This window comes from Schistocerca nitens, chromosome 5 (genome assembly GCF_023898315.1).
Source record: "Schistocerca nitens isolate TAMUIC-IGC-003100 chromosome 5, iqSchNite1.1, whole genome shotgun sequence".
NCBI lineage: Eukaryota > Metazoa > Arthropoda > Insecta > Orthoptera > Acrididae > Schistocerca > Schistocerca nitens.
The window spans coordinates 64,016,640-64,088,728 of NC_064618.1; positions in this window are offsets into that span (position 1 = coordinate 64,016,640).

Consider the following 72,089-nt stretch of genomic DNA (forward strand, 5'->3'; position numbering starts at 1 on the left):
GTCTGGTGTATGTGGACAACTGTGCAGTCGTTGTCGTAATGTGGAAACGGACTAATGTGTCTGACGTTTAAAAGGGCATTATCATTGGCTTTCGGATCAACGGTGGAGCCACTTTCGAAACATCTTATTTTGTAAACTGCTCTCGTGCCGTCGAGGTTAAAGTACACGATCTATGCAAAAATGACTGTATCAAGACCCGGCGCTGAGGCCACTGTGATGCATCGTGAGTCATAGATGGCAGACGCTGCGGCGACATGTTTCAGCATATGGCCCAACAGGGCGTTTGGTTCTTGCACTCATGCTGACTGCTGTTCATCAGCAACGAAGGCTGGAATTTGCACATCAGTACTGCTAGTGTACGTCCACTGAGTGTCGACACATGCTTTACGTTTTATGCTCGATAGGACACATGGTCTTTGGTGTGTACTGCCCTGCTATAATCATCGTATCGGTCCAAGTCGGTGGAGTAGGCGTTATGGTTGGAGGAATGCTACCTTGGTATTCCCTGGATGTTATCTTCGTTCTAGAAGGTGCAGTGGGTCGACAGAAGTATACAAACATCCTTGAGGTCCATGTCCACCCAAACAGTTTGTTTTGCATCGGAACGAAGATATCTACCGGAAGTAGAATAGAATGTGTGACACAGCGGGCAGAGTACGTGCGTCCAGGGGAGCGCAGGAAAGACTGCGACGAGGCAAACGCATTTCTACCATTGTGCGTATGACATCATACAGGAACACGTTCATGCTCATTTATGTATGTTGGAGGCTGCTTGATATCGTGGGACTTATCGTTTTCACTTTGTCATGAGTGATTTGCAATTGCAGCTGTTTTGAGTGCGTGCTATCATGCCAGATTGTGCTGTTATTGGCTGTACGCTGTTCTCACAATCGGAACACTAAAGAGAATGAGGTAGTGCTTCATGCTTTCCTACGTAATCCAGGACTGAAGGAGATTTCGCTGTGGGAATGAAAAAGACCCTGTGAATGTTGCGAATGCTGCAATATGCTCTTTTCATTTCAGAGAAAAAGATTGTGTTTGTGACTAGCGTTCTGATAGGTAATTTTACCTCAAAAACGAGTTCGTAAGAGCGACGGATTTCCACCGTAAAATCTGCCTTGTAGTAATAACGCCAGTGGTTGCACACCATGTTCAACAGTGCGTGAGATCCACACAAAAACACAGAGGCTCTAGGAAAGCTTCCTCCGTGGAAGTCCTGACAAATGTATGTTTAGAGACGAATGATTCAGATCAAGCCAGTTTACAGGAGCCCGTGGGGGCCTTACAGAAAAGAAATCCTCATCTAAAAAACATGTGCATGGAATTGCGAGCACGTAATAAAGGCCTTCCAAGTCAGTTGTCGTCAATTAAACGACATATGCAAGATATGTAAGAGGCCCGGAGACACTGGAAAGTATCAGATAGACTACATAATGGTAAGACAGAGATTTATTAAAAAGGTTTTAAATTGTAAGTCATTTCGAGGGGCAGATGCGGACTCTGACTACAATCTATTGGTTATGAATTGTAGATTAAACCACAAGAAAATGCAAAAAGTTGGGAATATAAGGAGACGGGTCCTGAATAAACTGAAATAGCAAGAGGTTGCAGATAGTTTCAAAGAGAGCATTAAGGAACAATTGACAAGATCGGGGAAAGAAATACAATAGAATAAGAATGGGTAGCTTTGATGAAATAGTCAAGGCTACGCTGGATCAAGTAGATAAAAAGACAAGGGCTAGTAGAAATCGTTGGGTCACAGAAGAGATATTGAATTTAATTGATGAAAGCAGAAAATAAAATAAATGCAATAAATGAGGTAGGCAAAAAGGAATACAAACGTCTCAAAAATGAGATCGACAGGAAGTACAAAATGGGTGGTAAGGGATGGATAGAGGACAAATGTAAGGTTGTAGAGGCATACATCACTAGGGGTAACATAGATACTGCATACAGGAATATTAAAGATACCTTTGGAGAAAAGAGGACCACTTGTATGAATATCAGGAACTCAGATGGAAAACCAATACTAAGCAATGAACGGAAAGTAGAAAGTTGGAAGGAGTGTACAGAAGATCTACAGAAGGGCGATGTACTAGAAGGCAATATTATGCTAATGGAAGAGCATGTAGATGAATCTGAAGTGGAAGATATGATTCTGCATGGAGAGTTTGACAGAGCACTGGAAGACCTGAGTCGAAACAAGGCCCCAGGAGTAGACAACATTTCATTACAACTACCGATTGCTTTGGATAGCCAGCCCTGATAAAACTCTACCATCTGGTGAGCAAAATGTATGAGACAGGCGAAATGCACTCAAACTTCAAGAAGAACATAATAATTCCAATCCCAAAGAATACAGGTGTTGACAGGTGTGAAAGTTATCGAACTATCAGTTTAATAAGTCACAGCTGCAAGATACCAACGAGAATTCCTTACAGACGAATAGAAAGAATGGTAGAAGGCGACCTTGTGGAAGATCAGTTTGTATTCTATAGAAATGTTGTAACACGTGGGGCAATACTCGCCTTACAGCTTATCTTAGAAGATAGATTAAGGAAAGGCTAACGTACGTTTATAGCATTTGTAGACGTAGAGAAAGCTTTTGACAATATTGACTGGAATAATTTCAAATTCTGAAGGTGGCGGGGTTAAAATACAGGGAGCGAGAGACTATTTGTACAGAACCAGATTTCAGTGATAAGTGCCGAGGGGCATGAATGGGAAGCAGTGGTTGGGAAGGAAGCTAGACACGTTTGTAGTCAATCCCCGATGTTATTCAATTTGTATATTGAACAAGCAGTAAAGGAAACAAAAGAAAAATTCGTGGTAGGAATTAAAATCCATGGAGAAGAAATAAAAACTTTGAGATTTGGCGATGACATTGTAATTATGTCAGAGGCAGAAAAGTACCTGAAAGAGCAGTTGCTATTTGGTGAGAAAAATAACTGATGATGGTCGAAGTAGAGAGCATATAAAATGTGTACTGTCAACCGCAAGGGAAGCGTTTCTAAAGAATAGAAATTTGTTAACGTCGAGTATAGATTTAAGCGTCAGGAAGTCCATTCTGAAAGCGTGGAGTGTAGCCATGTATGGAAGTGAAACATGGACGATGAATAGCTTAGACTAGAGCGGAATAGAAGCTTACAAAATGTGGTGCTACAGAAGAATACTGAAGATTAGATGGGTAGGTCAGGTAACTAATGAAGTACTGAACAGAAATGGGTAGAAGAGGAATTTGTGGCACAACCTCACTAGAAGAATGGATCGGTTGGTAGGACATGTTCTGAGGCATCAAGAGATCACAAATTTAGTATAGTAGGGTAGCGTGGAGAGTAAAAATCATAGAGGGAGACCAAGAGATGAATACAATAAACTGATTCATAAGTATGTTGGTTGCAGTAGGTACCTGGAGATGAAGAAGTCTGCGCGGGATAGAGTAGCATGCAGAGTTGCATCAAACCAGTCTCTGGACGGAAGACCACAACAGTAACATGAAAGATGAAGAAAGTGTAAAAATGTGCTAGTGTTCCGTGAAATTAAACGAATATTGAGCAAATTGTTTTGATCCAGTCAAATCAGGAGTTCGCTACATCTGTCAGAATGGGTTCGAAGGGTCAAGGATTACATTTTCAAGTTGATAACTTTGCACGTCGTTGCGCAGGAAAGGTACCACTTACTCTGGAAAAAGCAGTGATATCCTCTACGTGCAGTTTGAACTGCGCTTTCTCTGATAAACCGCCTTTTCTTTTGGCACCTACGTATTTTGACGGATGTTTTAGTTATATTAGATTTTGCAAATGTTGGCTACAAAGAAGACACTTGCATAATTTCTTGAGTGAAAACTACACTGTCAGTCTACTAGCTGAAGTTCTTTTAAACTTGTGTTGCATACGAATTCAGCGCGAGTGTTTTGTAGATCTTGTTTACTCCTTAAAACTTTCCTCAGAGCGAACTTACAAAACTGAATCTTCATTTCGAACATTTAATTTGAAAGAAAACTCAAAAAAGCCGACTATACTTTATCCTTGTTTCGCATTTTTTGATTCTATAGATGCTTGAATATTTGAAGTCACCAGTGTCTGTTTAAAAACTGGCCGAGTTGCAGAATGTGGCGGTAACGTTCTAGAAATAACAGAAAACGAATTCAAAGTTCATTTTTCAGAAATTACACCATATCAGAAGCGCATGGCAAAAATGCGTGACCCACAGTTTAAGGCGCTTTTCTAGAGGACGACTGTTATTAGTGACGTCACAGCGTCAGCCCGTAGCAGGGCAGAACGCTTACGGCCCACACTTAATTTTCCACGCATCTTGGGTGCGTCGTTCGAAGAGCTCCAGGACGAGTTTACTGACCTGTCCACCAAACTGCCCGGATATGAACCCAATCGAGAATCTGTGGTACCACCTCGATCGGGCTGTTCGCACCACTGATCCTCAACCGAGAAAGCCAGCGCAGTTGGCCGTGCGACTGGATCCGGCATGGCTCCACATCCCTTTCGGTAGCTTCCACTACCACACTGACGCTCTTCTTGCACGTCTCGGACCGGTCCCGGCTGCAGGAGGTTGTCATTGAAGCTTTTGATAGGTGATCACACTAATGTAAATGGACGGTGTAGTTGGTGGACGGAGATGATTACTTTGGTGAAATATGACACGGCGGCTCATTGAAAAAGAGAAATGCAGTCAACCTCTTATCTCGAACAACTGTAGCTAATGTTCCATCTCTGATAATCTCATCGTCCGCAGGACATTAATTTCTATTCTGTGTTGACTCTTTTGGTAAATCGGAAATGATGCTTTGGTTTTACCGTATCTTAATTTACTCATCTCCGTAGGAATGGATTTTGCTGAGGCCTCTTGTTTCATGTTACGAAAATCATATTTATTAATCGTAAAATACTAGCACATGAGTACGATATTCGCAGTTCGTAGTACGTGTACCGGTAGTAGAAATGTAAACTGAATGTATTGTGACAATTTAATTTTCATTAAATATCCTGTCACTGCGTTTATATTACATTTTCGCCTTACAAATCATTGTTGCAGAAATTAATTAATATATTTCCACAAGAGTGAATGAAAATCCGAGGGCCGCTTTTCCTGCTCATTCGCTATTACTCTAAAGAAGCATAATATTAGCTGGTAAACTGAAACTGGACTAATTGTATGCATTAGTAGCCGTTGTGAGACGACCGTACAGCTTCATAGAACAGACTGCCTATGAGAGCAGCGGTGGTTTTGCATTCATGTATCTGTGTGTCTGCACCTCAGCCTTTAGAGGAACTCTGCCCGTTGGTGCCATTGTGTCCAACTGACAGCAGTAAACTTCAGTCGAAACCCCGCTTCTGAAGCCGTTACCCAACGAGACATCAGAGCGCCCCATTCATAGGAAATGCGTTATTTCCACGTAGCAGCTAGCTCCATCTTCTACAAAGGTGATCTTGACTCTCAGTCGCGATCACGGAATAACGAACAACACAGCGAGACGTTCCGTCAGTGTAGAAGGTCACGTTTGCTGCCCAAGGGGAGGTCTACTGGTAGGCACCAGTGTGTCAAACTTCGATACTCTGCAGCGTCGTTGGATGACGTTTCCGGAAACAGGTTCCTATCCTCAATTTGTTCTTCAAGACAACGTCCACATTCCGTCAAAATTTCTCGCAACATTTATGGAAAACCCTGATATGTTTTGCGTAAACGTACATGGTATGATAATTAATATCGATTCACTGTAACTAATTTTCTTTTATAGGATACATTTAAACTGGATCAATAGTACAGATGATGTGGTGGTTCACAACTCCAAGAAATATTCAGCTTTTACTTTCAAAGAACTTTGTAAGCAATTATATTACCAGCTTAGTCGGAATCATTTGTCTTTCGTAGTGCTGTTCCTTTGATGTTGTGGGTGACTGAGTTGTCTTCGCGTTCTTCGCTGTGGTTTACGTTTTGAGTGATAGCCAATGTTATGTTGTGTTTTGATGATGAAATTACAACGCCATCTTGGCTTACAAAGCGAATACTTTCTTACGTATCTCCAGTTCGTGCTATACACCATATAATAAATAGTTTTCACAATTACGTAAACTTGTCTGAATTATTCATTTCCTGGCACATTTTACCTTCCACCCACCTAACAGTTCGCGCCACCACAGCTGATACCCTACGATCGTGACAAAAGGCGCGAGTTTCTCTAGGTTTGCTAGTGATAGTGTATCATCTGTATCGATGGACTAGCGGCAGTCATTGCTTCCAGCAGAGAGAGGGAGCCACAATGGAGAGCAGAGACGAAATTGACGTAAAATAGTTGCAGACCACGGCGTACGCGCACTTTATTCAACATGTTAACTTTGCTACAGACATTCGGAATTTGGTTAGTACATGTTCGATATGCCTGCCATCTTTGGCGATGATGTGGCGCGGACGAATAGCGAAATTCTGCATGACCCACTGAGGTGTTGGAATATCGACGCTCTCGATGACATCCTGAATGGCTGATTTCGCTCAGCAGTGATTTTGGGGTTATTGTTGTACAACTTATCTTTAATATAGCCCCACAAAAAGGAGTCTCATGTGTTGTGATCCGTGGGATATGGCTGCCAATCGAGGCTCATGCCCGTGGTCTCTGGGTACCCCAGAGCGAGAATGCGGTCCCCAAAATTCACCTCCAGGACATCAAACATTCCTTAGCTTCGATGGGGTCGAGCTCCGTCTTGCATGAGACACATCTTGTCGAAATCAGGGTCACTTTGGATAGCTGTGATAAATCACCTTCCAAAACCTTCACATACCGTTCGGCTGTCACCGAGCCATCAAGGAATATCGCACCGATTATTCCGTGACTGGACATTGCACACCACAGAGTCGTTGACGATGAAGAGATTTCTCGATTGCCGAGACTATTCGATTGCGACATGCGGATACTGAGTCCCCCAAATACGCCGATATTGCTTATTCAGGAACACACCGAAATGAAAGTGGCCTTGGTCGCTAAATCAGACTAAATGTGCATACTAATTCCCATCATACACCGCGGGCAACAGAGCGGTTTGAACGTCCTAACGCAAACCGTTCAGAAGTTATGAGAATTTTATTTCATTTAGTTCAATAATTGCCACATCGTATTAGCGTGGCAGAGGAGTGAGGCAGTTAAACTGCAGGACAGCCAGGACTGGGAGGGACTTGCTGTAAACACGAGGCATCGTTCTGCCTGCAACGGTGGATGGCGTTTGTCTCCGTACGTCCAGAGGACATTGTGTAGCTGGGAGCGAGGAGTGCTAGCGGAAAAGTGTTTTTCACTACAATGTTTGTTTCCGTATCCCACCTGTTTGCTTATTGACTCTCGCTGACTAATCTCTTAAACTTCAGTCTACTCTTCATCACTACTATATTGTGATCTGAGTCTATATCTGCTCCTGGGTACGAATTATAATCCAATATCTGATTTCGGAATCTCTGCCTTACCATGATGTAATGTCATTAACATCTTTTCATATCACCGGCCTTGTTCGTGTATATCTCCTACTCTTGTGATTTTTGGACTGAGTATTTACTATCACTATCTTAAATTTATTACAGAGCTCAATTAGTTTTTCTCCTCTCTCATTCCTTGCCCATATTCTCGTTTAACCTTCTCTTCTACTTCTTTTCCTACAGCTGCAGTCCCCCATAACTATCAGATTTTCATCTCCCTTTACGTACTCTTATCATCCTTTTCAATATCTTCATACACTTTCTTTGTCTCTTCATCTTTGGTCTGCGAAGACGGCATGTACACCTGAACAATCATTGTTGGTGTTGGTTTGCAGCCGATTCTGGTAAGAACAACCCAATCACTGAACTGTTCATGGTAGCTCACTCTCTTTCTAATTCATAACGATACTTACTAGTGCTATACCATTTTCCGCTGCTGTTTATGTTGTGGATTGGCAAGACAGCCAATCCACTAGGAGGAAGCCGAAAGGCACGCGTTTTAGCTCACGCAGGCTGGCGTGAGGTCTGCAACAGGACACGGAAATGAGAATAGCCAAAAACGTACGTAGCTGCTGGAATACTTAACTTTAATCCATAATTGGTGAACATCGCTCATGACGGTACATGTTTTACAGCATCAATAGTGACTGGTAATGGCGCCTTGCTAGGTCGTAGCAAATGACGTAGCTGAAGGCTATGCTATCGTCTCGGCAATTGAGAGCGTATTTTTTCAGTGAACCATCGCTAGCAAAGTCGGTTGTACAACTGGGACGAGTGCTAGGAAGTCTCTCTAGACCTGCCGTGTGGCGGCGCTCGGTCTGCGATCACTGATAGTGGCGACACGCGGGTCCGACGTATACTAACGGACCGCGACCGAATTAAAGGCTACCACCTAGGAAGTGTGGTGTCTGGCGGTGACACCACATTCCTCCCCCGCAAATCGGCGGACGGTTGTGGCATAAGGCTTCCGCCCGCCGTGGGGAGGACCCCATGTTGACGTATGCGACGAGGTGGGGAGCCTAACACCAGGCTAGGCTGTGCCACCCGCACCCTGCCATTCGGACCGAGGGGAGCTAGGAAACGCCTGAAAACCAGCTGCAGGGTGCACGCCAACATGCGGTGTATGCGCCCGTAGAGAGACAGGAGGGGCCGAAGGGTCGACCTCCATCGGGCCGGGGCACTCGACGGGCGAAGACGACATATGGTCCGGAGCGGGCAAGAGTTCCATGGCGGAGGACAACTGGTCACGGGAAGCGATCGGCGGCGCGTGACCCAGGGAGGCGCCCGGCGTTTGCAGCGACGCGTCCACTGCGGGCGGCGCCGGGGGGAGAACAGGCGGCGGCGGCGGCGGCGGCGCGTCGCCATGGGGCAAAATGGAAGGTAGCGTCGGTAACACGTGGGGTGGAGGCGAGCCAGTAGATGGGTCCCCAGGGCGCTGACTGGACGGCACCGTCGCTGAAAGCAGACGGGGAGCGGCAGATCCCATGCGACGACAGGGCGCAGCTGATTGAGATGCCGACGCGCCTCACCAGAGGCCCCTAGAACCAGATACATAGCGCGGCCGAGGCAGCGAAGAATGCGCCCTGCGAGCCAACGCCAAGAACCTCGATAGTTGCGATAGTAGACAACGTCGCCTGGAGCAAAAGCAGGTGTCTGCCGCTGCACAGAAACCTGATGCGGCGGACGCAGCAAACACATCAAGGTGCGATGAGGACGACCGTGAAGCAACTCAGCCGGCGAGCGGCCATCACGGGGCTGAGAGCGATACGAGGACAAAAAGAGCAATAACGCGTCCTCCCGAGAATGCGACTCTTTCAACTTCAACATCTGTGACTTGAAAGTCCGGACCAATCGTTCAGCGGCACCGTTTGACTGTGGCGAAAACGGCGCGGACGTCAGATGTTGAATACCATTGGCCTTGCAGCATTATAACACATTTTCAATTACAGGCCACCTGCACTGTGGAAGCACTTTATGTGTCTTTAGTGCAGTGGTTTCCAATGCGTGCTGCATACTCATGTCGTAGGACATTGCTGATTCTCCCGCCTTTAGGGGAGGTTCCTCACTCCAAGGACAAGGAAGTGCCCTGAACCTCTGTCCGCTCCTCCACGTTCTTTGACAAGGACGTTGGCAGAATGAGGGTGACTTCTTATGTCGGAGGTCTTCGTCCGCGCAATGCTGATTATTAATCAAAATATAAATTGTCAAGGGTTTCGTACCCTGGACCGAGGACGTTTTTATTATTATTAACAGACGCTATCCCTCGACCATGCTACAAGCCATTTTAGCCCGCTTGATTATCGCCCGAAATGAGAGGCGAATTCTTCACTCGGTCCTGCAGGGTGGCTTAATCACGTCACAAGCCTTGAATCAGAAAATAGATTTGCATCGGAGTATTAAGACGGGCAGTACGAATACCGCTGGAGCACAACGGGCTATGTGCACGCAGCGAACATCACCACTGCCTCTCCTGACGTGGTAGTGTAGAGGGATTCCCCAACAGTGGAGGGCTCAACTACAGCAGTGAACACATGATTAGCACCAGGCTCTCTTTCCAGACAATTCCTGGTTCTCCATATAGCATTGTCTATGACTTATCGGTATTTGCAAGCCAGAGGAGGGCGAACCTTGACAGACTGCATTCATTACCATTAAAAGGCACCTGCACGATACTGGTGATACGGGAATAACTTTAGATACACACATAACCGATACTTTGGAAAGCAACTGTTTCATTTTGGACGTGTTAAGCCACATGGCTGTAACCTCATCTGATGTCCAACTAGGTACTCATGGCCAGTTCTTGCCCGTTCAGTCCTGATCACCTAGATGCACGGTGTTTCCGCTGTTCCCCTGTTCAGCATGTTCTCCAATTTTCCGACGCACTGACAACATCAGGTCACAGATCTTTGGAAAACTGGCACGGCACCATCCTCCAGTCACTATAATTGATGATCTCTGGCATAGAACTGAAGCTGCAAAGATAGATGTACCCGTGTATGTCACTGAAGCTCAGTTCCAAAAGTTGTTAGCGACAGAGGTCTTATTTCGATGTATTAAATTCCACATATTGTAATCCCCACAATCACCTGCAGATTTAATAAATTATTCGGTGGCCACTAGTACAATTATTCCCGTAAGACCAAATTGCAAGTGTATTGTAAGATAGTTGATCAAATTCGTTACCACCTCGAAAATGTATTTTAAATATCCTGTAACAACATGCTTTTCCTGTGGTCTGCGACGTTTTATTGAAAGTATGCACGGGGTGTTTGATTATTACATGTGGAAGAACTAAAAACCAGAAAATACTCCCAATAAACGTAGCCCGGAAATCAGTGGTTTCACCGACACGTCTCGTTATGGCTGAGTACGTGTGTACCTTACACTGAGCTGACAAAAGTCATGGAATACCTCTTAATATCGAGTCGGACCTCCTTTTGCACAACATAGTGCAACAACTCGGTGTGGCATATACTCAACAAGACGTTGGAGCTCCTTTGAAGAAATACTGAACCATGCTGCGTCTATAGCCGTCCATAATTGCGAAGAAGTTGCCGGTGGAGGATTTTGTGCACGAACTGACCTCTCGATTGCGTTCCATAAATGTTAAAGTGGGTCTCATGTCGGGAGATCAGAGTGGCCAGATCATTCGCTCGAACTGTCCAGAACGTTCTTGAAATTATCCATGGGCTACTTTGGCACGGTGAGATGGCGCATTGCCGCCCATTAAAATTCCATCGCTGCCCGGGACCATGAATCCCACGAATCACTTCAAATGATCTCCAAGTAACTGAATGTAACCTAGGACCAGGTCCATTCCATGTATAAAGTGCCTACCACCAGTTTACAGAGTGCCTTGTTGACAACTTGGATCGATTGCTTCGTGGGGACTGCGCCAAACTCCAAATATACCGCCAGCTCTTGCCAACTGAAATCGAGACTCGACTGATCAGGTTATGATTTTCCAGTCGTCTAGGGTCCAACCTACACGGTCACGAGCCCAGGAGAGTTGCTGAATGCGATGTCGTGCTATTAGCAAAGACATTAGAGTCGATCGTCTGCTGTCATTGCCCATTAATGTCAAATATCGCTGCTTTATCGTAACGGACACGTTCGTCGATTGGTTCAAATGGCTCTGAGCACTATGGGACTCAACTGCTGAGGTCATTAGTCCCCTAGAACTTAGAACTAATTAAACCTAACTAACCTAAGGACATCACAAACATCCATGCCCGAGGCAGGACTCGAACCTGCGACCGTAGCGGTCTTGCGGTTCCAGACTGCAGCGCCTTTAACCGCACGGCCACTTCGGCCGGCGTTCGTCGATCGTCCCACATTAATTTCTACGGTTATTTCACTCAGTGTTGCTTGAGTGTTAGCACTGACAACTTATAACACTACAACAGCGTATTTACGTAGCTTATACTATGAAGTACCAACTTTGCTTTATTACGTAGTATATCCCCAACAGAACAAAATAGTCCTGTCACGGAAAAGCCACGTATAACACTCCTAACTGCTGTTACTACTGCACCATAACCTCAATGCTAGAAACAGGTTGTGACATAAAACTCTTTTGTAGAAGCAATTATAGTGCAAATCAACAGAGCAGTGTTACCCTCTGAGAGGAATTTTGTTATGTTGACCGTGTTGTCCCTAACGGAAGTGGCTTATCGGAAATGAAAGTCAGAATTACGTAAATATTTGAACAGTAACAAACGAAATTTTGATTATCTGCACTGTTTAATGAATAACGAAACCGGTCGCCAGCCTAACTAGGCATGAGAATGATTAACATTCTCGTTCAGGAAAATAGTTATTAGTAATTATAACGGACAAACACAACCTAGACTTGGCCACACGCGAGTGCAATGAACTCTGACACACCTATGTTTTAAGATTGAAACCAACAGTTGGAACAGCACAAACTATTTGCAAAATTATAACAGCTACCGAAACACACTATTACTTTCAGCGTTTACACAAAGTGAGTAGTCTTTATACTGTTAATATGCACACAAGAAAGACAAACACTTAGTAATCATGAACATATAATTTCCTACTATGCAATTTTCCACTTTTAGTGGCATGAGACATAAAATTAACATTTATGTAAGATACTAACTCACTTTCTGCGATTAACAACAGGTAGTAATGTGATCACTTACTAAGCAAAACTTTATAAACCTCAGTCTTGAGAAATTTTAATTTGAATTTGGCAACAACACATTAATAATCAGTTTTACTAGGAAAATTATTTCAGCAAGCATCATTAACCCTAACTCACTCTCTTGCCACATTAACTTTAACTTTACTCTGTCCAATAGGTATTAATTAGCAAACTGAGTTTTAACGTACTTTCAGTAAGGACACTCGGTAATCACTTTAGTTCAAACGGAGAGGACCCTGAGAGGTGTTATGATGAGGAGAAAAGTCAAGGTAGGTACATAAATTCAGATATAAATTACCTTATATTTCAGCACAATAACATATCCATTAAGCTGATCCTTCACTGTACATCATCATTATAGTGTTACGTTGCGATGATTGCGCAATGTGGTGGCAACTGCATGTTGGTAGGTGGAATTGCAGGCAGAATTGCTGGAATCTATCATTTCTTGGTGGCGATGATAGATACAAACTCCAGAATAGCCCAGCTATTTATCCATCCATCCGAGGCATTGGAAAATAACAGAAAAGCCTCTCTCGAAACCAGCACTATGCAACTTTTATACGGCAGTGCACGGACTCGTAGCTCATCTCTGACTGCTGGCTCGTCCTCGACTCGTAGCTTGTTCACGACTGACTATCAGTTCCACCTTTGCCACCTAGGCCAACCACAATTTGCGCGCGCTACACAGTTCCGTTCCCGAGGGGAACCACTACACCGTTTACATACAGAATAACTAAGAGCCCTAAGTGAGGATCAGCAGTTCACATAACAGCGATCAAACACATAAAATAAGACAGAACATTTTCACATATTGACACCTCTACAAAAAATTATTCATACAAAATTACAATTATATACAGTAAGTTTTGTTCCCTCCAAATGGGACAAAGAATTTTAAATTACAGATACACTACTTTGCATAGAATCAAATCACGACATCAAAGGCTTGACAAAGAAGAGAGTACACAATTTTATGTTATCGATTCAAACACATTTACAGACGATCAACAATGTAACACTAATAAAGCAAAAAAAATAATAAAATAAATCCATACAGCATAAAAGCTGTGGTGTTACACATGCCCCATGTTTCGTTGAAGTTTCCTGTAAGGGATACTTCAAGGAAACATCTATAACACCCAAGTAGTGTTGGCTGCGAAAAAAAATAATTTATTCCATCCAACTTCAGTTGGGAAAGAAAAAAAACACACATTACAAATATACAGTATATACACTAAGAAATGCATACATTTCTTCCAAAAACATCCTCAAAGTAAAGCATTTATAGTAATTTTCATTTTCACCCTGCTTCAAGGAAATTAATTTTCATCAATACACAGGATACCTTTAAACATGTTCATTCATACCCATACAGTTCAAATACAAGACAAAACAGTACACAAAATAAGCTTCATATTAGCAGAATATGTATGGCCTTCAAACAAAATTTAATAATAATAATAATAATAAACACATATACAATAGCACAGATAATAATAATAAACACATAGACAACAGCATAAATAATTTTAATTCAACAAAGCAGAAATTTGGCTTTCATTTTATTTTTTTTAAAAAAAAGAATGAAACTTTCAGAGACACACAAGTATGTTAATGATCATAGTACTTTTCACAGGGTTCAGTAGTTAATGTAATGTTCCAAATTTCAGTTTGCATCCATCAATGCACAAATATTTACACAAACAGCTATGAGAATTTTTTCCACCTGACTCTTTAAATACAAAAGTAATTTTTCTAGGTTTTCTCAAAACAATTAACTTTAAAGGTGCTCTTCATTAATAGCAGTCCAAAATGTTTGTTGCACAAAAACACATTAACCTATTCAGAACCTATCTTTAATCATCACTGCTGTTTTTTAAAACAGACAGTCCAAAACTTTAAGTTATTCCAAAAAATCTAGCATCAAAACATCTACATCTATTTGAATGAGAATGCATATATATATATTTTTTAATAAATTATCACTGACTTCAGAAAGAATAGTTAGTTCATAACACATTGACCAATAAACGTAACTAAGTTCACTGCTTGCCTCACAATGGGAAGTCCTTTGGTTATTGCTCACATAGCATTTATGGTAGTCCTCAACTTCAGGACTACAGCATTTTTTTGTTTTGTCTTGTTTTGCTGCACAACAAAATATTTTTGAGCAGTTTATAGTCATCATCTCCAAGTTTTTTTTCCATCATTATGTCACATCTTTGGTAAAATTTGCATTAATGGTACAAAACATAAAACCTGCAACTTTGAAACAGTAATTAGACACTGGCAACAAAATCATTTCTTTTCAATTGACAACATCAGGTAACATTTACATTAATGAAGAAACAATTAAATGTCATACTTGGGGTCAAGTCAGAATTAAGAATTTCTTACTACTCCTTTACCATTGCTTTTCCACACACAGTTAGGTCATTACATACATCAAGTCCTGGACAATAATTCTATATCCTATGGCAAGTGCTTTTTGCCTTTAGTGGCACTAGACATATACATCTCATATCCATCTTTACATATATTAATCATGTACACTAGTCAGGTTTATCCCCTCAATTTTGACACAGAACATTTTTCATTACCGTTCTTAACCATTTCTATACAACCATCTTTAGACATTAATCATATTAGATTATTCATTATAAACGTTACCTTCATTCACACTTACATCTTTCTGCACAGAACCATTTACTTTAACTGCATGTTCTTATTCCTTTTTACTGTACCCACTATACTTTCATTATTCTTAGTCATTTTCTAGTGTACCCATATTATTTATCCATTTACTTGTCCACAAACACTACACAGTATGTTACATTATTTCTACACTTTTCAGTTTACTCTAATAGAGAAGGAGGAAAGAAGATAGTAAAAGTTCTGAATGATGAAGAGGAAGGTTGACAGCACGAAAAGAAACGGAAGTAGTGCTGGCAACGACTCGGGTCCCTGGTGCTCGTCAGGCACCTGACAATGCAAAGAGTGCATGTCCCCTGAGGCTACTACATTTCATTCATCATTGGTTTCTATGGACATACAACTTCAGGTCGACTATATTTCTAACTCCTAAAGGCTTCCTTGACCTAGGGTACACAAGAAAATAAGCATTTGCATGTGGAGTTCCTTGCACTTCAAAAGGCCCATTGTAAATGTATTTGAATTTAGAAATTTCATTATTGATTTCACTTGATTTTTCATGGGTCTTCACTACGACATAATCTCCAAGCTTAAATTTAGTTGTTTTAAGGTTATTGTCATGCCTTTTGGATCTAGCGGCCGCTTTCTCTTTCATTCTTTTCTTAACTAACTCTTTCTTCTCATGCAGGTTAATTCCTACAATAGGGGGGAATTGCAAGATCTCTTCAATAATACTTTTACTTTTACGGTCTAACAGAATTTCTTCAGGAGTAAAACCGGTGGTTTTATGGTATAAGGTGTTCATGGTCTTTTCAAAGTCATTTACAAATCTGCCCCAAGCCTTATGGTTATGGTGACAGTAGGTTCTACCTAACCTTCCTAATTCACGCATATATCTTTCGACAGGGTTACTAGCCGGGTGGTAAGCTGAAATATATTTAACTTCAACACCATGTTGCTTCATCCCTTCCTTCCAGATTTTTGAGATAAACTGTGGTCCATTATCAGACGAAACTGCTTTAGGTTTACCAATGGTGTTAAAATACTCAGTCATCTTGCTAAAGACTGCTTTAGCAGTGGCTTTCCTGACTGGATATAATTTAATAAATTTGGAGAACACTTCCAACACTACAACAATATAAGACCAATTACCTGAGGTTTTTGGTAACGGACCATACAAATCTACTGACAGTAATTCTAATGTGTCCTCTGGTACTGTATTCTGCATGAAACCTTGATTTACTCTATTGGTTACTTTTGCCCTCTGACATACATCACAAGATCTTATTCTCTCAGTAATTTTCTTACTAGCACCTACATTAATTGCAACCACTTCAGTTAACTTTTCAATACACTTCTCGGGACCACAATGCCCTAAGGCAAGATGAAAATAATCAATCACTTCAGTTTCAAATTGCGTAGGCCAACACACCTTCCATTCTTCAGTGCTGGTATTCTTTCTCCTGTACAAAATTCCATTAAATATCTTGTAAAATCTACTGATTTGTGGGAAATTAGGGTTACTAAAATTAATTTTCACTGACTTCCAAATTTCATCCTCATTCTGGTGGAACCTCATACTTTTACAAATTTGCTCAATTCTTTTCCTACCTGGAACCTCCTTAATATATCTTATATGAAATTTGCCATCTTCATTGGATTCCCTTGGTAAGTTATTCATACCTTCAGGCAACCGTGATAAAGCGTCAGCTACATAATTGTCACTACCTTTAATATACAATATCTCATAATCAAACTGTTGTAAATACAGGGCCCATCGACTCAACCTGCCGGTAAACAGTCGACAGTTTTTCAAAAAGGTTAATGCCTTGTGGTCTGTATGAATTATAGTTTTATGCCCCCATAAATAAATCCTAAATTTCTTTAATCCCCAAATGATTGCCAAGGCCTCTTTCTCTGAAATAGTATAGTTTTTCTCATATTTAGTTAAAGTCCTACTAGCAAAAGCAATGGTATTATGTTCTGTTTCCCCAAATTCTGTGTTTTCCTGAAATATTTCAACACCGATACCCTAAGCACTACTGTCTGTAATCATGTGGAATGGTTTACTTAAAACTGGGTGATGTAAAATGTTTTCCTTTACTAGCTCAGTTTTCAAATTTTCAAAATCTTTCTGACATTCAGATGTCCAAATGTATACACTATTTTTCTTTAACAAGCTATTCAAATGAGGGCTGTTAAAAGCTTGCCCTTTCACAAATTTGCGGTAAAACCCACAAAGACCTAAAAACGCTTTCAACTGTTTCCGGTTCTTTGGAGGAGGGCTTTTTTCAATAGCATTAAGCTTTTCTGGGTCCTTGCCAATCCCAGATGTGGTTATTATGTGTCCTAAAAACTTAATTTCTTTTCTCACAAATTCACACTTTTTTAACTTCAGAGTCATGCCCCCTGCTTGAAGAGCAATAAGGGTTTTGTTTAACATATCGCAATGCTCCTCCCAGTTATCAGTAGCAATCAATAGGTCATCTACATATACAGTCAATCTGGCACAAAGTTCTTTTCCTAATACAGAATCCAAAGCCCTAATGAAAACAGAAACAGAAGTATTCAAACCAAATGGTAAAACTTTGTATTGGTAACATTTTCCTGCAAACAAAAAAACTGTATATTTCCTAGAATCTTTGTGTAATGGGATCTGCCAATATCCAGCAGTAAGGTCTAAACTAGTTAGATACTTTACATTATGGAACTTTTGCAATAAATCATCTAAATTTTCAGGCCTGTCTACTTCTCTCCTGACAATCTTATTCAATGTCTGTGCATCAATGACTACTCTCACACCTCCATCCTTTTTATTGACTATAATAAGTGGACTATTGTATTCACTATTGCTTCTTTCTATTACCCCCCATTCCAACATTTTATCAATCTCAGCTTGTACTGCTTCTTTCTTAGCTATAGGTATTGGATATGGTTTGACAAAGAACGGTTCATGTTCCAGGATATCCATATGGTATTCAAAGTTATTTACGACACCTGGTTTATCAGAGAACACTTTCTTATTATTATTCAAGATATTAAATAAATCATCTTTTTGTTCACATGATATTTCTTGGATAACATCAACGATTTCCCTAAAACTGTCAGCTTTTTGGTCATCCTGCAATAAACTACTCACATGGTATATTTCATATATTTGGGATAAACCATCATTTTCAGATTCTATTTTTAACAAAATGGGTTCTACATTCACAGCTTGGACCTGGTTGTCACCTTCAAATTTAATTTCTATTGTTTCTGCTTCCCTATTAACCTTAACAGTTCCATTACCACAATCTAAAATTACTTTTTCCTTGTCTAGCCAATCAATACCTAGAATTATTTCAGCACTTAGTTCAGGGACCACTAAAAAATCATGTTCAAATTTTTGGCTTCCTGTTTCAAAGTCCATCAATACTTGTTTTTGAATGGGCTTGCTGGACCTACCAGTAGCCCCTACAATTTTTACTCCACTCACAGACATTATTACTAGTGCTGGTTTACATGAAATAAGACCAAAGAAAGATTCTGATATGGCACTGATTTGGGATCCTGTGTCTAAAAGCACTTGCAGCTCAGTGTTATAAACATTTACAGGTATTATGGTTTGTTTAATAATTCTCTGTTCCTTTTCCTCCTGCTCTTCCCATAACAGATCCTGCTCAACCATAATGTCTTTCCAGGAAAGATTACCTACTGATTTCTGTTGTATATTAGGTTGCTTTTTGTGTTTGTGGACCTCTACATCTTTACAGATCTTTAACAGTTCACGTTCTACTATATTTGTATCTGGAGGTTCTTTAAGTTTCAGTAAATCTATTTCTGTCATTACATTAAGTAAAGCCTGCCCTAATATAGTGTCATCCGGATTTTGTTTCGAAAAGATGTCGTTAATTTTTTCGTAACCTCTTTCTGTGAAGGTATAAGTACGTTTGTCTACCTCCGAAAACTCATCTGTATCTGAATCTGTCGTCTCTCCTTCGTCTGAGCTATCACTAGTTTCTATTTCGTTATCAGATTCGAGCAGTAAGGCAACTTTTAAACAGTGAGGCAGATTATCACTAGATGTTTCAGCCACTTGGTTTTTTGACTCATTTTCTACACAGTATACATCGTTTGGACAGTCAGACACTTCTGTTATATCACTTTGAACGATTTCGGCCTTAACTTCATATTTAGTATAATCGTCATGTACTTCGATAACTTTCATTTCATTTTCTTCCATGCTGTCATTTTCAGGTAATCGTGCGAAATCCCTACCAGCCCCTTCTGCATTAAAATCATTAAGCACCTTTCCGTCAACAATAACTTCACCTGCACTGCTTATAATGTCATGTTTACTAACGTCCTCCTCTACATCACTTTCACCCATCATTAATTGTGCACACGTCTTTTGCGTGGCGCATTCTACCTTCCTCTCCTCTTTATTCATCATAACCTCCCCCACATCTACGTCTTTTACCTCATATACATTATTAACAGTACCAATATTCCCTTTTTCACTCGCGTTTTCTATCTCCCTTTTATTCTTTAATGAAGTCTTTTCGCACGATTCCGATACTGAGTTATCTTTATCATATGACATATTAACTTTATTTTCATTTCTACATTCATCTACTATTGAAACCGGCCATCGGAAGTGTCCGATCCCGCCTCTTCTGTCTCTCTCTACGGCAGCCATCTCGCTCTGAGGTCTGCCATTTGTGTCTGCTGCCAAGTGCGATGTACGCTCCTCCGGCAACCGCTGGCCCAAGCACGAACGGTCACGTGATTTCGCACTGGGAACGCCACTATGTATCACTCCGCGCCCGTCTGCTATAGGCGCGCCCTTAACCTTCCTGCCCCGTAGTTTACACCTTTCCTTCTCGAATCTAATATTTGACATCTTTTCTTTGGGCCCAAAAACAGTTTCCGCGTGAATCCGGCCCGTAACACACGCGGTTTTCAGTTTTCCATTTCTTCTCTATTTTGGAAATTCCGCGCCATGTATCCTCTGCCGCGCGTCGTAAAATTTCCCCTGCTTCTCGCACGACCTCTTTGAATCGTGTTTACACGAAATCTATCATTTTCCTGTCGTTCGTTTTGGTCATTACTTTCTCGCGAATAATTGTTGTTATTATGGGGACGGGACTCGCGATTTCTTCGCCAGTGATCTTCATCCTCTACCCTTTCCAAATACGCGGAAAAACTACTGTGGGTACTCCCAACATACCGTTTAGAATCCTCAGGCAGTTTCTGCCAAAGAACCCAAACGATCTCGGCTTCAGTTCTTCTTGCTTTTAGGTGCATTAGTTTTCTGTACCATGATTCGCAAAACTCTTTCATGGTTTGCCTGCCTCTGATATCGTCCAGTCTGGCCATTAGAAATTCACGCCACAACTGGTCTTGTTTTTGTTCTGACCAGTATTCGTCAATAAATTTTTGCTTAAAATTCTCGAAAGACATCTGGTTTGTATCCAGATTCAATCCCCACCTTTTAGCTTCTCCCGTTAATGCACTAATGACAACATTGATTTTTTCCTGGTCAGATAAATATTCATTAATGTTCCTTTCGCAATTCTTAACAAAGTCTAGGGGGTGCCATCCGTTATGTCTCTTTGCAGGGTCGAATTTTTCTTCGCCCTCTAATATTTTACTGAAAGGGATCCTTTCTGTAAATTGTGGAGGTCCTGTTCGCATTTTTCTTTCCAAGTCATACATTTTGTCTTGGATTTGTGAAGTGTTATGGTCACACTTCTTTTCGCAATTAACAATCTGTTTGGTTAGTTCCCTACTTTTTTCTGTTACAGATTGTTTAATCTGTGCAAATTCTGTGTTACATTCTGTTTGTATCTCGGATTTAATACCGAATACCTTTTCATCCACTTTAGTACAGACTAAGGGCTCTATTGATCTTGGATTTTAATTACTTCAGTGTCAAATCTTTCATTAATGTCATCAATTTGTCCCTGTATGTTGGCAATATTGCCATTGATGACAGTAATTTCGCTTTTGAGGTTTTTAATTTCATTACTCACAATGTCAACTTTTACATCAACCTTCTCAATCTGTTTACTAAGATTCTTGCCCTGCTCTTGCATTTGTTTACTAATATCACTACTTAGCGCTGCATTTTGTTCTACATTTTGTTGCCCCAGTGCTGCGATTTGTGCATTAATATTGTCATTTTGCGCAGACAGTATTCTAAGCAAGTCAGTCAGATCAAGTGTCTTTTCACTTTTAGATTCTACTGCCTTTTCGTGTTCAGATCCTACACCCCTTTCTGTTTTTGGTGATACAAACATATCCCGCGATTCATTAACATAACCGCTGTCTTCCACAACATCACTCATATTGCCTTGCTTAATATGCGCGACATTCATAGCTTCGATCTGTTTATTGACGTCTGCGTGATAACGCACGTAATTTAATTCGCGCGTCATGCCATCTGTTGGTGTGCTGCTTGAACTGCTCTCGGTTGCATTCTGCTCTCGCGTGTCTAGATTTATTTCTATTTTCCTGTCCATTTTAGCTATTATTAATTACTGCTACCTTTAATTTTCAATTTAAATTGAACTTTCACTATCCTGTCTGTCAATTAATGTACAGGTTCGTGCCGCTGGACGTTTTATGTTCGCTTAATGTTTGTAAAATGCTAACTACTTATAATTTTTTCGTCTGTAGATGCAAACTGAACAACGTCCTGTCACGCGGCGCCACGTATAACACTACAACAGCGTATTTACGTAGCTTATACTATGAAGTACCAACTTTGCTTTATTACGTAGTATATCCCCAACAGAACAAAATAGTCCTGTCACGGAAAAGCCACGTATAACACTCCTAACTGCTGTTACTACTGCACCATAACCTCAATGCTAGAAACAGGTTGTGACATAAAACTCTTTTGTAAAAGCAATTATAGTGCAAATCAACAGAGCAGTGTTACCCTCTGAGAGGAATTTTGTTATGTTGACCGTGTTGTCCCTAACGGATGTGGCTTATCGGAAATGAAAGTCAGAATTACGTAAATATTTGAACAGTAACAAACGAAATTTTGATTATCTGCACTGTTTAATGAATAACGAAACCGGTCGCCAGCCTAACTAGGCAGGAGAATGATTAACATTCTCGTTCAAGAAAATAGTTATTAGTAATTATAACGGACAAACACAACCTAGACTTGGGCACACGCGAGTGCAATGAACTCTGACACACCTATGTTTTAAGATTGAAACCAACAGTTGGAACAGCACAAACTATTTGCAAAATTATAACAGCTACCGAAACACACTATTACTTTCAGCGTTTACACAAAGTGAGTAGTCTTTATACTGTTAATATGCACACAAGAAAGACAAACACTTAGTAATCATGAACATATAATTTCCTACTATGCAATTTTCCACTTTTAGTGGCATGAGACATAAAATTAACATTTATGTAAGATACTAACTCACTTTCTGCGATTAACAACAGGTAGTAATGTGATCACTTACTAAGCAAAACTTTATAAACCTCAGTCTTGAGAAATTTTAATTTGAATTTGGCAACAACACATTAATAATCAGTTTTACTAGGAAAATTATTTCAGCAAGCATCATTAACCCTAACTCACTCTCTTGCCACATTAACTTTAACTTTACTCTGTCCAATAGGTATTAATTAGCAAACTGAGTTTTAACGTACTTTCAGTAAGGACACTCGGTAATCACTTTAGTTCAAACGGAGAGGACCCTGAGAGGTGTTATGATGAGGAGAAAAGTCAAGGTAGGTACATAAATTCAGATATAAATTACCTTATATTTCAGCACAATAACATATCCATTAAGCTGATCCTTCACTGTACATCATCATTATAGTGTTACGTTGCGATGATTGCGCAATGTGGTGGCAACTGCATGTTGGTAGGTGGAATTGCAGGCAGAATTGCTGGAATCTATCATTTCTTGGTGGCGATGATAGATACAAACACCAGAATAGCCCAGCTATTTATCCATCCATCCGAGGCATTGGAAAATAACAGAAAAGCCTCTCTCGAAACCAGCACTATGCAACTTTTATACGGCAGTGCACGGACTCGTAGCTCATCTCTGACTGCTGGCTCGTCCTCGACTCGTAGCTTGTTCACGACTGACTATCAGTTCCACCTTTGCCACCTAGGCCAACCACAATTTGCGCGCGCTACACAGTTCCGTTCCCGAGGGGAACCACTACACCGTTTACATACAGAATAACTAAGAGCCCTAAGTGAGGATCAGCAGTTCACATAACAGCAATCAAACACATTAAATAAGACAGAAAATTTTCACATATTGACACCTCTACAAAAAATTATTCATACAAAATTACAATTATATACAGTAAGTTTTGTTCCCTCCAAATGGGACAAAGAATTTTAAATTACAGATACACTACTTTGCATAGAATCAAATCACGACATCAAAGGCTTGACAAAGAAGAGAGTACACAATTTTATGTTATCGATTCAAACACATTTACAGACGATCAACAATGTAACACTAATAAAGCAAAAAAAATAATAATAAAATAAATCCATACAGCATAAAAGCTGTGGTGTTACAAACTCTACTCTAATCCGCTACTGTCGGCCGTTAAGTGAAGACCGTTGGGCACTGAGATGTCCGTGGTGAGGAGTAATGCCTGAAGTTTGGTATTCTAGGCACATTCTTGACACTGTGAGTCTCGGAATATTGAATTCGCTAACGATTTCCGAAGATGCATGTCCCACGCATCCAGCTCCAACTATCATTCCACGTTCAAGTCTGTTAATTCCGGTCTTCCGGCTATAATCGCATTGGAAACTTTTCACATGAATCACCAAAGACAAATGACAGCTCCGCCAATGCTCTGCACTTTTACACGTTGTGTACGCGATTCTACCACCATCAATTTTGTTGTTGTGGTCCTCAGTCCTGACACTGGTTTGATGCAGCTCTCCATGCTACTCTATCCAGTGCAAGCTTCTTCATCTCCCAGTACCTACTGCAGCTTACATCCTTCTGAATCTGCTTAGTGTATTCATCTCTTGGTTCCCCTCTGCGATTTTTACCCTCCACGCTGCCCTCCAACACTATTTTGGTGATCCCTTGATGCCTCAGAATGTTGTGGATTGGCAGGAGAGCCTACCCACGAATTTTAGAGGAAGCCGAAAGGCACGCGTTTTAGCTCACGCAGGCTGGCGTGAGGTCTGGAACAGGACAAGGAATTTAGACTAGAAAAAAAAGGATGTAGCTGGTCTAGACCTGCCATGTGGCGGCGCTCGGTCTGCAATCACTGACAGTGGCGACACACGGGTCTTACGTATACTAACGGACCGCGGCCGATTTAAAGGCTACCACCTAGCAAGTGTGGTGTCTGGCGGTGACACCACACAGAACATGTCCTACCAACCGATCCCTTCTAGTCAAGTTGTGCCACAAACTCCATTTCTCCCCAATCCCATTCAATACCTCCTCGTTAGTTACGCGATCTACCCATCTAATCTTCAGCATTCTTCTGTAGCACTACATTTCGAAAGCTTCTATTCTCTTCTTGTCCAAACTATTTATTGTCCATGTTTCACTTCCATACATGGCTACATTCTATACAAATACTTTCAGAAACGACTTCCTGACACTCAAATCTATACTCGATGTTAACAAATTTCTCTTCTTCAGAAACGATTTCCTTCCCATTGCCAGTCTACATTTCATATCCTCTCCGGCCATCATCAGTTATTTTGCTCCTCAAATAGCAAAACTCCTTTACTACTTTAAGTGTCTCATTTCCTAATCTAATTCCCTCAGTATCACCTGACTTAATTCGACTACATTCCATTGTTTTGGTGATTTTCATCTTATATCCTCGTTTCAAGACACTGTCCATTCTGTTCAACGGCTCCTCCAAGTCCTTTGCTGTCTCTACTGAGTGTAAAATTTCCCAGAGAAACCAAACTGTAGATGTGCACTTTACGACAGACTTATTATAATAAGTTTTCTGCAGGGCTTGCTTTCATTTGTATATAGGCATCAGGAAGTCCTCTCATCTATATTAGTACACGTCAAAAAAATATCGTGTTCCGAATGATTTGACAACCATCTTCAATTCGTTCCCGGAGCTTATAGTCAATAGCACCAAGGCTGGAATACACAAAAAGCGCCCAAATACGGCTACACTAAAAAAGTCCAGCGGCTTCATATGCGATAAGGGGGGGGGGGATGGGAGGAGGAGGGGCATCGTGTTGCTAGCCACGACGGATAGTCTTGTTATACAAACGCTCTTTACCAGTACTTAAGTACTTATTTCGAAAAGTGTCACTCCCATAATTTTCTGACTAAAAGATAATTTCAAAGCGACGATCCGTATGGAAGCCCGAGTGACTTCATAGCATGACTGCACCTGTGTATACTTTGTATCGAGGAAATCATTGGCTCTGGATCTATGTTAATTGGTATTATCTGTTTGCTCCTTTCATTTAACACAATGTATAATAATTTTCAGACAGGCGAGACGTTGATACTTATTAACAGAAAAAAGAAAGAGACACAGATGGTAGAAATTAAATAATTCAAGGAAAAATGTAAATTTATATTCAACAGTTCATTTTGTAACAATATTTGATTTCGGTTTTCATTGGCAGTAATTCCAGGCTGCTTAAATGTCAGCACGCATGCCACAGTTCGAGAGAAGCTGTTATCTCTTTCGTGGTTGATAGGATAGCTTAAGTCCAACTGAAAGTAATACGTACTTTGGAGAGTTGGAACGTCTATATCTCGTATCTGTATAGTGCTAACATGTACCGAGATGCTTTCGGGACTAGGAAAAAAGTGCTATTGACCATTTGGTGGATACATACACTCCTGGAAATTGAAATAAGAACACCGTGAATTCATTGACCCAGGAAGGGGAAACTTTATTGACACATTCCTGGGGTCAGATACATCACATGATCACACTGACAGAACCACAGGCACATAGACACAGGCAACAGAGCATGCACAATGTCGGCACTAGTACAGTGTATATCCACCTTTCGCAGCAATGCAGGCTGCTATTCTCCCATGGAGACGATCGTAGAGATGCTGGATGTAGTCCTGTGGAACGGCTTGCCATGCCATTTCCACCTGGCGCCTCAGTTGGACCAGCGTTCGTGCTGGACGTGCAGACCGCGTGAGACGACGCTTCATCCAGTCCCAAACATGCTCAATGGGGGACAGATCCGGAGATCTTGCTGGCCAGGGTAGTTGACTTACACCTTCTAGAGCACGTTGGGTGGCACGGGATACATGCGGACGTGCATTGTCCTGTTGGAACAGCAAGTTCCCTTGCCGGTCTAGGAATGGTAGAACGATGGGTTCGATGACGGTTTGGATGTACCGTGCACTATTCAGTGGCCCCTCGACGTTCACCAGTGGTGTACGGCCAGTGTAGGAGATCGCTCCCCACACCATGATGCCGGGTGTTGGCCCTGTGTGCCTCGGTCGCATGCAGTCCTGATTGTGGCGCTCACCTGCACGTCGCCAAACACGCATACGACCATCATTGGCACCAAGGCAGAAGCGACTCTCATCGCTGAAACGACACGTCTCCATTCGTCCCTCCATTCACGCCTGTCGCGACACCACTGGAGGCGGGCTGCACGATGTTGGGGCGTGAGCGGAAGACGGCCTAACGGTGTGCGGGACCGTAGCCCAGCTTCATGGAGACGGTTGCGAATGGTCCTCGCCGATACCCCAGGAGCAACAGTGTCCCTAATTTGCTGGGAAGTGGTGGTGCGGTCCCCTACGGCACTGCGTAGGATCCTACGGTCTTGGCGTGCATCCGTGCGTCGCTGCGGTCCGGTCCCAGGTCGACGGGCACGTGCACCTTCCGCCGACCACTGGCGACAACATCGATGTACTGTGGAGACCTCACGCCCCACGTGTTGAGCAATTCGGCGGTACGTCCACCCGGCCTCCCGCATGCCCACTATACGCCCTCGCTCAAAGTCCGTCAACTGCACATACGGTTCACGTCCACGCTGTCGCGGCGTGCTACCAGTGTTAAAGACTGCGATGGAGCTCCGTATGCCACGGCAAACTGGCTGACACTGACGGCGGCGGTGCACAAATGCTGCGCAGCTAGCGCCATTCGACGGCCAACACCGCGGTTCCTGGTGTGTCCGCTGTGCCGTGCGTGTGATCATTGCTTGTACAGCCCTCTCGCAGTGTCCGGAGCAAGTATGGTGGGTCTGGCACACCGGTGTCAATGTGTTCTTTTTTCCATTTCCAGGAGTGTATATAGCTATGAGCGATCAAATTGTTCGGCGTGCGTTTATAGTGTGTCTGTTTCAATAACATCAAATCACCATCTTTTCGAGTCCAAGACTGTCTGAAATAACTAATAGTGTTACTGTGTACATTAATGACATTGTTTTGATACATTACTATTCACCTACATAATTATTCTGGACTGTACACAGTAGGGCGTATATGCTCTAGAAAACTTCATAGAATGTAGAAAATATCGGTGTGTGGTGTTTCAAATAGATCTTCAAATATTATTTTGAAAACTAGAGTGCAAAATTTCACCATTTGCATTGTCATGATAAAAAATTTGTTTCACTGCTAATTCGTTATAAATTTTTCCGTAATTACAATCGTCATAAAATCGTTCTAAAATTATAAATGTAGCTCTGGAGATCTCAGGTTCAAACGGAAAATTGTATCTAGTTAGAGCCATAGGACAGATGTGTCCCACATTACCGATTTTCAAACTTGGTTAGCTTAAAACATTTTTCTTAGTTGGAAGTAACCCTCAAAAATGGCTCTGAGCACTATGCGACCTAACTTCTGAGATCATCAGTCGCCTAGAACTTAGAACTAATTAAACCTAACTAACCTAAGGACATCACACACATCCATGCCCGAGGCAGGATTAGAACCTGCGACCGTAACGGTCGCTCGGTTCTAGACTGCAGCGCCTAGAACTGCACAGTCACTGCGGCCGGCGAAGTAACCCTCCATTCGTGGTAAACCATCAGAAATTGCTCAGTTCACCAACTTAATCCGTAAAGAGCGGTGTAAGAGGCGCACGTCATGACTGGCTGTGCCTTTATACCTGAGTTGCAGAAATTAAGACAATCCGTCTTTGGACTATCTTAGTGAGTCATCCTGTAGGAATTATTCCTACTTGTTTTACCGAACATCTCACAATCTACATGTACCACGCAGAAGCAGTATCAGTGTCGTCATGCGATTGTAGGTGATGAAGCGGGAAGCTATTTTATTCAGAATAACATTGGAAAGGGATATAATTATGATGAATTTATTTACTAAACGTCATAAACTGATAATATCAACACACTTCATAATAAGCTAATCATTTCCTGGATCATGGTGTAGCGACAGACCTAGGTGGGAAAGCATTCTATCAGTGACACATGCTGTGCACCACAACATCGCTGTTTTCCCTGCGTACCTCGCTGCTGAGGTAAGGGGCGTTCTCAAGTCTAGCCACAGCGCCCCACACCGCCGCCCAGCGACAACGCCGGATGGTCCTCCATCTCCGGCTCCTTCAGACAGCGTGGGAACTGTATGTACTCTTCCTTTCGACTGTGTGCGTTCTGCGGTACAGCTTTAGTCAGTGAACGCTACACGACATCTGCAGACGCAATATTAAAAGTGTAAAACAGGAAAATAAGGAAATGAATTATGGCCGGAGCACTAGGGGTACTTTACATGGTACTTATCACAAAGGAAGAAAATTTTTGACCTATTTTTCAAACATGTGCAAATTAAATTTTAACCATGAATAGATTAATAAAAGAATTTCTTCCCAGATAACGCACTCAGTGCAGGAGAACACACAAGTTAATTCTCTTCATCGGTGACTCACAAGGGGAAGGCCTCAGAGACGGCCAACCGATTCGTCTCAGATTTGGCGGGTCGCTTGTGTAGAATCTAAAACGAAGGCTCTGAGCACTATGGGACTCAACATCCTAGGGCATAAGTCCCCTAGAACTTAGAACTACTTAAACCTAACTAACCTAAGGACACCACACACACCCATGCCCGAGGCAGGATTCGAACCTGCGACCGTAGCAGTCCCGCGGTTCCGGACTGCAGCGCCAGAACCGCTAGACCACCGCGGCCGGCCTAAAACGAAGGAATCTAAGATATTTTGGGTCAGCACCCCCACGTTTTCGAGAAAATCACCTCTAAAGGCTACGACGAGCGATCGACGCAAAGTTGGCGGGATCGATAGATAATTGTAAATAGAGCATTTTTCATCATCAGGTATGGGGTCCGAAGACGCATACTTTTCCAGAAATCTAGGTAAGAAACTTTTATATCTGCCCATCTGTACCCACATGGTTAACGCCTGTCGCCGACAGTGCCAATAGCCAACGGCCAAGGTAACTGGCTGGGAACCGGGAAACCCGGGTTCTAATCTCGAAGAAACCTACCGGATGTTATTCTTCTCGTTTGTATTTTTCCATATCTCAATTGATAGGGATAGGAGGGTTAACAAGGTAAGTAAATCAATAAGGAATGGCAATAATAAGGTAGGCAAACTAATTTCCCAAACGCCGTGAGTTAGTAAAGTATCAAACTTTTAAGGCTTGTCACATAAAAACAACTCCGAGTAAAAGTGCTGCGACTTCCTCACGAGGGATCACAGATAGCCAACCGTGCGACGCTTGTTTACAGCGAGGCACGGGATAGAATGCACGCCGGGAGAGTTATGTTGTCCCGGTTGCCTCTTCAAATGGTTCAAATGGCTCTGAGCACTATGCGACTTAACTTCTGAGGTCATCAGTCGCCTAGAACTTAGAACTACTTAAACCTAACTAACCTAAGGACATCACACACATCCATGCCCGAGGCAGGATTCGAACCTGCGACCGTAGCGGTCACGCGGTTCCAGACTGAAGAGCCTTTAACCGCACGGCCACACCGGCCGGCGGTTGCCTCTTGGTCATAGCATAGGGAAGGAACAGTGTAGCTGTCGAAAGATTGCTTTCATTAGATGCTCTTGGTGCCGTGAGTATATTTGTTTAGAATGTTTATATGACAAGTACCATCCATGTAGTTGTTCGAAGAGAAGTGAGGACACGTAACAGTGACTGGAAGAGCCATTGAAAAGTGATCTGGAGTAACATATTAGTTGTTTACTATCCCAAGAGGTTTGAGAAATTTATTTGCCTACCTTATTACCATTCCTTGTTGATTTATTTACCTTATTAACCCTTCTATCCCTATCAATTGAGATATGGAAAAATACAAACCAAAAGACTACCATCCACTACGTTTCTTCGAGATTCTCAGCCAGTTACCTTGGCCGTAGCGCTATCGGTGCTGTCGGCGAAAATCGTTGACAATGTGGGTACAGAAGCGGCAGTTGTAAAAGTTGCGTACCTAGATTTCTGGAAAAGTATGCGTTTTCGGACCCCATACATGGTGATAAAAATGCTCTGTTTACAATTATCTATCGATCCCGCCAACTTTGAGTCGATCAGCCGTCATAACTTTTAGGGGTGATTTTCTCAAAAACGCGGGGGTGTTGACCCAAAATATTTTACATTCCTGCGTTTTAGGTTGTACACAAGCGACCTACGAAATCTGAGCCGAATCGGTTGGCCGCGTCTGAGGCCTTCCCCTTGTCAGTGTCAAATTTGACACAATAGTGGGACAGCTATCGACAGGGCCTATTCAACTTCTGTGTGTAGATCCCGCATGGCCCTTGTTAGGTCGCAGCAAATGATGAAGCGATCAGCGTACAGTAGAACCGTGCACGTCCAATAAATCACGCAGGATATTTCCGGAGGGCATTGAGGTCGCTGTATCGGCGGACGCACAGTGCAATTCGGCTTGGCCCTGCAGATAACGTCAATGCGTCAACAGCGCGTGACGTCACCGACGACGTGACGCTGAATGAACAAGAGACGCGTGTACCTAATGAAATATAAGTGACACAGGTGGCGCCAGTAATGCGAGAGGACAACAAATTTTGCCACTGACAGATTTAGTGGCCGCGAAAGAGAGCTATGAACGGCCTGTGGCAGAAATGGTGCGACTAATCCAGTTGTCACCTAGATGCGGTACCAGTTGTGCGATATTTTTTCAAAAGGCTTCAGGCACGCAATAATTTCAAGCAGAGACAGACGATCGATTAAATGTCATTTCATGTACACTGTTCAAATCTGATATGCTATTTACACTGTGATGTATGTACTTTACATAACCTGTTCTACAATTTAGAGAGAAAATTAAGCCTTAACTTCACACGTCATTTTTTTTTTTTTTTTAGCCTTTGTCCCAGATGCGATCCGAGACACCGCTATACCTAAATAGCCATAAAAATTGCATTCAGCAGTTTCAATATAACATTTCAGTTTTTTAAGCAAAAGGTTACATTAATGCCTCACAATAAACAGATTTAAATAAATTTTTAAGTTCATTTTTACGGAGAAAACGCATCTAAATAGAAATCTGCACACAATAAACATTATATAAGGACATAATATTATATGATAATGTTAAAGCTAAGAAAACTAAAATTTTACTTTCTGCTGTATTTTTATTCTTTACAAAAACTCTAAAGTGACATTCACAAAATGAGAGTTATACTAGTACTTTGCAGGTTTTTAGTTTCCTATTCAGAGGTTTCCTTTGCACACACTGGAAATTTTGGTAGAGAAGTCAAGTTATATTGGTTTCTTGCAAAACTGGAGAGTATAAGGCGTCTTTCTCTTCTTTCTTAGGTGACAGGTAGAGCATGTTTCACGTTTTCCCAAACGTTCTACAATGAGTTCTACTCATTTCTGCTACACCCAAAAAAGGAAGCATCAAGTTCATGGTAGCTTTTGATTCGCTTTTCCTCTGTGAACTCAATAACGAGTCTCTAAGCTTCTCCAGAAAATTAAAGCGGCTCACCTGATTATTACCTTCGTAGGAATTGTGAAGGAGAAACGCAATCACCCCACTTATGTCCGACATGCATAGAAGTAATGCCATTGTCTATCCATGCAAGAGGCTCCGACGACCGAAGATATTTGTTTCGACAAATATATTTCTAGCAGAACGTTAGCTAAAGATTCGGTCCCTACACTTCTATCTTCCCCCACATGAACCATAGACCTTGCCTTTGGTGGGGAGGCTTGCGTGCCTCAGCGATACAGATAGCCCTACCGTAGGTGCAACCACAACGGAGGGGTATCTGTTGATAGGCCAGACAAACGTGTGGTTCCTGAAGAGGGGCAGCAGCCTTTTCAGTAGTTGCAGGGGCAACAGTCTGGATGATTGACTGATCTGGCCTTGTAACACTAACCAAAACGGCCTTGCTGTCCTGGTACTGCGAACGGCTGAAAGCGAGGGGAAACTACGGCCGTAATTTTTCCCGAGGGCAAACAGCTTTACTGTATGGATAAATGATGATGGAGTCCTCTTGGGTAAAATATTCTGGAGGTAGAATAGTCCCCCATTCGGATCTCCGGGCGGGGAATACTCAGGAGGACGTCGTTATCAGGAGGAAGAAAACTGGCATTCTACGGATCGGAGTGTGGAATGTCAGATCCCTTAATCGGGCAGGTAGGTTAGAAAATTTAAAAAGGGAAATGGATAGGTTAAAGTTGGATATAGTGGGAATTAGTGAAGTTCGGTGGCAGGAGCAAAAAGACTTTTGGTCAGGTGAATACAGGATTATAAATACAAAATCAAATAGGGGTAATGCAGGAGTAGGTTTAATAATGAATAAGACAATAGGAATGCGGGTAACCTACTACAAACAGCACAGCGAACGCATGGTTGTGGCCAAGATAGACACGAAGCCCAGGCCTACGACAGTAGTACAAGTCTATATGCCAACTAGCTCTGCAGATGACGAAGAAATTGAAGAAATGTATGATAAAATAAAAGAAATTATTCAGATAGTGAAGGGAGACGACAACTTAATAGTCATGGGTGACTGGAATTCAGTAGTAGGAAAAGGGAGAGAAGGAAACGTAGTAGGTGAACATGGATTGGGGGTAAGAAATGAAAGAGGAATCCGCCTGGTAGAATTTTGCGCAGAGCATAACTTAATCATAGCTAACACTTGGTTCAAGAATCATCAAAGAAGGTTGTATACATGGAAGAACCATGGAGATACTAAAAGGTATCAGATAGATTATACTGTATATTGGTAAGAGAGTTAGGAACCAGGTTTTAAATTGTAAGACATTTCCAGGAGCTGATGTGGACTCTGAACACAGTCTATTGGTTATGAACTGTAGATTAAAACTGAAGAAACTGCAAATAGGTGGGAATTTAAGGAAATGGGACCTGGATAAACTGACTAAACCAGGGGTTGCACGGAGTTTCAGGGAGAGCATGAGGGAAGAATTGACAAGAATGGGGGAAAGAAAGAGAGTAGAAGAAGAACGGGTAGCTCTGAGGGATGAAGTAGTGAAGGCAGCAGAGGATCACGTAGGTAAAAAGACGAGGGATAATAGAAATCCTTGGGTGACAGAAGAAATATTGAATTTAATTGATGAAAGGAGAAAATATAAAAATGCAGTAAATGAAGCAGGCAAAAAGGAATACAAACGTCTCAAAAATGGATCGACAGGAAGTGCAAAATGGCTAAGCAGGCATGGCTAGAGGACAAATGTAAGGATGTAGAGGCTTATCTCACTAGAGGTAAGGTAGATACTGCCTACAGGAAAATCAAAGAGACCTTTGGAGAAAAGAGAACGACTTGTATGAATATCAAGAGCTCAGATGGAAACCCAGTTCTAAGCAAAGAAGGGAAAGCAGAAAGGTGAAACGAGTATATAGAGGGTCTATACAAGGGCTATGTACTTGAGGAGAGTATTATGGAAATGGAAGAGGATGCAGATGAAGATGAAATGGGAGAAATGATACTGCGTGAAGAGTTTGACAGAGCACTGAAAGACCTGAGTCGAAACAAGGCCCCGGGAGTAGACAACATTCCATTAGAACTACTGACAGCCTTGGGAGAGTCAGTCCCGACAAAACTCTACCATCTGGTGAGCAAAATGTATGCGACAGGCGAAATACCTTCAGACTTCAATAAGTATGTAATAATTCTAATCCCAAAGAAAGCAGGCGTTGACAGATGTGAAAATTACCGAACTATCAGTTTAATAAGTCACAGCTGCAAAACACTAACACGAATTCTTTACAGACGAATGGAAAAACTGGTAGAAGCCGACCTTGTGGAAGATCAGTTTGGATTCCGTAGAAATATGGGGACACGTGAGGCAATACTGACCCTACGACTTATTGTAGAAGCTAGATTAAGAAAAGGCAAACCAACGTTTCTAGCATTTGTAGACTTAGAGAAAGCTTTTGACAATGTTGACTGGAATACTCTAAAATTCTGAAGGTAGCAGGAGTAAAATACAGGGAGCGAAGGCTACTCACAATTTGTACAGAAACCAGATGGCAGTTATAAGAGTCGAGGGACATGAAAGGGAAGCAGTAGTTGGGAAGGGAGTGAGACAGGGTTGTAGCCTCTCCCCGATGTTATTCAATCTGTATATTGAGCAAGCAGTAAAGGAAACAAAAGAAAAATTCGGAGTAGGTATTAAAATCCATGGAGATGAAATAAAAACTTTAAGGTTCGCCGATGACATTGTAATTCTGTCATAGACAGCAAAGAACTTGGAAGATCAGTTGAATGGAATGGACAGTGTCTTAAAAAGAGGATATAAGATGAACATCAACAAAAGCAAAACGAGGATAATGGAATGTAGTCGAATTAAGGCGGGGGATGCTGAGGGAATTAGATTAGGAAATGAGACACTTAAGGTAGTAAAGGAGTTTTGCTATTTGGGGAGCAAAATAACTGATGATGGTCGAAGTAGAGAGGATATAAAATGTAGACTGGCAATGGCAAGGAAAGCGTTTCTGAAGAAGAGAAATTTTTTAACATCGGGTATAGATTTAAGTGTCAGGAAGTCGTTTCTAAAGTATATGTATGGAGTGGAGCCATGTATGGAAGTGAAAAATGGACGATAACTAGTTTGGACAAGAAGAGAATAGAAGCTTTCGAAATGTGGTGCTACAGAAGAATGCTGAAGATTAGATGGGTAGATCACGTAACTAATGAGGAGGTACTGAATAGGATTGGGGAGAAGAGGAGTTTGTGGCACAACTTGACTAGAAGAAGGGATCGGTTGGTAGGACATGTTCTGAGGCATCAAGGGATCACAAATTTAGTATTGGAGGGCAGCGTGGAGGGTAAAAATCGTAGAGCGAGACCAAGAGATGAATATACTAAGCAGATTCAGAAAGATGTAGGTTGCAGTAGGTATTGTGAGATGAAGAAGCTTGCACAGGATGGAGTAGCGTGGAGAGCTGCATCAAACCAGTCTCAGGACTGAAGACCACAACGACTTCTATCTTCATCACTTTGATAACTTCTTTCATTCATGGAATTCACAGGTGCCCAAACAAATTCGTCTTCTCTTCGTCATTGTTCCTATTCTGAATTATGTTCACTTTTCAGTCCATTGTCTCTTTTTGATCCAACATCACGTCCTAAACTGTCCTCAAACCATTGGAAAACAGTTTCTTTAAAGTCAGGGTCAGACGAAGACCGGGTTCCTGAAACCAGAACGAAAAGTTACGGTGTCAGATACCTCTAGCACAAAAGAAGCATTATTAGTCTATAGGTGCACATCGCATTCAAGTGGCTACTGACAAAAGGAAACCACGACAACAGAGAGAAAAAAAAACGAGACAACTCTGTAATGTACTACCCCGCCCTATGCATTAGCAAAAGAGTAACAACAAATGCTAGCGGTCTGCGAGTCTACTCCTGGGACGTTAAGAGCTAAAGAACAGTGTAATACTTGGTGCACTCGACACTTGTTAACACAATTTCATACAAAGATCCCTGAGTTTGATCAATTCTATTTTATGTTGCCACAACACTCTCGATAAATTTGGAGGAATACTTTCTTCCACCAGGATGTATTTCAGAACTGAACTTCGTTAGGCACTACTAGTTTCGAGTGCAACTATTTTTCAAGTAAACCAATAGCGTTGCTTGGTACATCATCCTCTCTTCAGTCCTACGATCCCGCCGTTTAATCTAAGCAAGGCGCGCATTTTCCGTTTAACGAGCACGACATATCCACAAATAAATAAGGCACTATCAAAAATGAAGCTAACCTTTTATAGTAAAGCCCTGGGAAAGAATGTTTTATTCACACTTTGTACTGATGTAAAATATATAATACTGATAAGCGCTTGGTTCAATGGCGTTTCTGATAAACTTCAAACAAGATGGGCGTGGTCATATAAAAGGTTTACTGTCTCTTTTCAGTACTTACCAAGTCCATTCAGTCAGATTTTGTACATAAAAATTTACTTTCTCTTTGCGAATATGCATATACACTCCTGGAAATTGAAATAAGAACACCGTGAATTCATTGTCCCAGGAAGGGGAAACTTTATTGACACATTCCTGGGGTCAGATACATCACATGATCACACTGACAGAACCACAGGCACATAGACACAGGCAACACAGCATGCACAATGTCGGCACTAGTACAGTGTATATCCACCTTCCGCAGCAATGCAGGCTGCTATTCTCCCATGGAGACGATCGTAGAGATGCTGGATGTAGTCCTGTGGAACGGCTTGCCATGCCATTTCCACCTGGCGCCTCAGTTGGACCAGCGTTCGTGCTGGACGTGCAGACCGCGTGAGACGACGCTTCATCCAGTCCCAAACATGCTCAATGGGGGACAGATCCGGAGATCTTGCTGGCCAGGGTAGTTGACTTACACCTTCTAGAGCACGTTGGGTGGCACGGGATACATGCGGACGTGCATTGTCCTGTTGGAACAGCAAGATCCCTTGCCGGTCTAGGAATGGTAGAACGATGGGTTCGATGACGGTTTGGATGTACCGTGCACTATTCAGTGTCCCCTCGACGATCACCAGTGGTGTACGGCCAGTGTAGGAGATCGCTCCCCACACCATGATGCCGGGTGTTGGCCCTGTGTGCCTCGGTCGTATGCAGTCCTGACTGTGGCGCTCACCTGCAGGGCGCCAAACACGCATACGACCATCATTGGCACCAAGGCAGAAGCGACTCTCATCGCTGAAGACGACACGTCTCCATTCGTCCCTCCATTCACGCCTGTCGCGACACCACTGGAGGCGGGCTGCACGATGTTGGGGCGTGAGCGGAAGACGGCCTAACGGTGTGCGGGACCGTAGCCCAGCTTCATGGAGACGGTTGCGAATGGTCCTCGCCGATACCCCAGGAGCAACAGTGTCCCTAATTTGCTGGGAAGTGGCGGTGCGGTCCCCTACGGCACTGCGGAGGATCCTACGGTCTTGGCGTGCATCCGTGCGTCGCTGCGGTCCGGTCCCAGGTCGACGGGCACGTGCACCGTCCGCCGACCACTGGCGACAACATCGATGTACTGTGGAGACCTCACGCCCCACGTGTTGAGCAATTCGGCGGTACGTCCACCCGGCCTCCCGCATGCCCACTATACGCCCTCGCTCAAAGTCCGTCAACTGCACATACGGTTCACGTCCACGCTGTCGCGGCATGCTACCAGTGTTAAAGACTGCGATGGAGCTCCGTATGCCACGGCAAACTGGCTGACACTGACGGCGGCGGTGCACAAATGCTGCGCAGCTAGCGCCATTCGACGGCCAACACCGCGGTTCCTGGTGTGTCCGCTGTGCCGTGCGTGTGATCATTGCTTGTACAGCCCTCTCGCAGTGTCCGGAGCAAGTATGGTGGGTCTGACACACCGGTGTCAATGTGTTCTTTTTTCCATTTCCAGGAGTGTAATTGTTATAGCTATCCCGTTTTGTGGTGAAACATTTGGACAGCTATATTTCCGCTTTAACATAAGGGTGTTTCTCGATGTTTTTACGGTTCCAAATGTGAATAACGCACGAACTAATCGGGAAACGAACATTTTAGCAAAGTGGACTTATGAAATACAACATCGGACATTCCGACAACTGCTTAATGTGCTCAGTGTGGGTACGACATGCCTGACAGGGACGGGCCATGCTGTGAATGATGTCATCAATCTCGTGTTGAGGCAATATCGCCCATCCCCTTTGCAGAGCTGCTGGCAAGTCTTGGAGATGTGGACGTCATGCAATCCGTCCCCCTAGTGCATACCAGACATGCTCTACGGGATTCAAATTGGAAGAGCGGGCAGGCCGCGCCATGCGTGCAATATCTTCCGTTTCGAATAAAACATCAACCACCTGTGCTCTCTGAGGTCGAGCATTATCGTCCGTGAGTACGAAGTCTTGGTCTACAGCGTCTCGCAGCAAGCGCACGTGACACCTCGTCATGATACCAGACAGCAGTTAATCCTTGCGAATAAACTCTTACAATTTCGGAAGAGGTGTTCGAGCGATCAACATAATCCCTGCCCACCCGATATCGGTATCTTTCCACAGTTCTTTGGTCCCGAAATCGACGAGAATCCGTCGAGAATCACGATCCATATCAAATCGGTACTCATCTGAGAAAAAAACTTTCGCCCATTTTTCAACCACCCTGGTGGCATGCTGAGGAGTCGACTTCAGACGTTTACTTCTGTGAGGACGCATCAGAAGTACACGAACAGCAGGTCTCCAACAATAAAGACCACTCTTCTTCAGTCTTCTGTACACCGTTTGACTTTGTACAACACGTCCACTGGTAAGGTCGAATACCACCTGCTGTGGGGTACTAAGGCGGCACCGTAGAGACCTTTCAGCCACAACAGTCCACTCTTTCTGATGTCGCACTTTGTCGGCCTTGCTCTGATCTTCGGGGTACCGTTTCGGTCTCAGTAAACTGTCACCACATCCGAGAAACAACAAAACGGTTCACGTTAAGCCCCATCAGAATGAGACTTTTCTGCTTCTATTCTTCCTATGCCCCTCCACCGGATGTACGCAGGGATTGTGGGTGTGAAACTACCCTGCAAACACTACCAAAAAAGTTCAAATGTGTGTGTGAAAACTTATGGGATTTAACTGCTAAGATCATCAGTCCCTAAGCTTACACACTAAATAACCTGAATTATTCTAAGGACAAACACACACACCCATGCCCGAAGGAGGACTCGAACCTCCGGCCGGGACTAGCCGCACTGTCCATGAATGCAGCGCCTAAGACCGCTCGGCTAATCCCGCGCGGCGCAAACATTACCTCAATTGATAATAGGTGCCCTGAAGTCATCGTTAACGTGGTTATCTGTTGATCGTAATGCCATCTTCCGTGCAGAACACGATAGTACGTACATCAGATGACAGTTTGTATCATTATATCATTAATTAGGCACAGGGCTGGGAAATAGCGGTCTGTTGCTTAGATTTTGGACAACAGTGTGTTTCTGAAGATGGGTTTATGAGCCTTTACTTCGTATCCCAGTCTCGTGTTGGCAAGCAATGTTAGGAGAGGTCTTGTTGTCAATCGTAGCAAGAAACTATAAGAAGCTAGTTGTAGGCAAAAAATTGCGACTAGCATATGTTGCATGCACTGTGTAGCGTCGACCTCTGTTGTACAGTGACTTCAAATGTTTTCATTTCCATTTGTATGTCGGGTATCTTACTTTTTATCCTAAGACGCAAGGGTTTTGAGGCATTGCCGGCCGGAGTGGCCGTGCGGTTCTAGGCGCTACAGTCTGGAACCGAGCGACCGCTACGGTAGCAGGTTCGAATCCTGCCTCGGGCATGGATGTATATGATGTCCTTAGGTTAGTTAGGTTTAATTAGTTCTAACTTCTAGGCGACTGATGACCTCAGCAGTTAAGTCGCATAGTGCTCAGAGCCATTTTGAGGCATTAATAAGTCTGTACGCTTCCCTCCACAGTTTCCAAATAGTTTTTACTTTTCATCCTAAGACGCAAGTGTTTTGAGGCATTGCCGGCCGGAGTGGCCGTGCGGTTCTAGGCGCTACAGTCTGGAACCGAGCGACCGCTACGGTAGCAGGTTCGAATCCTGCCTCGGGCATGGATGTATGTGATGTCCTTAGGTTAGTTAGGTTGAAACACGTGTATTCAGTAGCAGCGATGGTGAGGCATGACAGAATCTCTGACCAGAGCGTTATTTATCGTTGCTAGTCTGCGCTTGACCGCGCGAGAGTTCAGTACAGTTGCGAGACAGTAGTTGTACGCAGCGAGTCGCGAGAGCATGTAGTTCTGTTGCGAGAAAGTTGTTGTGCGTAGCGAGTCGCGAGAGCATGTAGTTCGTTCGTGCTAGTAGCGCGCACGAGACAGTCGCAGTTGTGTGTGAGGAGTCGGGCGGGCGTCGACATGGGCCTCTGGTCAAGGTTCAGGACGAGGTATATTTTTAAAATAAGGTAATAAAGCAGCATTGCGCACATCTGATAATGTAATGTATCTTAACTGTAATTAATTTGTTCAAGAATCGCCCCAATAATAATTTTGTTCTCAAAACAATCTTTTTTTAAAAAAAATAATTATTACATTTGAAACAATACTTCCTTTGCTTTTCCTCCCAGAATCAATTTATCAGGTTAATCTTAACGTTAATTTTGTGGGGACTTTACTTTTTTTTTCACATTTTTATTATCATTGAGTTTTATTACTGTGGGAAGGTAACATTTGGCACTGTTTGCAATTCTTATTCTATATTTTCATTTAAAAAATAATTACGGGGAGCTAACATTTGGCTCTAATGGCATTTTCATTCAATTCATATCATATAAAAATAATTGCGGGGAAGTTACAAGGTTTAATTAGTTCTAAATTGTAGGCGACTGATGACCTCAGCAGTTAAGTCGCATAGTGCTCAGAGCCATTTTGCGGCATTAATAAGTCTATACTCTTCCCTCCACAGTTTCCAAATAGTTCAGAAAACACGACTGTTACACAAAACCAGTGGCTCAATTTCCTGTAAGATACGTTAAGGTACGGCCATGTGTGAGCCCATTGCTGGACACGTAGCGCCGCCAATGTTTTTTAGTGTTTATGAATAAGCGGTGCTGGCGCAGCTAATGGAAGCGGCCACGGGAACGGGTCGAAGCAGAGCCGACCAGACGGTGTTACACGAAGGGCGGCCTGCTGATACAACAAGAACCGCAGTAAGGACGTCGGGCAATTACCACATCGCCAGGCCAGGCGAAGGACCAGCGTAGTAATTACAACGACACAGCAGAAGGACACAGCCTGCGACGCTGAGGCTTGATTATTTCGCGTCGGAGGCAGTCGTTAATGTCTATTTCTTACAATCACACACTCACACACACACACACACACACACACACACACACACACACAGACAATACCTCGTCCCACGCCCCTGCCTATCTCGTTGGCCACCCACTGTCACATTCGCTGGTGCCAACGAAGCCGCCAATTACTGTTACGTTGCGATTTAATATACATATACTTTTTTAAATGCCGGTGAGTTCAAAGAAAATTCCCTGCGAGGAACCAGCACGCTTTGTCGGCGCGTTCTGGCAGAAGTTAAGCTCTTTGGTCCGAGGCATACCCTCTGTTGGGGCTACCTGACCGTAACTGCTGCATTGTCAAAACAAATATGCACCAATCCCTCATAAATATACCTCATTTTTAGATAAATAGATAGACTCTAGCTGTCAGAAGCTTCGAGGAGTGGTCCACATCACCCTTTGATCAGAGGCATAACCCCAGTTGAGGCTACCTGACCGTTATTGATGCCCTGGCAAAACAAATTTGCGCCATGTCCGTATAACTCTAATTTTGAGATACAGAGATACAGTGTGGCAGCCAAAGGCTTCGAGGAGCGCTCCACGCTACACTACAAAGTCGACACAAATCTACAGGATGCCACCATGAGACTTGGCCTCCACTAACTGGCTCTGCGTTCAGTACGTTGGACTTAGTGCTTCCGAGCTTGTAGGCTACGGCAAGTTCAAAAAGAGATGTCGAGGGAGAGAGAGTAATAAATATACATGCGTACGATAAACCCCTTCCCTCGAGAATTTCTCTCCTTACTACCTTCTCTGTGCTGCCACAGATGACGTGTCACTGATGTCATTAGTATTAACATTGCAGTAAATGCGCGGTGCCCATTTGCTTCCACCGCCCTGAATGGAATGCATAAGTTCTAATAAATGTTCACCAATCTGCTGTGTTTTATAGTTGTTGTCCCCTGTGCATAAAACAGCACTTAGGTCATGAATCCGTTATCTTGAGTCTGTAATAAACTGTAATCGATGAACAAATATTTTAGAAATAATTGAATTCCTGATTAGTTTGTTTATATGTGATGCCAATCGTTTTTCATTAGTAGAACACGAGAAACTGTACTATTACATTCCACTTTAGAGTCACGAATAATTTCCTTTGTTCAAGTGAACAATGAACTGCGTATTTCTGTAATTACTATTAGACTGTTCTCAACTACATGTCAAAATAATGAGATACTGTTAATAAATGGCTCTGAAAACTATGGGACTCAACTGCGGAGGTCATTAGTCCCCTAGAACTTAGAACTAGTTAAACCTAACTAACCTAAGGACATCACAAACATCCATGCCCGAGGCAGGATTCGAACCTGCGACCGTAGCGGCCTTGCGGTTCCAGACTGCAGCGCCTTTAACCGCACGGCCACTTCGGCCGGCTACTGTTAATAAAATCTTAAGTGACATGAGCTGCGGCTGACAACATATCTGTCCGAACCAGTTCTGATCCTGCAGTCGAACCAAGTTCTCACGATACGCATATCGAACAAAGAGTCTGTAATCGTACCTCACACCACATTACGTCATCTTAACAGCGCTGCCTTCTCAACTGCTACAAGAAGAGCTTCTTGTACCTGGCTATGATGCCTGTATAGCCAGAAATATTACAAGGCCACCTCTGGACCTACTTCCATCCGTTTCCAGCCTCTTACGCTGGGGAGCTGCTGTTCGAAACCAAGGCAGTGCAGTTGGCCAAATACCCTTCACCTATGTGGGCACACTGCCATTGTCCACCTCCACTTGCGAGTGTGGACACAACTGTTGAGAGCTTACTCTACAGGCACAACAGCAGATCCCCATGAATGTCGCGTATACTGCTGTGAGCTGTGAAGCTGCGTCAAGGCTACCCACGTGCAACCCAGGTCGCCACGCGCACATTGCGTCAGCATTCTCGCGTCATCGTTTCTCCGGGCGAGCGAAAAAGCCAGAGGCCACAGATTGTAGGCAGCGTGCTTACGTCAGCACCTCCACACCTGCTGCCTCAGCAGGCGACTTGGAAAGCGTTGCCACTGCAAGGATTCATTACAATTGGTATAGCGTAATTACTAATAAAATGTGTACTGAGTCAATTATATTTTGATGTTGATACAGCTCTTGCCTAGCAGGATCCCACCCACCATTCCACAGCTACCACGCCCACAGTGTGGCACTATTGGCTGCTGATACTGACTAACCTCTTCCACCATCTTCTGTAACGGCTATCCGCCCCTGGTCATTAAACTCATTTGACTGTGCATCATTTGAAAGCCTAGATGACCGTTTTACACGTTGGCTAATGTAGCTTGATGCGCTAAATTCATGATCACAGGGTACACAGTGCATTAATTTTCACTTTAAAAGAGTAGAAATTCTGCTTGCTTGAGTCAGTTTGTTTCTCAGTAAAGTGAACAGCGAAGATTCATACCAGGTTCAGCCAATGACTTATTTGCCCATCCAGGTCTAGAGAGAAGTTTTCTTCTATACCCGTGAACTCCCGATTTGTTAACTCTTTGGAGACAGCTTAGAAAAATATCAGGCATAGCAAATGCCGTTATCTAAAGCGTTATTAGCACATACGTAATTGATGAATATCCAAGAGTACTATATTGTAAAAGAAAGATTACGCTTCAAGATCTATTTTCATATTTGCTTTACTTAACTGATAGATTACAAATTCAAAAAATTAAAAAGAGAAACTATAATTATCCTTGCAGAGAAAATGTGCTAGGTGAGTTACAGAGAAATTTCGTACCCCTGGTATTCCTAAATTTCTTGATCTGTAAACAAATATGTCGCATTTGCAGCAGAATTACAGTGAACAGCGAAACATAACTAGTATGCGCACGATATTACGTCAGTACGATCATATTGGCTCAACCGAAAGCAATGTCAGATGTTCCGTTCACTGATGTGTCTTTGGAAATAATTCTAGAAATTGAAAACAGAGCGCAGCACCAGTCAAGAAACAAGTAGCGAGATGTCAGTACATTGTTGTCATACGCAATGAATCAAGTCTTCGAGAGACGGATGGCTCGCTCAGCGAGAAAATCGCGGCGCAACCTATAATCTGGCAAGGTAGGTTTAACAGAAAGCTGATCCAAAAGTGCTAATGAATCAACCTCCCATTTATGAAACAACTTCAAGATCGCATTAAATCACAAATGAGCTAATGTGTTATATATTTGAAGTTAAGCATGCAAGCGAGAAGAAGTTTAGAAAGTGTTTGAAATTATGCTTAAAGTTTCCTGTAAATCGCCAAGAGCTCTCGGTATGAAACATTGGATGATTTTAATCTGGGAAATTTGCGATCCATTCTAAGTGAACCCACGATTTTCACTCACCTCAATTTGTATGACGTCATAAGGAAACTGTCGTACAACGTTACAATGTTCTAGGTTTATTCAGTGGTATATATGGACACCGCACACGGCGTCGCTAGTAGAATCGGTAGTACAGAAGTAATGAAGTAAACTGTCACGTCTTCTGCTTCAGTTTTACTTCGTGAACAGCGAGAATGTTGTAAGTGCAATCTTTTTTCCTTTCGTCGTTTTGTGGAAGGGTGTCAGCGAGTAAAAGTTTTGTAAAGTTTGAAATTATGTGCAAAATTTGTTGGAAGTCGCTAAGTGTTCCGTTTGTCAACTACCGGATGAATAAAGTCCGGGCAGCTACTTTCCGTCAGTTCTGCTTCATCTAGACGAACACGCAATTAACTGTAATATTTAACGTAATAATTTAAACTTTGAACATAACATTATACCTCATAATTAGTAGATTAATTTAAATTTCTAAATTCGGTCAATAATCACGTGAAGTACTGAAAATCAAAGTTTTGATTGGCCTGGGAGTCATTAGATAGGCAACTAGCAAATGAAACCGGTTCGAGGTTCCGAGATAGCACCTTTTCACGGAAACATTTACGTAATGTAAAATTATATTGGTTCTCACCCACGTTATGAATGCCACTGTTCTTTAGTGCAGGATGACAACTGCTGAACTGTATGAGAAACTACGGCATGCACACACTTCATTCAACATGAAAACGTCACTGCAAATATTCGGATTTAGGTTATGACATGTTCGATATGCCTGCCGTCATTGGCAATGAAGTGGCGCACACGAATAGCGATATTCTGCGTGATCCGCTGAAGTGTCGGAACATCGATGCTGTCGATGACCTCCTGAACGGCTGTTTTCAGCTCAGCAGTGGTTTTTGGGTTGTTGCTCTACATCTTGTCTTTAATATAGCCTCACAAAATGGATGTACATGTATTCCGATTCGAACAATATGGCGGCCAATAGAGGCCCATGCCAGAGCCCTCTGGGTACCCCAGAGCAAGAATGCGGTCCCCAAAGTGCTCCTCCAGGACATCAGAAGCTCTCCTGCTTCGATAGGGTCGAACTCCGTCTTGCATGAACCACATCTTGCTGAAAACAGGAACACTTTGGATAATGGGGATGAAATTACGAGGGCAGTTCAATGTGTAATGCAACACATTTTTTTTCTGAAACAGGGGTTGTTTTATTCAGCATTGAAATACACCAGGTTATTCCCCAATCTTTTACCTACACAACACTATTTTTCAACGTAATCTCCATTCAATGCTACGGCCTTACGCCACCTTGAAATGAGGGCGTTTATGCCTGCACGGTAGCATTCCACTGGTCGATGTCGGAGCCAACGTCGTGCTGCATCAATAACTTCTTCATCATACGCGTAGTGCGTCCCACGGATTGCGTCCTTCATTGGGCCAAACATATGGAAATCCGACGGTGCGAGATCGGGGCTGTATGGTGCATGAGGAAGAACAGTCCACTGAAGTTTTGTGAGCTCCTCTCGAGTGCGAACACTTGTGTGAGGTCTTGCGTTGTCATGAAGAAGGAGAAGTTCGTTCTGATTTTTGTGCCTACGAACACGCTGAAGTCGTTTCTTCAATTTCTTAAGAGTAGCACAATACACTTCAGAGTTGATCGTTTGACCATGGGGAAGGACATCGAACAGAATAACCCCTTCAGCGTCCCAGAAGGCTGTAACCATGACTTTACCGGCTGAGGGTATGGCTTTAAACTTTTTCTTGGTAGGGGAGTGGGTGTGGCGCCACTCCATTGATTGCCGTTTTGTTTCAGGTTCGAAGTGATGAACCCATGTTTCATCGCCTGTAACAATCTTTGACAAGAAATTGTCACCCTCAGCCACATGACGAGCAAGCAATTCCGCACAGATGGTTCTCCTTTGCTCTTTATGGTGTTCGGTTAGACAACGAGGGACCCAGCGGGAACAAACCTTTGAATATCCCAACTGGTGAACAATTGTGACAGCACTACCAACAGAGATGTCAAGTTGAGCACTGAGTTCTTTGATGGTGATCCGTCGATCATCTCGAACGAGTGTGTTCGCACGCTCCGCCATTGCAGGAGTCACAGCTGTGCACGGCCGACCCGCACGCGGGAGATCAGACAGTCTTGCTTGACGTTGCGGCGATGATGACACACGCTTTGCCCAACGACTCACCGTGCTTTTGTCCACTACCAGATAACCGTAGACATTCTGCAAGCGCCTATGAATATCTGAGATGCCCTGGTTTTCCGCCAAAAGAAACTCGATCACTGCCCGTTGTTTGCAACGCACATCCGTTACAGACGCCATTTTAACAGCTCCGTACAGCGCTGCCACCTGTCGGAAGTCAATGAAACCATACGAGACGAAGCGGGAATGTTTGAAAATATTCCACAAGAAATTCCCGGTTTTTTCAACCAAAATTGGCCGAGAAAAAAAACGTGTTGCATTACTTATTGAACTGCCCTCGTATCTCCCAAAACCGTCATATACCGTTCGGTAGTCACCGTGCCGCCAAGGAATACACCCATTATTCCATGACCAGAGTTTGCACACCCGTCGAGGGTGGAGAAACCTCTAGAAAGCTACATGAGAATTCTCAGTCTCCCAAATACGACAATTTTACTTATTGACGAACCCATTCAAATGAAAGTGGGCTTTGTCGCTAAACCAAACCATCCATGAATGTTCAAATTCCCATCAAGCCCCGCGGCGAACCACGCAGTTTGAATGTCCTAACGCAAACCGTTCAGAAGTTATGACGATTTCATTTCATATAGTTCAACAAATGTCACGCTGTAAATAGTATAAAACAACCTCAAAGACTACTCGGGAAAGCTGTGCTACATGAATCACGGGCATAGCTTGAGTGTCTCCTGCACTTGGTTATAGCAAGGACCCGAATGTTAGCAGACGCGACGGACATTTTTCGGAGTAAAAAATCTAGACATATTTCAAGATTTTACATGGACATCTCATTTAAAATAATGAAAACAGGTATGGCTATTGACTTCACTAAACAGTGTGTTAGACGCCATTTGACATCGAATTACGTGAAGGCTTTTAACAATGTGAAACAGTGTAACAAGGTTCCGTCTACTAAAGCTAAACTGGTGAAACAAATTATGAGTGACAGAATCAGTGACCTTTATAAGACGAAAGATAAACTAAATGAAGAAGCTTACTCTTTGTTTCTCTTGATTAGTAGAACTATTAAAGATTATTTTAACTTTCACGTGGATAGTATTTGGCATGGTGTTAGTGAGTGGTTACAGAATCGTAGGAGTGAAATCGAGCTTAGGTACGATTTCAAACTTCACAAGCTAGAAAATGTTATGCCTAAATCTAATGTTGTTCCTGCACCAAGAACTGTTGATAGCGAACACAAATTTTTTGACAGAGTAGTAAATAAAACTTCCATAACCTTTACTCCTCAAGAAAGCGCCATGCTAGCAAGAGGTTTTCAATATAATTTCATGCCTAGTCTTAATGACCCTAAAGTGGTGGATAATTTTATTGTTGACCTTAAAGTTGGCCTTGAATTTGGAAAAACAGAAAAATCCCAACAAACTAGGATTGCTCATGAATGCAGCTCAATGTTAGAAAGAGAGGTCAATTCTGTAAAAAACAATGACTTAAAACAGAGAGAGGGGAGTATTATCACTAGCATTAACCGTAAATTAAAAAATAATGAGTTTCCTATAACTAAATCTGATAAAGGAAATTCGATTGTTGTAGCCCATAAAAGCGAATATATTGCTAAAACTTTGGCTTTTTTTCGAGGAATATGGTATATTCGAAATCGAGCAGGATCCTACCCTTACATTACAAAAGCAAATTAGGGATATTTTATGCAAAACTAAACGTCTTATGAAAGAGTTTCAAAAGAAAACTTTAATTAATACGAACGCCAGAGCACCTATCCTTAGAAGTCAGTTTAAGGTACAAAAAAGTCAACACCCAATTCGTCCGATCGTTAACGGAATAAAGAATCCACATCATAAATTAGCGAGATTCGTACACACTAAAATTAAAGAAACCTTCGTTTTTGAAAACAGTTATTCTGTTAAACATAATGCTGAGGTAATAAAAAAGCTAAAAGCGGTATATATAACTTCCTCCTGTCGTTTGGTTTTCTTCGACGTTGTAAATTTATACACTAATGTTCCGGTGGATATCACTCTTAAAATTATTGAACATTCGACAACGTAGAACGTTAGGTGAGTTGCAATTGTCGGATCTTATGTCACTATTTCAGGTTGTACTAGATTATAATTACGAGGCCTGTTCAGAAAGTAAGCTCCGATTGATTGCCAAATTGAAACCACAGTGAACAACCGAAATGTTTTACTTGTAACAATTAGCTACACCTTTCAGCTACTTCTCTACGTAGTCGCCGTTCTGACTTAGACTTTTGTCATAGCGTTGTACCAACTTTTCAATAGCCTCATCATATAAGGCAGCCGCCAGTGCTTTCCGCCAATTCTCCACGCTGGCCTACACCTCGTTGTCTGTGTCAAAATGTTGTCTTCAAAGACAGCGGTTCATGTGACCAGAGATGAAACTCAGGGGAAGACAATTGCGGACTGTATTGTGGGTAACCTCACATTTCCATTTGAAAACGATGCAGGAGCATCTTCATTGCCCCTGCAGAATGCGGCTGAGAATTGTCTTGAAGAAGAAACAGCACGACAGTTATGTAATGTTAGCTGCATAGCTTCAGGCGAAATTTCTCACCAGGCCCTCGTACTTGGCGGCAGACACTATTTTCTAGACATCTTTACGCACTCACTGCGAGCTCAGAAATGAGAAGAGCGACGTGATGCTAACTGGGGTTATACTAGAGACACTACCCAACACATCTGTGCAAAGCTTTATCGGATTTTCATTGTCGTTTCCATTTCGCGACCGATCGGAGCTTACTTTCTGAACGCCCCTCGTACTTTCAGTATAATGGAAAAATGTATGAGCAACCATTCGGCCTAGTCATGGGTTACCCGTTAGCTGGTACCTTGGTTGAAATCTTGGTGAATGCGTTAGAGGAAAATTTTTTCAAAAATAATCCTGTGTTGTGTAATATGATTTCTCTCTATGCCCGTTACGTTGATGATATACACATAATATTTCAAGGGAGTGACCAAGATCTGCAACAAATTTTTCATGTATTTACCCGTTTTCACGAGAAAATGAATTTCACAAATGAGGTACAAAACAATGAGAGAGAACTCCATTTTCTTGATTTGAAACTAATCTAACAACATCATGAGCCTCGACATTTTTCTGATAATATTATCCCAGCAGATTCTTGTCATCCTGAAACTCACAAAATCGCCTTCTATCATTCTGCAGTTCATCGTGCTGTGAGCACACCTTTAGAACATAATTGTTTAGAAAAAGAAATATCTTTAGTAAAATCAATAGCTACTAACAATCGATACGACCCCAAATTAATTGACCTAATTGTTACGAAAAAAGCAGCTGTAAAATGTTCAACCTAAGGAGATAACAGGGTGAAAAAGAATGAGGGCAATAACTTTATTTCTATTCCACTTTCGGGTAACGTATCATATAAGATAGGAAGACTTTTACAGTAACAATACGGTTACAGAGTTGCCTTTCCCGGAAATAATAGCATGAAACAAAGAGTGATTCATATTATTGGAACACGGGAAGAACTAGGCACCCAATCCGGAGTTTACACAATTACATGTAACGACTGCCCGAACTATTACATTGGACAGACAGGTAGACCCATCAACTTAAGGTATAAAGAACACATGCTAGGTAAAAATGGGGAAAACGTATATAATTCCACGTTTGCTGAACATCTATGGCTATTACAACATACGCCACGTAAACTGGATGACGTAGAGTTGCTTCACGAAGTAAGAGTACTGGACCTGCTCGAAGAATTAGAGATTATCAACCATCTCTCTCAAAAAGATGGTTTTGTTCTTAATGAACAGGTGCAGCTTAAAACAAAAATTTTTAGACAGTTTCAAGCCCCTCCTTGCTTTAATGTAATGTAGTTTGGCTGACTAGAAGTTAGTTTTCTGGCCTGTTGATGCCACTGATATGCGCTGTCCTGTCTTGTTTGGGTTTTACGTATTTTGCTGTTTGTGGTTTTCGATGTGTATGTGTGGTTACTTGACTGTTATGTTTTTATTCACAACGACAGATGGTTTCGTTTTACTTTAACATTGTGGTTGTTTACGCTAGTAGGTACTTTATCGTTTAAGTTACGCCAGATTCTCGCGCATAACACTAGTGTCCTCTCGTGAGATGTGTTCCGTAGCACCAGCTTCATCTGCTTGACACTAGGACACAGGTAAATTGGTTTGATATTCTCTGTTTTACGTAGATGCTTTTAAATGGTTCTGATATGTTTTATTTATTAAGACAGAAGGTTTGAAATTGCACACTTTTTAATAATTTTGATGCTCATGTGTATGTATCCATGGATTTTAATGTGCGCGAGTGTCTGGCGCATAACAAGTGCCCTCTCTCGGTGAAACTGTCTGCCCTAGGGCTTTCACACCCTCGTAACGATAGTTCATAGGCGAAGTTCTGATGCTAAGCTGTGTTCACATCGACCCTCTGTCCATAATCATGTTGTACAAATGGAGATGATGTTTTAACTACTGACGACGGCTTTGGCACAGTTCTTTTATTCATCTCCATTGCAGGATGTAATTTTAATAACTGACTAAAAGCTTTTGTGCTTGTAATACTCTGGTAATTTTACGGTTACTTAAGCTATAGTGTTTTTTTCTTTATCAACGATCTCCGGCGGTACTCCGCAAGGTTACCGCCCTTCGATTGTGCCATTCCAGGACTAATCGAAGTGCTAGGTTTTTCAGGTGCCAGCCAGCCAGCCAGCCAGCCAGCCAGCAGCCAGCAGCCGCAGCCGCAGCAGCAGCAGCAGCAGCAGCGGTCCAGCCCAGCCCAGCCCAGCCCAGCCCATCCAAGCCCGGCAGCAGCAGCAGCAGCAGCGGCCCCGGCCCTGGCCCCGTCCGTGGCAGTGGCAGGAGCTGCAGCATTCCTGCCACCCGTCAGCGCCAGCGCCGGCAGCGTGGGACTCTGATCTTCGTCTGTTTTCGTCTTTCTCCGTCTTCGTCTGTCCCCAGTTTTTGTCCTTTCTTTTTCGTCCTGTGCGTTTTTGTTTCTCCCTGTCATGTCAGCCCCCACCACCACCACCACCACCGCCACCACCACTACCACCACAGCCATAGTTTATACTTCCCCCTCCGCCGCCACCACCACCATAACATGGTGTGCCCATTCCCACCACCCTCTTTCCATCCCGTCTCTTCTCACTCTCCATTCGCCCTCGCTCTTTGTTGCCCCCTCTCTTGCTCCTTCCTCCCGCTCCTCTCCCTCTGATCCTTTCCCCCCACTCCCCCAGCCTGTCACTGCAGCTCCAGCTAGGGTGGTGGCCCGTCGGGCCACTGCCCAGGCCCAACTCTCCCCATCGCCTTCACCTTCGCCATCACCGCCACCACCGTCGTCGTCGCCTTCACTGTCTCCACCTCCGGCGCCGACTCCTGCGTCCACTTCGGGACCTGCCATTTCCCGCCACCTCCCTATAGCTCCCGACCCTCATATCACCACCCACCCTTCTGCCGCCGTTAAACGCCCTAGTGGCACCACCACCTGCTCCGCTCCCAAAAAGGCCCCGCCCCGTCCTCCTTCCCCCCCACCCAGGATGCCATGGATGTCTCCCTACCTGGCCCTGCTCCCTCCGAATCCTCCTCCTCCTCCTCCTCCTCCCCCCCTCTTTCTACAAATACCTCCTCTCCCGTCCTGATCCTTCCCTTCTTGAGGCCCGGAATCTCTCCCTTCTCCTCCGCCAACACTTCCCTCGTGCCCCCATCACTCTCCTCACTCCCAGATGGGATTCCATTCTCATCTCCTCCACCAGCCCAACCCTCCATACTGACATCCTCTCCCGCCTCCCCATCACCCGTTTTGGCCCCAACACCTCCCTCACTCCTGCTCCTTTTCCGTCTCCTACCTGCCAACCCCAACCCCCGCATCGCCCGCTGACCCTCACCACCGTGATCACTCGGCTTAGTCCGTCGATCATGGAGGAGGAGGTGTTGGCGGAGCTGAAGGCCCATCCCACCCTGGAGGTGCGGGCAGTCCGCCGCATTTTTAACGCGACCGGCCCCACCCGCCTTATGCGAGTGTTCTCTGAGGACGCCCCCTCCATTGACCGCCTCCTGAAGGAGGGTGCCCTCCTCTTCAATCAGCGGTACAAGGTAGACCCCTCCCGTTCCCCCCCTCAATCCCTGCGCTGCCAGAGATGTCTGCGCTACAATGCACATACAACAGCCGAGTGCCGCGAGGCCCCCACCTGCCCGCATTGTCGACAAGCGCACTTCCTCCGGCAGTGCCCCAACCTTCAATCCCCTCCCTCCTGTAATACCTGCAGCCTCCCCCACCCTACCTACTCCCAAAAGTGTAAAGCCCGACCCCCTCCAACCACCCCTGAACTCACCGTACCTGTCCGTCCCCTGGACGCCCTCACCCCTCCTGGCAATTCCCTTCGTCCCCCCCCCCCCACTGCTGAGGACATCATCAGGTTCCTCACTATTGTCCTCCAAAACGTCCATCCCTTTCAGCGCCCCCACACCCTCCAACAGATCTCCCTCGCCGCCCGTTCCATCTTCCACCTTAAAATGTACGCCACCTATTCCCATAACCAGGCCCATTTCACCTTCTCCCGCCTTGACACCCTCGTCTAAATCCTTATCATGGCGCGACAGCATCGTATCCTGTTCAACAATATCCGCTCCCTTCCCGCCAACAAGAACCTCTTCCTGCACACCCTTGCTACCCACCGTGTGGATGCTTTCCTCCTCAATGAAACCTTCCTCCAACCCCACCACTCCATCCACACCTCCCCCTATCTCCTCCACCGATCCGATAATCCCCTCCCAGTTGCGCGTGGCGGAGTTGCCATTGGCCACCACCGCCAGATCCCCGTTCGGCTCCAACCTCTCCTTCCCGACCCCACCGAACACCTGATCCTTAGTCTCTTCTTCCCCGGCCTTACCGTTACCTGTGCCACCATCTATGTCCGCCCCAACGCCCCTCTTCCTTTCGACTTCCTCTCCCACATCGACCGTACCTTCTCCTCCTATGTGATCGCCGCCGACCTTAACATCCATAGTCGCTCCGCTGCCCAGTTACGGCGGTGGCATCGGTTCCTCTCCTCCCTTCAAGGCGACCTCATCCCCATCCCCCAGCACACCCGCCCCGAATCCAATTCCACTCCCGATGTTATTCTCTCCTCCCCCAACCTCCTTGGTCGCATTACGGTGGATGTCCTGGAGCCTATTGGTAGTGACCATCTCCCTGTCCTCCTCACCGTTTCAGACGGTCGTCGCCCCCGCCCCGACCCTCGTCATGACCCTCCCCCCAAGTACATCCATGACTATTCCCGTGCCAACTGGAATGCCTACCGGGATACCCTCTCCACTCAGGTCGACAGCCACCCTCTCGCCTACCGCCGTCCCGATGATGTCTCCCATGCCGCCTCCTTTCTCCAGCAGACCTTGTCTGAGGCCGTGGAGGCCCACGTCCCTACTGTTGCCATCCACCCCCACCGTCCTACCTTGCCGCCACAGGCCGTCCTCCTCCTCCGTGAATCCCGTCGTCTCTACCGTGCCTTCCTCCGCATGCGTGACCCGGACACCCTACGACGCCACCGGCAACTACAGCGACACATTCGAAATTTGCTCGCGGCTAAGAAACGCCGGGACTGGCGACAGACATGCACCCGTTTAAATGCTACCCTCCCTATGAACTCGTCCAAGTTCTGGACCGCCTTCCGTCGCCTTACTGGAACCAAGCCCTCCCCCTACTATCCTCTTCTCCACGATGACCACCCCTTCCCTGACGCCCTTAGTAAGGCCAACCACTTTGCCTCCTACCTGTCCGATGTGTTTTCCATCCCTGATGATCCTCGGTTCGATTACTCCCTCTTCCCAGATATCCGCGATCGAACTGACACCTCTGTCCCTCCCCTCGCTCCTGGTTTCCAGTACTTGGACAACATTCCACACACGGAACTTAATGCCCCCATCTCTACACAGGATCTCATTACTACACTCCGCACCAAACGCAACACCGCTCCTGGCCACGATCGTGTCACCTACCGTCACCTTCGTGAAGCTCCTGTCTCTTTCCTCTCCACCCTGGCCAGGCTCTACAATGTAGTCCTGTCCACTGGTTATTACCCCGACCTGTGGAAAACCTCTCGTATCCTCATGTTCCTCAAACCTGGCAAACCGCCGTCCGCCGTCTCCTCCTACCGTCCCATCAGCCTTACCTCGGTCTTCAGCAAGGTCCTGGAATCTATCCTCACCCGCCGCATCCACCAGCATCTCCGCCAGCACCGCCTCCTCCCTGTTACCCAGTGTGGCTTTCGGCCGTCCTTCTCTTCCGACGATCTTCTCCTTCACCTCACTCATCTTCTTTCCGAACAGCTCAATTCTCGTCGCTCCGCAATCTTCCTCTCTCTTGACCTCGAACGCGCATATGACCGCGTATGGCATTCCGGTCTCCTCTTCAAGCTCCAAACCTTCGCCCTTCCCATTAACTACGTTCGTCTGATCGGTTCCTTTCTCTCCCGCCGTCCTTCCCATGTCACCATCCATAACGCCGATTCCTACACCTTCTTCCCCTCCGCCGGTGTGCCCCAAGGCTCCGTCCTCTCCCCCCTTCTGTACTTGTTGTACACGGCGGACATGCCGCCGCCGCCACCCCCCGTCCACCTTCTCCAGTTTGCCGATGACACCGCCTTCCTTGCCCTTGCCCCCACCCTGCAACGCTCCCAACACCTTCTCCAATCCCATCTTGACCGGTTCACCGCTTGGTGCGACCAGTGGTTGCTCACGGTCAATCCTTCCAAAACCCAGGCGATCATTGTAGGCAAAACCACCCCTTCCTTCCGCCTCCTTGATTTCTATCTCACCGTTTATGGCCGTCCCATCGCTCTCACCCCCACCCTTAAGTACCTTGGCGTCACCCTCGACCGTCGCCTCTCCTGGACTCCCCATCTCCAGACAATCCAAGCCAAGGCACGTTCCCGACTCCGTCTCCTCAAGCTCCTTTCCGGCCGTACGTGGGGTCTGGACCCCTCCACCATCCTCCACACCTATAAGTCCCTCATCCGCCCTATCCTCTGTTACGCCCATCCCGCCTGGATCTCCGCCCCCCCTTCCTTTTATAAATCCCTCCAAATCCTTGAACGCCATGCTCTCCGCCTTGCCTATCGCATCCGTCTCCCCTCCCCCACGCGGATCCTGTATGATCTTATCCCCTTCCCCCACCTCCTCCTCTTCCTCGAACGAATGCGCATCCTCTACACCTCCCGTAAACTCGATCCTCCTCACCCGCTCGTCTCCCCGATGCTCTCCCACCCCCGCCCGCTGCCGCGCCTGTACTCCCATGTCCCACCCGGTCTCCATCTCTCCACCCTCCTTACCCTCTCCCAAGGTGGCTTCCGCCAGCTCCCCCTCCCTGATGTTGTCCTCGTCCCCTCCATCTACCCCTCCTATCAACTATGACCCCGCCCCCCCCTCACTCCTGGTGTCCTTTCCCTTAGGCGCCCTCCCTCCCTTCTCTTCCCTTCCCTTCTCTTTCCTTTTCCCCGTCCCCTCCCTCCCCCTCTTCTTCCGGGCTTCCCCTCCCCCTTCCTCTCTCCCCCCTCTTTCCCTTGCCCGTGGCGTCCCTGCTCTCCCCTCTCGCTTTCCCACTCCCCCTCCCCCTCCTCCTCCTCCTCCTCCTCCTCCTCTCTTGGCAGGTCCCCGGACTCGCACACGGATCGTGAACTTTCGCGCGCCGGAGATCGTCGCCCTCGGTTTAGTGTTTGTGCCGTCGTGTCTGTGCATCAGTGTTTTTCGCCGTCCACGCTCCTTCGTTCACGTGCGTCGTCTACCTCGTCAGTGTTTGTGCCCAGTGCCGCCGTTTTTCTTGTTGTTTCGTCGAGTGTGAACGGCTTCATGTTTTTTAACTATTGTATCTCCTGTTTTTTAAACCGCCATTCTGTTACTTGTCTGTCTCCCTTTCTTTTTTATTGTACTGCCTATGGCTGAAGAGCGGAGTACACTGTTCTGCTGCCAGCCCACCTTTGTATGGGGTGTTCAAATTACAATAAAGAAAAAAAAAAAAAATTTCTTTATCAACGATCTCCGGCGGTACTCCGCAAGGTTACCGCCCTTCGATTGTGCCATTCCAGGACTAATCGAAGTGCTAGGTTTTTCAGGTGCCAGCCAGCCAGCCAGCCAGCAGCCAGCAGCCGCAGCAGCAGCAGCAGCAGCAGCAGCGGTCCAGCCCAGCCCAGCCCAGCCCAGCCCATCCAAGCCCGGCAGCAGCAGCAGCAGCAGCGGCCCCGGCCCTGGCCCCGTCCGTGGCAGTGGCAGGAGCTGCAGCATTCCTGCCACCCGTCAGCGCCAGCGCCGGCAGCGTGGGACTCTGATCTTCGTCTGTTTTCGTCTTTCTCCGTCTTCGTCTGTCCCCAGTTTTTGTCCTTTCTTTTTCGTCCTGTGCGTTTTTGTTTCTCCCTGTCATGTCAGCCCCCACCACCACCACCACCACCGCCACCACCACTACCACCACAGCCATAGTTTATACTTCCCCCTCCGCCGCCACCACCACCATAACATGGTGTGCCCATTCCCACCACCCTCTTTCCATCCCGTCTCTTCTCACTCTCCATTCGCCCTCGCTCTTTGTTGCCCCCTCTCTTGCTCCTTCCTCCCGCTCCTCTCCCTCTGATCCTTTCCCCCCACTCCCCCAGCCTGTCACTGCAGCTCCAGCTAGGGTGGTGGCCCGTCGGGCCACTGCCCAGGCCCAACTCTCCCCATCGCCTTCACCTTCGCCATCACCGCCACCACCGTCGTCGTCGCCTTCACTGTCTCCACCTCCGGCGCCGACTCCTGCGTCCACTTCGGGACCTGCCATTTCCCGCCACCTCCCTATAGCTCCCGACCCTCATATCACCACCCACCCTTCTGCCGCCGTTAAACGCCCTAGTGGCACCACCACCTGCTCCGCTCCCAAAAAGGCCCCGCCCCGTCCTCCTTCCCCCCCCACCCAGGATGCCATGGATGTTTCCCTACCTGGCCCTGCTCCCTCCGAATCCTCCTCCTCCTCCTCCTCCTCCCCCCCTCTTTCTACAAATACCTCCTCTCCCGTCCTGATCCTTCCCTTCTTGAGGCCCGGAATCTCTCCCTTCTCCTCCGCCAACACTTCCCTCGTGCCCCCATCACTCTCCTCACTCCCAGATGGGATTCCATTCTCATCTCCTCCACCAGCCCAACCCTCCATACTGACATCCTCTCCCGCCTCCCCATCACCCGTTTTGGCCCCAACACCTCCCTCACTCCTGCTCCTTTTCCGTCTCCTACCTGCCAACCCCAACCCCCGCATCGCCCGCTGACCCTCACCACCGTGATCACTCGGCTTAGTCCCACGATCACAGACGAGGAGGTGTTGGCGGAGCTCAAGGCGCATCCCACATTGGAGGTGCGGGCAGTCCGACACATTTTCAACTCGGCCGGCTCCACCCGCCCTATACGGGTTTTCTCCGAGGACGCCCCCTCCATTGACCGTCTCCTGAAGGAGGGTGCCCTCCTCTTCAACCAGCGCTACAAGGTCGACCCCTCCCATTCCCCTCCTCAATCCCTGCGCTGCCAGAGGTGTCTGCGCTATAATGCACACCCAACAGCCGAGTGCCGCGAGGCCCCCACGTGCCCACATTGTAGGCAAGCGCACTTCCTCCGGCAGTGCCCTAACCTTCAATCCCCTCCCTCCTGCAATACCTGCAATCTCCCCCATCCCACCTACTCCCAAAAGTTTAAAGCCCGGCCCCCTCCAACCACTCCTGAACTCACCATCCCTGTCCGTCCTCTGGACGCCCCCACCCCTTCCAGCAATTCCCTTCACCCACCCCCTACCGCTGAGGAAGTCATCAGATTCCTTACCATCGTCCTTCAGAATGTTCATCCTTTTCAGCGCCCCCACACTCGCCAACAGATCTCCCTCGCCACCCGTTCCATTTTCCAACTCAAAATGTACGCCACCTACTTCAACAACCAGGCCCATTTCACCTTCTCCCGTCTTGACACCCTTGTCTAAATCCCTGACATGGCACGACAGCACTGTATCCTTTTCAACAATATCCGCTCCCTTCCCGCCAACAAGAACCTCTTCCTACACACCCTTGCCACCCACCGGGTGGATGCCTTCCTCCTCAATGAAACCTTCCTCCAACCCCACCACACTGTCCACACTTCGCCCTATCTCCTCCTCCGCTACAATAATCCCCTCCCGATTGCGCGTGGCGGAGTTGCCATTGGTCACCACCGCCAGATCCGCGTTCGGCTCCAACCTCTCCTTCCCAACCCCACTTAATACCTGATCCTTAGTCTCTTCTTCCCCAGCCTTACCGTTACCTGCGCCACCATTTATGACCGCCCCAACGCCCCTATTCCCTTCCTCTTCCACATTGACCGTACCTTCTCCTCCTACGTGATCGCCGCCGACCTCAACATCCATAGTCGTTCCGCCGCCCAGTTAAGACGGTGGCATCGGTTACTCTCCTTCCTTCAAGGCGACCTCCTCCCCATCCCCCAGCGCACCCGTCCCGAATCCAACTCCACTCCCAATGTTCTCCTTTCCTCCCCCAACCTCCTTGGCTGCATAACGGTGGATGTCCTGGAGCCTATTGGTAGCGACCACATCCCTGTCCTCCTCACCATTTCAGATGGTCGTCGCCCCCACCCTGACCCTCGTCATGACCCTCCTCCTAAGTACGTCCATGACTATTCCCCTGCCAACTGCAATGCCTACCAGGATACTCTCTGCACCCAGGTCGATAGCCACCCCCTCACCTACCGCCACCCTGACGATGTAACCCATGCCGCTTCCTTTCTCCAGCAGACCTTGTCTGAGGCTGTGGAGGCCCTCCTGTCGCCATTCACCCCCACCGTCCTACCTTACCCCCACTGGCTGTCCCCCTCCTCCATGCATCCCGCCATCTCTACCGTGCCTTCCTCCGCACGTGTGACCTGAACACACTACGACACCACCGGCAACTCCAGCGACACATTCGTAATTTGCTCACTGCTGAGAAACGCCGGGACTGGCGACAGACATTCACCCATTTAAATGCTACCCTACCTATCAACTCGTTAAAGTTCTGGTCAGCCTTCCATCACCTTACCAGAACTAAACCCTCCCCCTACTATCCTCTTCTCCATGATGATCACCCCTTCCCTGACACCCTTAGTAAGGCCAATCACTTTGCCTCCTACCTCTCTGATGTGTTTTCCATCCCCGATGATCCCCAGTTCGATTACTCCCTCTACCCAGATGTCCGCGATCGAACTGACACCTTTGTCCCTCCCCTCGCTCCTGGTTTCCAGTACCTGGACAACATTGCACACACGGAACTCAATGCCCCTATCACTACACAGGATCTCATTGCTACACTCAGCACAAAACGCAACACCGCTCCTGGTCACGATCGTGTTACCTACCATCATCTTCGTGAAGCTCCTGTCGCTTTCCTCTCCACTCTGGCCAGGCTCTACAATGTAGTCCTGTCCACCGGTTACTACCCCGACCTGTGGAAAACCTCCCGTATCCTGATGTTCCTTAAACCTGGCAAACCGCCGTCCGCTGTGTCCTCCTACCGTCCCATCAGCCTTACCTCGGTCTTCAGCAAGGTCCTGGAATCTATCCTCACCCGACGCATCCACCAGCATCTCCGCCAGCACCACCTCCTTCCCGTTACCCAGTGTAACTTTCGGCCGTCCTTCTCTTCCGACGACCTTCTCCTTCACCTCACTCATCTCCTTTCCGAACAGCTTAATTCCTGTCACTCCACAATTTTCCTCTCCCTGTACCTCGAACGTGCTTATGACCACGTCTGGCATTCCGGTCTCCTCTTCAAGCTCCATACCTTCGCCCTTCCCATTAACTATATCTGTCTGATCGGTTCCTTTCTCTCCCATCGTCCTTCCTACGTCAACATCCATAACACGGATCCCTACACCTTTTTCCCCTCCGCCGGTGTGCCCCAAGGCTCCCCCCTCTCCCCCCTTCTGTACCTTTTGTACACGGAGGACATGCCGCCGCCGTCACCCCCCGTCCACCTCCTCTAGTTTGCCGATGACACCGCCTTCCTTGCCCTTGCCCCCACCCTGCAGCGCTCCCAACACCTTCTCCAATCCCATCTTGACCGGTTCACCACTTGGTGCAACCAGTGGTTGCTCAAGGTCAATCCCTCCAAAACCCAGACGATCATTGTTGGCAAAACCACCCCTTCCTTCCGCCTCCTTGATTTCTATACCATCTATGGCCGTCCTATCGCCCTCACTCCCACCCTTAAGTACCTTGGCGTCACCCTCGACCGTCGCCTCTCCTGGACTCCCCATCTCCAGACAATCCAAGCCAAGGCATGCTCCCGACTCCATCTCCTCAAGCTCCTTTCCGGCCGTACGTAGGGTCAGGACCCCTCCACCATCCTCCACACCTATAAATCCCTCATCCGCCCTATCCTTTGTTACGCCCATCTGTCCTGGATCTCTGCCCCCCCCCTACCTTTTATAAATCCCTACAAATCCTTGAATGCCATGCTCTCCGCCTCGCCTATCGCATCCGTCTCCCCTCCCCCTCGCAGATCCTGTACGATCTCATTTCGTTCCCACCCCCGCCCGCTGCCGTGCCTGTTTTCCCACATCCCACCCAGTCTCCATCTCTCCACCCTCCTTAACCTCTCCCAAGCTGGCTTCCGCAGCTCCCCCTCCCTGATGATGTCCTCCTCCCCTCCATCTACCCCTCGTACCAACTTTGATCCTCCCTCCCTCTTCCAGTGTCTGTTCCTTTGGGCACCCTCCGTCCCTCCTCCCCTTCTTCCCACTCCTCCCCTGGGCCTCCCCTCCCCTGTCCCTCTACTCCTCCTCCCATCTCCTCAGCCATTGGCATCTTTGTTCTCCCCTCTCCACCCTCTCCACCCCCGTCCCGCTTATTCCACTCTTAGTAGGTACCCGGACGCGCACACGCTACGTGGACTTTCGCGCGCCGGAGATCATCGCCATCAGTGTCTCGTGTGTGTGATGTCGTTTTGTGATTTTAGTGTCCGCCGTCACGCTTCTACGTTCACTTGTGCCGTCGGATTCATCAGTGTTCTGTGCGCCGTGTCAACGTGTTTTCAGTGTCGTCGTCATCGAGTGTGAACGGCTCCGTGATTTTTTGTGTATCTGTGACCACTATTTTTTGCACGTCACTATGTTCATTTTCATTCTCCATTATTGTACTGTTATTGTCAACACTATGGCTGAAGAGCGGCGTAGCATGCCGCTGCCAGCCTACCTGATTGTTCACGTGTTAAAATAACAATAAAGTAAAAAAAATTCTTTATCAATGACTCGCACACGTTAAGTGGACATTCGCGCGCCGGAGATCATCGCTATGAGTTCTTCGTGTGTGTGCCGTCGTGTTTGTGATTCAGTGTTTTTCGCCGCCCACGCTCCTTTAGTTCACGTGTATCGTCTAAATCATCACTGTTTGTGCACAGTGCCGACAGATTTTCATGTTTTTCGTCGCGTGTGAACGGCTTCATGTAGTTTTTTTAATTAATGTATCTACTGTTTTTTAACCGTCATTTTGTTATTTTTCCATCTTCATTGGTTTTCTCTTTTATTGTACTGTTTGTGGCTGAAGAGCGGAGTAACATTTTCCGCTGCGAGGCCACCTTGTATGAGGTGCAAAATAACAATAAAGAAAAAAACAATCTTTCTCATTTCAGATGCTAAGTTTTTGCTAATGAAAGTGTCTTCCTGTTCAGGGTATTTTACTTCTGATGAAGTTATATTTATATATACCGAAACCGTGGTCAAGAATTTTAATAAATCTTTATCCTGCAACTGTTTTGGCTGTCATCATTTACCTTAAAGACATATAGTAAAAATAACAAAACATACAGTTAAACCAGAAGGGCTGTTACAGTATCTTGAACTGCCCGCAATAACGACAGTTTAGAGCACGATCGACTAGAAGCGATGCGTCCGTGCATTTAATGACTCTGGTTTGTGAATGGCAGATGCGTTGGACAAGCAGTCTATGATGTTTACTATCAGAAACAGTCTTGATCACAATTTATTTATTACGGTGACCGGTTTCGACCACTACTGTTGTCATCTTCAGACCAATGAGTAAGAACCTCCTTCTGCTGGAGAAGGAGGTTCTTACTCATTGGTCTGAAGATGACTACAGTAGTGGTCGAAACCGATGACCGTAATAAATAAATTTTGATCAAGACTGTTTTTGATAGTAAATTTTTGTAACAGTTTGATCACTATTCAGTCCCACAATGTATTCAGAAGTAAGTAGTCTATGATTTCTTGCAAGCATATACGTCACGTGACTATGCTAAGGGTTTACAATGGCTTCTTCAGTTCTTGAAGCTCGCGGCCACTGGAATTTCCTGCCTTATGCAAAGAGCTATCGTTGACAGGTGTTTCTCTCCACTGTCGCCGATATTAATAGTGGATAGTCGATCTGGGAGATTGTGTTCTGCGAGAAACGCAGTGCCTCCGTTCAGGTAGGCACGTGCAAGACGTTAGTGCGACAATTTCTAAAGTATTGTTTGGGCGTGTGGAGACCTTATCAAGCAGGCATGACTAAAGACAACGAAATTATTTAGATACATGCCGCTGGGTATGTAACACGTAATTATATACTATATCCGGGACGTCTGGTTAGCTAGATATACACTCCTGGAACTTGAAATAAGAACACCGTGAATTCATTGTCCCAGGAAGGGGAAACTTTATTGACACATTCCTGGGGTCAGATACATCACATGATCACACTGACAGAACCACACGCACATAGACACAGGCAACAGAGCATGCACAATGTCGGCACTAGTACAGTGTATATCCACCTTTCGCAGAAATGCAGGCTGCAATTCTCCCATGGAGACGATCGTAGAGATGCTGGATGTAGTCCTGGGGAACGGCTTGCCATGCCATTTCCACCTGGTGCCTCAGTTGGACCAGCGTTCGTGCTGGACGTGCAGACCGCGTGAGACGACGCTTCATCCAGTCCCAAACATGCTCAATGGGGGACAGATCCGGAGATCTTGCTGGCCAGGGTAGTTGACTTACACCTTCTAGAGCACGTTGGGTGGCACGGGATACATGCGGACGTGCATTGTCCTGTTGGAACAGCAAGTTCCCTTGCCGGTCTAGGAATGGTAGAACGATGGGTTCGATGACGGTTTGGATGTACCGTGCACTATTCAGTGTCCCCTCGACGATCACCAGTGGTGTACGGCCAGTGTAGGAGATCGCTCCCCACACCATGATGCCGGGTGTTGGCCCTGTGTGCCTCGGTCGTATGCAGTCCTGATTGTGGCGCTCACCTGCACGGCGCCAAACACGCATACGACCATCATTGGCACCAAGGCAGAAGCGACTCTCATCGCTGAAGACGACACGTCTCCATTCGTCCCTCCATTCACGCCTGTCGCGACACCACTGGAGGCGGGCTGCACGATGTTGGGGCGTGAGCGGAAGACGGCCTAACGGTGTGCGGGACCGTAGCCCAGCTTCATGGAGACGGTTGCGAATGGTCCTTGCCGATACCCCAGGAGCAACAGTGTCCCTAATTTGCTGGGAAGTGGCGGTGCGGTCCCCTACGGCACTGCGTAGGATCCTACGGTCTTGGCGTGCATCCGTGCGTCGCTGCGGTCCGGTCCCAGGTCGACGGGCACGTGCACCTTCCGCCGACCACTGGCGACAACATCGATGTACTGTGGAGACCTCACGCCCCACGTGTTGAGCAATTCGGCGGTACGTCCACCCGGCCTCCCGCATGCCCACTATACGCCCTCGCTCAAAGTCCGTCAACTGCACATACGGTTCACGTCCACGCTGTCGCGGCATGCTACCAGTGTTAAAGACTGCGATGGAGCTCCGTATGCCACGGCAAACTGGCTGACACTGACGGCGGCAGTGCACAAATGCTGCGCAGCTAGCGCCATTCGACGGCCAACACCGCGGTTCCTGGTGTGTCCGCTGTGCCGTGCGTGTCATCATTGCTTGTACAGCCCTCTCGCAGTGTCTGGAGCAAGTATGGTGGGTCTGACACACCGGTGTCAATGTGTTCTTTTTTCCATTTCCAGGAGTGTAGGTATTCTTTGGTTTCTTTGAAGCATTTACAACGAAATACTCACTGGTTCCTTTGAAGAAGAGTCGACAGCATTGCTTCACTATCTGAACTTTCATGCCTTGTCGACGTGACTTTAAACCCTAATCTTCCTCCTGAGGATCACTGAAAATCTGTCCGAAAATTAGTCGACCAGGAATCGTTACTTTTCCTATTTTGCCGTGCGTAGTTTCCTAACGAAGCACTTCATTCCTGAACTACCTACTTTAAAATCACAAACCGATACCGAATCGATATTATGGGAAGGTAGCGGGATAGTAAGCTATAAGGAAAGATGAGTTATGGTACATACAGTACGTATGAGAAACCAGAAGGAACAGTAAGACTGGGGTACGTAGAACTAAGTCCTCGGATTAAAAACGGTGAAAGGCAGGAGTGCAGTCTTTCTCCAGTGCTGTTCAATTTATACATCTAAGAAGCAATGGCGGAAGTAATTCCAGAGTGGGACAAAAATTCGGACATCAACGATAAAATCCGCTAATATCATCCCTTTCCTCAGAGAAAGTGAAGAAAACTTACTGGTTCTGAGAATGGAATGAACATTCTAATGAATACAGAATACGGATTGAGGGTAACTAACAAATGTGTAAATGTAGAGAGCAGTAGCAGACACAAGAACTTAACACCAGAATTGGTGATCACGAAGTAGACGAAGTTAAGGACGAACGAAGCAAGGAGGACATAAAAACAGACTAGCACAGGCAAAAATGGCATTCCTAGCCAAGGTAACTCTACTTGTATCAAACATTGTCCTTAATTCGGGGAAGTAACTTCTGAGAATGTACGTTAGGAGCACAGCACTGTATGATAGTGAATCATCCACTCTGGGATAAACGAAATAGAAAAGAATTGAAGCTTTATACATGATGTGATACAGAAATGTGTGGAAAAGTTGATGGACAGATTAGATAATGAAGAGGAGCTTTTCCTGTGAAAAAAAAGGAACATACGGAAAACGGTGACACGGAGGAGCATGTGGCGTTCGCTGTGTTATTCTGTGGTTTGGTATTTAAATAATTTGTAAATGAAAATGATAATCTTATTTTATTACTTTGAGTAATTAGTAAATAATTTTTCTCCCGGCTAAAGATTTGATCAAGTTGCTAAAGAACTCCAAGTTAACGTCGTGTTAAAGGGTTGTCTGTAAGTTGTGTTAGTGTCACTAAATCACAGTTCATACAACAGATTCTATACAACTATTCATTAAGATGGAAGCAGTTACCTTCAGAAAAATGATCATTAAAATCACCGAATATCAGCCGCGCACAACACTGACGTATGTTACCTGAAACAATATTCTTCGCAACTCGTGCGTAATTAATTTCGGCTCCATACATCAGCTGAAGAGTTTGTTATAACAATCGTGCCATGAGCACTGTTTTTAAAGAACCAATCTGATTCGAATCGTTTTCATTATAACGAGTTCGGGACCACCGGTGCACATTTATTTTTACACATTTGTATTACGTTCGGCATTTATGTCTGCAGAGCTGCGTAATTTGAATTTGCCGCAGAGATAATTGTTAAGATGGCGGCAGACAATTGATAAAGACTTTCTGTTGTTAGAGCAAATAAGTAAATATTTAAAATGCTTATTAAACGCTATAAAATCTACTTTCGTATTGTGCACTATTTAGACTTCATCAAGCAAACATTTTCAAGTAATAATTAACAAATAATTACAGTTTCTTAACAGACCTCAGTTCGATATGTGTCCGGAACCTACAAAAGCCATCCAACAAAATGTAAAAACAAAGGAAGACCAACGCCGATCATAAAAGGAATTTACAATTATCATTATCTTTGTATGATACACATCGATATGTCAAATTATATCATAGAATATTATATAAATAATTAATATTTATAAGTTTTCACAATTCTTCATACGTCGAATAGATAATGTTTATAACTGTTAGAGGCATAATTTCCTCTCGTCGCACTGTAGCCAAAAATTTATCTCGTGGATGTTACAATGCCCCTTGGGCTGAGAAAAAAAAATTACTTTATCTATTGTATATTTTTTTTATCAGTCCACGTAATCCACGTAGATTTGCTACTCTCAAGACGCAAATGTTTCAATGTTGTTTTAGATCGATAAAATGATGGTTGAATCGAGTACTTTAAATGACTTCAGTGACTGTATTCTCTCGGAAATTGCTGCGGATACTTCCCGTATTAACTTATCCCCCCCCCCCCCCCCATTTGGGTTCACTGGACTCGGAAAACCGGGAATAAAACCGTCCAAGGGGCTTCAAGAAAATACAGACACCTAATTTTAACAGTCAGGCTTTACATGATTGTAATAAAATAGGCTGGAAAATGCAAATTTATGACTCTGTTGTAAGCATCTAAGATAATGAATGTTTTTTCATGGTGTTATATCATAACAATTTCCAAAGTCACTCATTTATCGAATGTCATAAGAATTTGCTGCTGATGTCGTAAGACCACCCTCGTGTCGAGCCGTTGGACCGCAGACAGGTAGTGGCTGCTGCTGGACCGCCCCCGGCCGAGTCGGTGGGGCGTCAGTTGCCGTCGGCTACATCGAAGTTTGGATCTGCTGCTGGCTAGAATTCGCCCTGCAGCAGGTCTTGTTTCTCCTTCCCCACGTCCCTCAGTTTAAGACGGGTACATGAAATGTCAAAATATAAGCATCAGTGACAAGATAATTACTATTCTCATCCCGTGGAAAAGTTCATTAGTGTCCATTTCACTTGTATTCACGCGCCCTGTTCAACACAATGTAGTGATTCACATGGAAGTTTATCACAATATGCACATTTTGAATACTGCACCGTTAATCATACAAGTGTCCGTGGTATGCTTCGTTTACTTAAGCGGAATGTAAATATTTTCGCGACGCGCTGCGTAGCCAACGTTGCATTATTGTTTTGCCGCGCGGCTGGCTGTACAGTCTGTCACATTAAATTTGGCACGCGGAGACGCTTCATATCAAACTGCTAAAGGTCATCAGTTCAAATTAATTATTAACACAGTCAACAGTACTCAACGTTCATAGCGTTGCTCCTAACTTTGACACTCCAAGAGCGTTCATAAGGTTACGTGATCACAGTCTTTATCACTGTTCATCATTATTCACAATGTATATCACAGTTCTTCACGCGTCCACTAGTTCCTGCGAAACACGTTTCACTGTTCTGATTGCTGTCAGTAGTTTTCCACAGTACCTAACAGACAATCTATATGAAAATGACACCTTTCAAGTAATGAGGTCTGGTACACTTGCACATAAGTTCATATTACCATGACTGAATAACAAAATTTAAAATTTTACACTTTCACATGAGCATGAGACAATATAAAGCTTTCAGAATCTGCTACATTACCTAGCCCGTGAGATCATTACTGAACTGTCCAGATAACAGTACATTTCCATTTTTATTACAGATACATATATTTATTTCAATTTTAAATTTTTTTTGATTGTTATTTACCATGCTTTTGGGACAGATGTCCATGATCGGTTTATCTAACGGGAATGTTGCTCATAAGAGCATTTTCAATCACTTTGTAATGAAACCGTGTACGTAAATCGGTACACATTCAGATTTCGCTTCACTAGTGGTGAAAGCAGTTTATTTTATTTTTTATTTATTTTTTTTTTCCTCAGTCACACAGCTCACACAACACCAACACTCGCTACGTGTGTGGGACTACACGACTCAATCTTATGAAAATATTTTTGTTATATCCATTCTTACACACGACCAAATATATTATTTAAGCATTTTAATCATTTCTATCCTACGTATAGAAAGGTAAAATTCCTCACATTTAATGCAATAACACTCAAGTGTTTATCAAGTTATTTATCCATTTTAGAGTAAAAATACATTTATTATGGAGATTCTCTACTTCTTGTTCAAATAATTCAAGAACATTACAGTGTAATACTTGACTTAAAAGCTTATAAACGAATACATACATAATATTATCACATTATTACTGCTAATTATTTTACCAAAAACATTATATTTACAGTTATTGGATAGTGCACTTGCACTTCTGATTGGTCCTTTGTATATTCACTTCGTTTTTCTTAGTCCAGGGGACCGAATAAGATGCTCTGCAACAGGTCTTGTGCGGATATACTTTCATACTGGTAATATTTTATGATTCCAGGGCGTTCAGTGAATACTTCGTGGTATCCGGATAATAATTCTGTCAATTGTCTAGCCTCTGAAAGTTTAATGCAAGTTGCCTCCAGTACTTCCTCTTCTATTGTTGTGACGATGTCACTCACGTTGCTGGGTGCATCGTTATTTCGATTTTTGTGATACATCTGTGGGTGCTTATGATCCAACACTAACAACTTCTGTTTGCTGACAGAAAGATTCATTTGTCTCATCAGCGGAAGGGTCGCACCGAACTCCCGATTCAGCATTAATGTTATGGGTCGCTGTTGGTACTTAAGTGCACATGTCCCACGGGCGAGATCAATTACAGCTTCCATTTCCCGAAGGAACTCAAGACCCAGAAGCACCGGTACTGACAAGTTATTCATTAGTAGGAACATGCATAATAAGCGATCATTTCCCAAGGAATCTTCCCCCTGTGTCTAATATTTTATACTCTGTGCCTTTTTTCCCAATGCCCCTATAACCTTACAATTTGCAACCGGCAAAATCGGCAATCTCCTTAACTCCGATACCTTCTTGAAAAACTGCGTGTTCATAACTGATACATTAGTACCTGTGTCAAGCAGAATAGTAGTTGTTACACTATTTACAGCTACAGTGACACTTGCTTGGTTATTTTCCATTTGGGGCTTATCAGAGACAGCAGGTTCCTGACATAGCTCATCTTCGATCCTGTTGCCATCCTGATATTTTTTGTTCTGTCGACCTATTGCCTTCATTGTTGGCCTCGGTCACGTGGCGAAGGCCTACAGGGACCGAAATTAGTTTGTTGGCTTCTGAGTGTTTTGTTTTGTTTCCGAAGGTACCTCCACTATTCTAACATTTTGCGGGTTTTCAGTCGGAGGAGGCCTGCTTGGATCCCACAACGGTGGATATTGATTGCTTGGTATAGGTATAGCCTGTAGATTATTTATTGGCTGACCTGAATTGATAGAATTTTGCAGCGGCTGCCAATGACTTGACCCTGGCTGTCGCCAATATTCACTGTCACCCCGCATATTTTTAGGCTTGTCTTCATATGGACTGTCTGACCTCTTGTCATTTCGTCTCTTTCGGTTGCTATTGTTATTGTTTGGGTTTTCATTGTGGTACGGCCTCTGATTAGCATTCGATTGTTGGTTTTCTTCTGCCTTTTGATAATTACTGTTATTATTATTAGGATAACAAAAATTTTGGCTGTAGGGATTCCTACTCCTACTATTATTATTATATTTTCAATTACTATAAGTTTTACTTTTATTTTTCTTTGGACTACCTTCGCCCCTATTTCCATTACTTCCATTCATGAATTTTTTATATTAGGACCATTATATTGCTGATCACGTCAGAATATTTTCTGGCGTGTTCTTACACTAGATCCAGAGAATCAATTACAGACAGAAATTCTTTCAGTTCGGTGTCTGTAACATTAAATAATTTGTCTGTAATATGTATGGGTAATCTAGCTTTTAACACTCGCAATAAGTCTGTAGTGGTTACTGGCTCATGCCAGTACAGGGTTTTGTTAATATATTTGTCAAAGTACTTTCTTAAGTATCCTGACTTCGGATTGTACATTTATGCATTGTAAACAATTTTACGGAGTCGCTCTTAAGTAGACGCTGACCAGAATTGATCAAGGAACGCCTTCTCAAAGTCGTGGAAAGTCTTGCAAGTTTCTGCTGCATTAAATGCCCAGAGCGACGCATCACCAGAAATATGTGAAACCACAAACTGTATTTTCTGTTTTTCCGGCCATGATTTTGGAAGAAAACTTTTGAAGTTTCGAATGAAAACTACTGGATGTATGTTTTCCTTGCTTTCTTCGTTAAATATTTTAAACTGTCTATGCTTAATTATGCTTTCTTCATGCATCAAAGTAGTTAAGTGCATGGAATTATCATTCGCAGGTGGTGTGGTTACTTTATTAAAAGTACATTCTATTCCACTATTATTGTTCCTTGGTGTCACATATTGCTCTGGTAATATCGGTTGATTGCCAAAATTTGGTCTTCCTTCTGGTGAATTAAAATTGGCCGTTAGATTATCTGCGATCTTTTCCCTGTCAGTACCAGTGTTGTACCAGTGTTGTCTTTACTGCATACTGTCAGATTTGCGAAGTTTTGATTTTCAGAGCTCACCACGCTGGGTACTTCTGTTCGGATTTGCTTTCGGATTTCCGAGGGAATGTCCTCCTGCATTGTTTCCACAGCGGTAGCCAAGGCTTTGAATTGGTTCTCTAGTCTAACTACTTCAGATTGAAGACTGTTGACCTGAACTGGAATGTTTGTTAACGGTTCAATAGTGGTTTTTACTGCATCGATCTCCTGCTTAAAATGGGTAGTAATAGCATTATCACGATCAACCAACACTTGATTTATCCTACGAACAATTTCTTTATCTCTTTCCAGAAAAATATTGTTTATATTTTCCATCAATATCTTTTCCTTTTCTTGGTCCCTGAGCTCCTGTTGCTGTTTTTCTATAAGCTTATCCTGTCTACGTTTTTCCTTTTCCTGCTGACGTTGTCCTTCACGCTCATGCTCTTTAAGCTCGCGTTGTTTTTCACGCTCCTGCTCTTTAGTAGTAAACTTTTCAAATTATGCTGTCAGCATATCCTGTATGGACATAGTTTGAGCATTGATAACTTCTGCCCCTTGCCCAGAAGAAATATTGTCATTAATTCCTAACTGGTTGAATGCAGGAGTGTCAGTTTGTTTTGGCAACTCGTCAGTTTTACTATCACTCGGGACATCAGTTACTAAATTATCTTTCATAATTAAATTTTCTAATAATTCTACAGAAATATAGGTAGATTGTTCTACCTGAGACTCTGATGTCATCTCTGCATCAGTATGCTCATTCGGTTTATTTTTCCATTGTT